Source organism: Patiria miniata, unplaced genomic scaffold (assembly GCF_015706575.1).
Source record: "Patiria miniata isolate m_02_andy unplaced genomic scaffold, ASM1570657v1 HiC_scaffold_1, whole genome shotgun sequence".
NCBI classification, from domain to species: domain Eukaryota; kingdom Metazoa; phylum Echinodermata; class Asteroidea; order Valvatida; family Asterinidae; genus Patiria; species Patiria miniata.
Genome location: NW_024037047.1, coordinates 17,408,338 through 17,459,313, shown reverse-complemented (window position 1 = coordinate 17,459,313; position 50,976 = coordinate 17,408,338). Strand labels below are relative to the sequence as shown.

The 50,976-nt window shown below is 39.8% G+C and overlaps 2 protein-coding genes across 4 annotated transcripts; both read left to right on the top strand.

The window, feature by feature from the left end:
• The first annotated feature begins 3,803 nt into the window (after positions 1–3,803).
• LOC119723984 (thyroid transcription factor 1-associated protein 26-like) lies at positions 3,804–11,198 on the top strand. Its single transcript, XM_038194909.1, has 4 exons — positions 3,804–4,046; positions 5,328–5,493; positions 6,797–6,953; positions 10,422–11,198. The coding sequence occupies exons 1-4, from the start codon at positions 3,947–3,949 to the stop codon at positions 10,590–10,592; spliced, it is 594 nt and encodes a 197-aa protein (XP_038050837.1). The 5' UTR covers positions 3,804–3,946; the 3' UTR covers positions 10,593–11,198.
• An 18,203-nt stretch (positions 11,199–29,401) lies between these two features.
• Positions 29,402–46,506, top strand: LOC119723962 (ras-related and estrogen-regulated growth inhibitor-like). Of its 3 annotated transcripts, none has more exons than XM_038194886.1 (5): positions 29,402–29,666; positions 34,948–35,103; positions 42,253–42,309; positions 43,318–43,394; positions 45,572–46,506. In XM_038194886.1, exons 2-5 carry the CDS (start codon positions 35,025–35,027, stop codon positions 45,989–45,991), a joined length of 633 nt encoding a protein of 210 aa, XP_038050814.1. In that variant the 5' UTR covers positions 29,402–29,666; positions 34,948–35,024; the 3' UTR covers positions 45,992–46,506. The 3 variants fall into 3 exon arrangements, with proteins under 3 accessions (XP_038050814.1, XP_038050827.1, XP_038050820.1); XM_038194899.1 differs by lacking the exon at positions 29,402–29,666 and adding an exon at positions 33,974–34,538; XM_038194892.1 differs by lacking the exon at positions 29,402–29,666 and adding an exon at positions 34,528–34,617.
• Positions 46,507–50,976: the final 4,470 nt, after the last annotated feature.

The window sequence follows — 50,976 nt, the reverse complement described above, 5'->3', positions numbered from 1 at the left end:
TTTTTCTACCAAAATTAAATGTAGCTGATTTTTTTTTCGCTCGACGGCTCATTCACAAATTGAACTTTACAAATTCCGAATTTTATTTGATAATTCAGGCAGATCTTTTTGGTGCAAAACTCAGAATAAAACCTTTTTTTTTCCAAAGTGTTGCAGCATCGAGCTATAGCTCCATGGTTGCAGTGACCCGGACACCAGGCGCGGTGTCATATGAAAATCGGACTCGTATGAAAATCGGACTCTTTTTCCCTTTTATTGGTTAAACCCTCTCACGTGACCAGTCCCTCTCCTAATTTTCTATGCATGAGCATGCGCAATTCCACCAATGAGTCCGTATTTCATAAAACCTAAATTCATGCTACAGCTGTTGTAGAGCCAATATTTTTTTTTGGGGGGGGGGGGGCTAGCAGGGCGGATCCAGATTGTTTTTTCAAGGGAGGCGTGCTGAAATGTAGACCGGTTATTTTCTCCGGACACTAAGGCCTCCGAAAATCAATAGGTGTGTGTGTGGGGGGGGGGGGGGGGGGAGGGGAGGGGGGGCTTGTGCCATATATTTTTTTGGGGGGCTAGACAATTAAAGCCCCCCCCCCCCCCCGTAAAACCGCCACTGCCGGATATAAAGATTCGTGAGGAGAAAAAAAATCGAAGTTGTAATTTTCCGTGTAAATCGCTAACCTTTCACGTGATACTGATAGCTTTTTCAATATTCACTTCAAATCGCCCCTTGGATCATCACTCGCCCACATATCCCACACCCTCGCGACCAGTCGTATGCAGTGAGGTCCCAGCCGCGTATGTGCGCGTGCACACGAAATAAAACCAAGGTGCTCCCGATCCCCCTCACAAAACACCCCCACGAGTCACAATGAGCATTGCCCCGCAACAGTCTCTAAAAATACACGTGCTCGATACACGGAAAATATGAATATTCATTGCCAAACCGGAAACACAAACGAAAATTTGATGAATATGTATATCTATGGAAAGTGCATTGTGTTTTGGGTGCCGGAGGTCGTTACGTCAGCATTATTTGGAGTAGATTTGCAAACAGGTGCATGAAGTGCTGTATCGGCATTTTGTGGAATGAGCGCGCGTGCTGTCGATTAAACACAATAGGTAGCAACACGTGGTACATACCGCGGTAACAGGTGAGGTCCTACTACAATTGTATTACAATGTAATAGGTTTTCCTGACAACAAAGTCTGTGTTTAGTGGAAGGTTTCCGGATTGCTATTGTCTGTAGTAATTTTGGGCAGGTGGCGAACCGGACTACTGTGCAGTAATGGGTTTTGGGGGGTGGATACCGGTTGACGTGATTTTTGATTATTGGTACATTGTATTTTTTTTCTTTAGAGAATATGATTTAAGTATAGGTATATATTTTTTCCTCACTTTTTTTAATGAACCTGTTGATTCTCTTTATTTATAGGAGGTATAGGGTATTTTTGGGACCGTCAAGGAAATAAGGTCTTAAAACTTGTTTGCCACATCCCTGCTTTTCCACTGTATGGGGACTAGCTCTTTATGTTTACTTTTCAATACATAGTTCTGGATATTTTGTGTGTGTCATTATATGGAAATTGCGAATAAATCAAATCAAATCAAAATGTGTGCAGATGAAAACGCTGTACCAAAAGCCTCCTGACGGCTCTGATGATATTACGCATTACACAATGTCATTGCATAGTAGTCTCCATAAGTTGAAGGGAAAAACTTGATTCACGATACCAAGTAATTTACAGAGTGCCCATACAACGTATTTGCATGGGTCTATAAACACATGGTATTTGTAAACTTTAACAATCACCATAACAATTATGTTACAAGAAAATCGTTGTGCAAAAGTATTGTTTCAAACCAGTATATTTATTATAAACACACTTATATAAATAATAGTATTACTTATAAGTGTGTTTCACTACTTTATTCTTTTCTATTTTGTTTTAAGCTATCACCGGCTTTCAAGAAAATACAGGAGGCATTATCAGTGAGGCATAATCTCGGAGTACGTACGAACCGGATATTGGATCCGGCGAATCGTCGGTATCAAACTCCGAGATATTCCTGTTGTTGAGTTAAGTGACCAACTATAGACCGGCTCCAGGCTGGCAGTACTTTTGTCTTGAATGTGCAGCGTGTATACTCGATCAAAGTTGTACATGTTCTGGTGGCGAACAACACATTATCTTGATAAAAAATAAGTCAGTATTTGAATCCATCTTATAAACTCACTGGTTAGTGAGAATGGGTCTCAGTTGCGATGCATTGTTAAGTTTGGGTGGAATACAATGCATTTTGACCGTACAAATTAACGGTTATGGAATTCGATAAAAACAAACACTTGAAATTTGGCATCGTTTGGTTCCGAAATTCCTCGGCGGTCTTATCTGGGAAGATGGACACAATTTAAGTGTTTTGGTTTGGAGGCATGTGTTTCATATCGCGAACGGTTTTCGAAATAATCCTATTAAAATTAAATCATATTTACCATATTTCTGCTGTGGGTACTACCAGAGGACGTAAATGTGTGCCGGCGAGTGGGGGGGGGGGGGGGGGGGGGGGTTCGAGGATGAACAAAATCCAAAAATTGTCCGGCCGTGGAAATTCGAAAAGCGGGGGCGGGGAAGGGGGGGGGGGGGGGCTGGACACCACATTACACTGGGGGTGCTGTTCAAGATAGATACAGATGTACATCTTTATGAGTGCAGACCTGCAAATCGACTCCCATAGACACCAATGATAATTACGCGCACTTCCACTAAATTTTTTTAAATACTCACTCTCCAAGCTGTTTGAGACACCTATCAAATTAAAGCTTATTTTATCATCTTTAATTTTCTGTTTGATTTTTTGGGGAGATTAACTGATAACTGAAAAAATTCCATCCAAAGATGATCACCCCAGGCTAAAATCAGTCCTGAAGCCCAACGCAATTTTGAAAATGGACGCCTACGCTGCAATGCAAAATAGAGCCATTTTTAAAAGGGGCCAAGTTCAACAAAATTTCACAGAAATACGAGCTCGCAGTCCTGATCCTCTGCATAGCTTCCACTTTTTTTTTCTTTTTTTTTACAATTCCTCAAGTTCGAACACAGCCCTCAAAATGCTCTAATACCTGAGAATTTGAGGACATACACATTCTGGGCCTACTAATAGATCTGCACCCTCTGTTATACTCACACTTAAATCAAAACGGCGCATTTTAAACTTTTATACTTTTTCTCCATTTTTCAGCGCTATTGAATACGAAAAATACTATCGCATATATCGACAAGACATGCTGGTTCTGTGGGTTCACTGTACTAATTCAAGCCCCATTGGAAACAGTGTAAAATCAACAAAGTTCAGGGCCAAGTATTATGCAAGCCAACATCACTGGGGTTTCTGAAACAAAAATTAAATTATTGTCTTGTCTTTCATCTTTTCATTTCTTTTCAATTTTACGTACATTAGCCAATTACATTTTTAAATATTCACACCCAAATAAAATCACCTCCCGAAAAGTGATAGTTCCCGAGCCTGCATGTAGCCATTTTAAGAGTGGCACCCTTCCACTTTCACAGGCAAATAGGACCCATTTTTTCATCCGTGATTTTATCAAGCCTGCCCTCAGATGGAAGCCCCAAAACCAGGGAGTTGATCCTTGGGCATATTTAAACAATTCCACCGTTTTTAAAGCCAAACGGTCTCCGTTTTCAAAAGAAATTGTGGGGGGGGGGGGCACTTTTTATGCTAATCAGCTGGCGTAGAAATTCTCGCTTGAATTCAGTGCACCCCTGTGCATTTTTAAAACAGCGCCCTCACTTTTTATGCAACATCAAGTGAGGGCGCTATTTGAAAACACCGAGCATGCACGCATGCACGACATGGTGTGGTTTGTAATTTTACAGTACAGTTTAGTATTCAAATAAGTGGAAATAACCTTTCGAATTGTGTGAAATCATTATGGGTAAAATGAACAAAAGTGGCTACTCTAAAGATTTTAGGAAAACGAAGAATGCAGGTCATCATCACACCCAGAAAATGATTGGAAACGTAACAGAAGGTAAGGAAAGAGACAGAGTTGCTCCATGCTGCATCAACTTACAATAGCAGTGCTTTAGCGCACAGCATCAATTACGTGAGAATAGTGCTTGCAGGCGGTAACAGGTCATCTCGTACCTTGGGCAACTCGTACCTTGGACAACTCGTACCTTCAACTCGACGTCATTATACCGAGTCGTACCTTGGACAACTCGTACCTTCGGCAAGTCGTACCTTCAGTTAAGACGACTCGTACCATCACGCGTAAGACAAGTCGTACCGTCAATCAGGATAAAGTCAACGGTCAACCCACCAAAAATTGAAAAGAAAATGAAAGATGACACATTGATCATCATTTTTCTGTGCAGCTTGAATACCTGTGAGAGTTTTGAGTATTTTTAAAATAATTTTGAAGTATGGGCATTTAGCACTAGTGTCTATGGGAGTTTATTTGCAGGTATGCATCCTTAGATCTTGAATGTGGTTCTGTGAGAAGGAAATTAATTTAGGCTGCATCCGAATCAGTTGTCTAGAGCTAGGTCTAGGTCTGCGCCCATTGAAAATACGCGGGGACGCGCTGACAATAGCCGTAGCCGTAGCTCTGGAAGCCCGTTTCGGACACAGAATCGTATCGTTTCGGAGTCAAGGAACCACACACTAAGTCACGCACGTACAGTGTACTCTACTTGTTATTCTGATGGTACGAGTCATCTTAATTGAAGGTACGAGTTGTCCAAGGTACGAGTTATCCAAGGTACGAGATGTCCAAGGTACGAGTTGTCCAAGGTACGAGTTGTCCAAGGTACGAGTCGCCCAAGGTACGAGTTGACTCGAAAGCTTGCAGGCCACCCCTCGTGATCTCTATTCTAAACAGAACAGCTTCAAATCAGCAGAGCAAAGAAAGACGACTAGCCAAAGAGTTGGAGTTACTTTAGAATGCAGGCATGGCAGGGCCACGCGAGAGCAAGTTTTTTTTTATGTAGGGCTAGGCTATGCTACTTGGTCTTGGAGCCTTGGGCTTGGCTTGGAAGTTGGATCGCGACTGGGGTCAGTGGGCATAAAGTACAATAATATGCAGACGTCGCGGAGTCGCGGAGTCGCTCGCCGGTAGAGGGCGCAATTCTCGGCGGTGGGATATCCATATGAATGATCCCGCAAACTGACCTCATTTTTGATGTCAATCCATTTCTTCCCCAACCCCTTTTGCCCGACATGAAAATCACCAACTCTTTCTCCATGTTTTTCACAAGCTACCTGTATTGCTACAAAGTAAATTTATTCTTTTGTTGTTATTAAATTTCAGGTCAAGGATATGCTGATAAACGCAAAAGGAAAATCTTGAACACATACAAGAAAATGATTCACAAAACAAGAACAGCTGAATCAAAGCTGAGTGGCAATCAACAGGTGATGACCGACACGATAGACTCTTCAGATGGACTTCCTCAAGAAACAACACATTACACAAAGTACGTACATGTAGGCTTTTTGTGACACACAGCTGTCGGATACCCCATTTTGACTTTTTCATACCCAAGAATCTCAAACCGCTTTTTCAAAAAAAGCCCTGTCATTTTTGTTCTGTAACTGGAGGACCAAAATGATTTAAAGTGTTCATGCGATGATTTTTTTTCTTAGTAACGTATTTTATGCAACTTTCTTCTCCTCTTAAATGTAGGAAAACTATTGACATCCCTTTTTGGTCAATTGTATCGAAAAGCACACTTCTTTAACCGCCCTGAATCCTCCAAAATCCTTTTTGCAAATTGGAGGAATTTGCAGGATTGAGGTTACATGGCAAAAGTGCGTTGCTGATTTCGGAATACGCACTGTGTCAAGGTCTTGGGCCCGACCTTGTGTTGTTTATGCTCAGCCATGCATAAATTTAGTCCTTGATTATACTTGACATCCTCCGCACTGCTCCAGGATGTCACTGCCTCTGCCTCAGCCTATTGACAGACATAGCCGGAGGATTTTGCAGGATTCAGGCAGTGGTCACCCCTCCATGGACCATATTCAAGAAATAGCGGAGGAATTTGCAGGATTGAGGCTATATGCTATTTTTCCTTGAGGCCAATTGGAGGATTTTGCAGGATTGAGGCTACTTCCTAGCAAAAAGGCCTAGGGAGTTAGGGTTTTAACATTAAAAAAAGTGTCCATGCTTTTCTCGACAACTGAGGGAGCTGTTGCTGTGATGTCATTTCAGGAAGACACTGTTCAGTTTAGGGTTTTTTTGCTCAAATTGTGAACCCAAAATTTGCTTATTGTAAACATTTGTGAGAAATGTTAATACTCATTTGCTTACTGCCATGTACCGACACAACAAATCACCACAGAAAAGAACATTTACGACAGCAAACTATCAAAAATTCCGTCCACTTTTGGTGCTGAAATAACTGTAACATTGAGGTTTCTGCCTGAAATGACATCACATATTTGCTCATGAATATGGACATTTGCATTAGCATGAAAACCAAAAACGCACCAAAATACCCTTGAAAATGGCAAAACAAAAATTGAAAATAAGGTTAAATGGGACACAAAGGTGCATTTTCAAGGATTGCATTAAAAAAAATGACATTGTATGGGTCTTAAGTAAACCGCTGTCATTTGTGTGCTGTAAGTGGAATATCAAAATGATTTAAATGCACCGATAATTATGTCTGTTTATAAAACTTCATAATTCGCTGCTCGCTATAGGTTTCTCAGACCTTTCAAAAAAGTAAGTTATTTTTTAGTGTCATTGTAAATTTGTTACTTCTTTTTCTACAGAAATGTGAATCAACAAGCACACAAACAAAAGAACAGATATATAAAGGCCAAACACAAAGTGGGTTCTCAAGATGGAAAGGCGACAACTGTCAATCGATACACGCAAGCTGAACTACAACGACAGAAGCTAACAAAAGAACATCAAGAAAAGCTTCAGGTAATATAACGGTGAAAAGCACAGTGGATATAGTTAAGGCCATGTAAACAAATGAACCAATTTCGTGTCCCCGCCCGCTTCCTTTTTTTCCGGATGCCTCTTTGTTTTCTTTTTTTTTCTTTTTTTAAATTTGTACAGTAATGTTGCAATACAGTTTGCCACATACATGTCAATATATTGTCTTTGTATTTGTTTCCAACAAAATTGTAGCTATGTAGAAAGGATTATGGCTACTTTAGACACAATTTTGTATCAGAAAAAGAGTCAAGAAGATTGAAGAATCCATCTGCCATGATGCCATCTTGGAAAATCCTCTATCCTTGCGGAAAAAAGGGGGAAAAAGCCCCCCGCCTCCTTCACTTTTTCAAAAAGGCGGACGAGAAAGACTACTTCTTTTTTCGAGCATGAAAGTTTGTTTCCTTTCCCATTATTATATCAATTATATTAAAGATACCTTGTTGAGACTTTGGTTACAGAGCTCGTAGCAGGAGCTTGCGACACCATCACGGTGTCTTTTTCAACTGGCGTTGTTGAGGCCCTCACGTGACCCGTCACGTGACCAGGCTTGGTCACATGACAGGAGGCGGTCGTACACGAGGGCCTCAACAACAACAGTTGATAAAGACACCTTGATGGTGTCGCAAGCTCCTGATACGAGCTCTGTAACCAAAGTCTGAAAAAGGTATCTTTTATTTAATTCTTTTTTTTTTAGTTGGCCAATTACAGTCAATACATGTCTTTTTATTCTTTTGTATTAAGTTATGTGTAGTAATCACAGTTCAATTATGAGCGGGGAAAAGTTACCTCAGCCATTGTGATGGTTTACTTATTTGGACTGTACATGTACATTTCTAATTTTTCTTTTTGGTTATTCACCCCATTCACTGTAAGGCCAAAAAAAAAATGGTCGGTCTCCGGTCAGACCGAAGTTCCGGAATTGATGGGGCGACGGGTTTTTAAATTTTTTTTTATTTGGTGGCTTTTTTTTTTCAAGCTTGTATTGTACAGACAAGGTGGGTACTATTTTGCTTTTTTGTGTCCTCAATCCTCATTATACATTGGTGTCCTCCATAATTTGCCTTGGTGCCCTTTTTCATTTGCCTTGGTGCAATTTCCCCATTCCTTGGTGCTCCTTGGTACAAAAATTTGAGGAGGCGCGGCAATAGAGGGCGCTGTTGTAGCTTTCGTGTTAATTTGAAAAAAAAAAAAGTTGACGCGCATGATTAAAATCGACGCGCGCGCTGACCAGAGACCGAGTATTTATTTTTTTTGGCCTAATAAACAGTGTTTTGCAACCTACTTAAAGGTATAGTCCATCATTTGCAGCCATCCGAAAAGTAACTGGCGTAATTATTGTTGAAAAACAAACTTGGTTGAAAGATAGTAGGACTAAACTCCCTGTGAAATTATTCTTTCTGGGAAGCTGTCATTTTGAAGTAATCAACGAAAGAAGGCATTTCCAACGGTAATTCTTAAGAAGCACCGTAGGAAAATTTAAATTAGTAGTTCGTTTTGTTATTCAGCGCAGCGCGCACAAGTATTGGAACGACGCACACGCGCGCGGTTGTTATAATTCGTCGGATCAGTGCGCAACGTCACGTATAGCTGCAATTCAAAACAATTCAAAACATGATTCAGTAACTTTGGATTTGAAATTGAGATCTTAGAATGCTGTTTTTCTCGGAATGTACAGCTGAAGCTTAGCTGAAACTTCATCAGGTTAGTTGCTCAGTATCCTTCATTAGATTTTGAACTCATTTGTTGCTTCAAACGAACAAAATGCACAAATTACAAATGATGGACTGTAGCTTTAAGGGGCTCAATTTTGAGTCTGATTCATTATGCGGGTATCCATGTACCAAAAACAAAGCCTCAAACAGCCGCTTGACATTTTTGCTTGTAACTGAAACTTGACTTTCAGGCAAACTAATTACAAACATTGTGATTAGATTGTAAACACTGTTTTGCATTGTTTTACATTATATACAGACGACTCTCGTTTGTACAAACTCTGTTAATACAAAATTCTGGTTATAACAAACATAAAGTCTTGGTCTGGACTATGCATTTATATTAAAGGGAATATACAACATTTGCAAACATCGAAAAACAAAACTACCAAGTTTTTTACGAAATACCTTACTAGGATGTTGGTAAATGACGGTCTAAAGCATCCTGTAAAATTATGGCACCTAGTGTGAAGTCATTTTCAAGAAATGGTATTTTGTATACCTTTCAGCCGACGGTGGTCAGCCGACCACCGTTGGAAAAACCAAACTATTTTTCAACTACTGCTCCCAATTTACAATTTTTTTCAGTCACAATGTTGTTTGCTATTGGTTGCATGTTCATGAAAGGGTGCAGGCCAGCTAGACTGGTTCCCTTACCTTACAATTTTCCAGCATCTATAAATTGATCCATTTTATCTTTACTGGAGTCAGGGAACCAGACTACTTGAGCATTTTTTTTTTGGGGGGGGGGGGGGTTTCCAGCATTTTCGAACACAAAACTTCAAACATGTCAGTGTAACAATATTTCATCTATTATACTAACCCTCAAATAGTTCATTTCTGAAAATTACAGCAAAAGCCAATGATGTACATTCCTTAAGCACAATGAATGGGACTGATGTTCCTCTTAATACAAAATTCTGATATAACAAACAATTTGCCTAGGTCCGAACGAGTTTGTAATAACGAGACTCGATTGTAATGGTTTTACATTGCTTTGGGGGAAATGTTTACAGTGTTTAAAATAATAAATTTGAATGTCATAACATTCATCTTTTAAACTCTGTAAAAAGTACAAGCGCTTATGTAAGGTTAACGTGATGGTAAGTGATCCTAAACAGAACTATTAAAAGAATTGCTGTTTTTAAAAACTATTTATATGTACAGCCTGTCTCAATAAAAATGGAACAAACAGAGAAAAAAAATTGGTTAAATATGAAATTTCAAAATAAGTCATTCTTACTTGGCATAATATTAAAGAACAAAGACTGGCCTTTCCAATAGTGTTTGTTTGATCTTATTTGCTTTTGTCAATTCAGAGATACAATCAATTTACTGCGAGACACCAAAATCGATTTTGTGCCACTTTTATGCATGGGCAGAGTTGTTTCGAGTACTGTGCCATGCTGTCTTGAAGCTCACAAAAGATTGCAACTTGGCAAAAGAAACAAACTCGATTTTTGTGTTCCGCAGTAAACTGGAGTTATCTCTGGATTTACAAAAGCAACTGAGATGAAACAAAAAGTATTGGAAAGCCTGGTCTTTTTTCTTTAATGTGATGCTCAAAACGACTTACTTATGTTGAGATTTAATATTTTTGATTGTACCATTTTGTTTGAGACAGGCTGTATAACGTGTTCAAAAGTTAAACACTAGGTTTTGCAGTGAACCATTACTTTTGACAAGCAGCACCTACACACAATTACTTAAAGCTCTTCACTCGACACTTTTCTTGCAGGAGAAGAAAGCAAGACGAGAGACAAGGGAAGAAGCGCTGAGGCAATATCGAGAGAAGAAAGAAACACGGCACAAAAAGCTGAGCAAACGGACACCAAAGGGTCAACCAATCATTAAATATCAGATGGAATATTTACTACAGAAAATACAGTCACAAACATCAAAGAGTTAGCCATACATGGCCCTTTGAAAACATTATCGGTAGTAATGATTGATTGTTCAAGGTTGCAGTCGGTCTGAGGTTGGCATGGTTGGTTTTAATATGGAAGAAACCACACCACTGATCGCACAGTCGTGTTTTACTATACGCCTGAGGACAACCTATTGTGTTTCTCTTTGTCCCTGTACTTTAACACTTTCTCATAGACTAAGCACGTAAACGTACGATCGAGGACAGTTTCGAACAAAAGCACTGTCGTTCGAGGACTGAAAGGATCTTTTGTTCTGCCTTTGTGTGTCTGTCCTCGAGTGTAATACAAGACAAGAACACAATTACATGTATAATGTGTTGATGAAGAGATCCTTTGCAATAACTAACATTTGCCTTGATAAAAACCAATGTCAAGAAGCAACAGGAAAGCCATGACAGCATTAAACAGCAGGGATGTACAGGCTTATAAAGGACGATGCTTGAGGAGGGTCCGAGATGAATATTGAATATGAAGACTTTGCTCCCAAATGCAATCACCACCATTTTGTTGCCTCTCAGAATTTCGCTCTCTCCTGGCTGCCCTAAGTCAGTTTCGATGGCTGTTATACAGGGTGATCCGAAAAAAAAGTTAGAACGACATACTTCCACTACCTGGAGTGCTGTGGCCTCGTGGTTAAGGGCATTGGATTCGTGGTCTGCGGGTAAAGCTGCAGGTTGTGGGTTCGAGTCCTGCCTGGGTCATGGTGCGTACGCCCTTGGGCAAGGCACTTTGTCACTCGATCATTGCTTCTCTCCACCCAGGAGTAAATGGGTACCTGTGAGGGCGGATGTGGTTATTGTGATTGAATTAGCTTCCTTGCGCCTAACAGGCTGCATCGAGCTGTATACTCCCCAGGGAGCTGAGATGGTATTTGGAATGTTTCATGGGCCCAATGAGCAGGGGTAATAATAATGTAGCGCCATGAGCGCCAGTACCTGGTGGATACGTGCGCTGTATACGTACCCACTAGTATTATTATTACCTTGAGTCTCAAACCACCTGTACCAATTGACCGATCCAGTAAGCACCGCCCCAGTGAGCACCGCCCCATGGTGTTCTGACCAATCACAGCCGTGATTTATGTCCGACGTGCGTGCACAAAAGTCCGACGTGCGTGCACGCGCGTATGATGCGCGCGGCAGGAAAATGCAATTTGGCATTGGAGAGGATAGGAGCACGTGTTATTTTGTCCAGTGCGCAGTGGGCGGGGCTTACTGGATCGGTCCATTGATGGAGAATCCTTTTAGAAGAATTATGATACCAAAGTATCCCGATTCAGTCCAGCAATTTTTGCTGCAGAGTGCAGAGCCTATTTGGGAAGCATACTTCTTTCATGTGGGTATTATCAGATAACAATCCCTCTATCAATAACAATAGAAGTCACATTCCCGGGCACGGTTTAGTAATTCATCGGGACAAAAATGACCCCCACCTTGCTTCACAAAATACAGAAACTACTGGACCGAGTCGGGCGATCTTGGTTTTATTTTTCTTCTAAAAAGATTCTCCATACATTGGTGTGTATGGTTTGAGTCTCGGGGTAGTGGAAGTAAGGCAAAAAAAAAAAAAAAATATTCGGTCTCTGGTCAGACCAAAGTTCCGGAATCGACGCGGGCACGCGGCGGTTTTTTTTTTTTTTTTTTTTTCTTTATTCTTTTTCTTCAAGCTTGGATTGTACAGACAAGGTGGGGTACTATTTTGCTTTTTTGGTGAACTTAAGTAGATGTACATTGGTGTCCTCCATAATTTGCCTTGGTGCTTTCGATCATTTGCCTTGGTGCAATTTCCCATTCCTTGGTGCTCTTTGGTAAAAAAAAAATGAGGAGGTGCGGAAATAGAGGGCGCTGTTGGAGCTACCGCGGAACATTTTGGGAAAAAAAAAGATCGACGCGCATGATTAAAATCGACGCGCGCGCTGACCAGAGACCGACTTATTTATTTTTTTTGGCCTAAGAGGATCCGTTTGTTTTTGTTTTTTTGATCACCCTGTAATAACACAATTTGAGAACACAATAAAGTGCAAAAAAAAAAAACCGTTTAGAAACAGCTGTAATAATGTTTTTATTCCTTAAAGTTTCATAACCGGGAAAGGTTTTATCCTTTCTTCCTTTCAAATGGATATATCACGTTTTGGAATAGCCCCGTAAATGTGGCCAATTTACTGGACTACCTCCGTAAATAATGGCCACACTTGGACCATGTAGGCCTACCAGAACTTGTAGAACTTTGTCATATTTTGATTTTCACATTTGGACTACATGTATATGTGTAGTTTATTTACGCTTTAGAAGCATACTCGCCCTCTTTATATCCATAGAAAAGTAGTCCCCCCTTTTTTTCAGACATCTAGTTCTCGTGTTATTTCGTGTTGAAATATTTAGATACACAAACGTGTGCAAACGAACCTCGAAATTACACGAAATATAGATGTCTGAAAAAAAAGGGGGGGGGGGGGACTACTTTTCGCCCCCCTAAGATCTCGGCCGTCGAGTGACGAACAATTTTGAAACTAGGTACATGCATGATGAGCAACTCATCATAAACATACCCAAGAAATTTCATGACTATAGGTCAAAGGGTTTTGGAATTATGGCTAATTAATTATTCATATGTACGAATGGTAACTGTGCTCTGTGTACACAACGTATATGGGAAAGTTCAGTTTGTTTTTTTTCCGATTTTTATGTTTTTTGGTATCGAAAGATGCGCAAAGCTCGAGGCTAAAAAGACATAACAACTCGAGTCGCGAATAAAAAGATTCAAGGCTATCGCGGAAAAAGTTGAAGGGGGGGGGGGCGGATTCCGCCCCGGCCATTTTAGGGTTAATGACAATCAGACGTTCAGTCACGATCCATATCTTTGCAAACCACCGTAAGCCGTCCCGAATTGAAATATATCATACCAAAACATGAGTCAAGGTAAAGCCAGCACAGTTGATTGGGCTTTATTCTGCTGCAGACAGACTAACAAGACGATGACTTACAAGTGACGTTTGTCATTGTAATGTGTCTGTGTCCAAACACGTGCAGGCCTGTCTCGTGCAACCACTTTATCTAAAGGAGAAAAGCAAAGTGGCAGTAAGCGCTTTATATCTGGTTCACTTTTACCTTTAAATGACATACCTACCTATCGTTGGCCTTTTAATGTACTGTATATAGCTGTAATATAATCTTTCGTTCAATTCCCTGAGCATGGAGCGTGTATCATGTTTTTCCTTAATATAGATCAAGTTGAAGTTGTCCACTTCCACGAGGCCCTGCACGTGCGCGCTACAATATACTCACACGCCATGAAAATTGGTCATAAAATCCACCACGTGGACTTCATGGTCTATGCTACCTCTTAAAGATGTAGTCCACCATTTGTAATTTGTGTATTTTATTCGTTTGAAGCAACAGAAGTGCTCAAAATCTAAAGAAGGATACTGAACAACTAACCTGATGAAGTTTCAGCTCATCTTCAGCTGTATATTCCGAGAAAAACAGCATTCTAGGATCGCAATTTCAATTTAAAACTTGCTGAATCATGTTTTGAATTTGGCCTGAATTCAGCGTCCGAGACGCGTTCTCACTGAGCCGATTGCAGCTATACGCGATGTCGCGCACTGATCCGACGAATTATAGCAACCGCGCGCGCGTGTGCGTCGTGCCAATGCTTGCGCGCGCTTCGCCGAATAACAAAACGAACTACTAATACGGTGCGTCTTAAGACGCACCGTTGGAAAGGCCTTCTTTCGTTGATTACTTCAAAATGACAGCTTGCCAGAAAGAATAATTTCACAGGGAGGTTAGTCCCCTTACTATCTTTCAACCAAGTATGTTTTTCAACAATAATTACGCCAGTTACTTTTCGGATGGCTGCAAATGATGGACTCTAGCTTTAAAGTAAATTGCATGTATGAATTGCCCCTCAATGTCTTTTTTTTTTGCACTGTATAAAACTTTGCTTTTTCTGAACCGAAAAATGCGAAAAGTTGACAGGTTTATCCTTTAAAATGATAATGACTTCTTTTAACTTTAATTTTCTTTTAAACCTTATAAAAGTTCAGACAATAGTTGAAAATTACCGTATGTTTTGCTGCCAGTTCTCCCCTAATGGGCCTGAGGCACGAGTTGGCCATTGAGTTCCCTGAATATATTTCATTAATTGTTAACAGTTGAATTGGATGGCGCCAGACTATTTATGCAGGTATATAATGCAACCTTCGTGCCATACTGTCATGTTTTAGTTGATGTTAAGTCATTTTTAATTATTCATTGAAGCAGACTAGACAGGCGCGGTTCTAGAACCAATATTTTTGGGGGGCTAGCAGAGTGGATCCAGATTTTTTTTTTCAGGGAGGCGTGCTGAAATGTAGACCGGTTATTTTCTCCAGACACTTAGGCCTCCGAAAATCAATAGGTGGGTGGTGGTGGGGGGGGGGGGGGGGGGGGGGATGGGGGCTCATAAAATAAAATAAAATCCTAAAATCATTCACACTATATTAACTACAAATGCACCCTTGTCACGACTATTTCTTTAGGGGGAGACCGTTCGCATATACATGTACATCACAACCATGTACATCACAATCCTTCTCTTTTTTTGCAATTTCTTTTTACGGAATTTATTTTGGGGGGGCTAGACAAAATTTGTTTTTGGGGGGGGCTAAATCCCCTCCCCCTAGCCCCCCCCCCCCCCGTAGAACCGCGCCTGAGACTAGAATTAATTAGTAATTAAGTTGCTTTCATTTCTCTTCGCAAGTTCCAAAAATGAAGATTTTACCTCGCTTGCAATTCAATATGGCTGACTCGTGCATAAGGCTTATTACCTACTTATCCCTTGCTTATAATAGGGCCGTAGGTTTGCAATGCCCCCAAAACCACTTTTAGGGCAAAGAGGAAGTATTTGTTATTCATGTTTCATCAAAAAAATTGAAAGAAATTCGAGGTCGATATAAGGACTTGAAATAGTGCCGCTTGTTTGCGCTTTCTAGCTGTAGAGCGCCCCCAACGACAGTAAATAGAGTTTCCGCTACTTGCTCAGAATGCCCCCCCCCCCTTAATTCGCAATTGCTGTAATCGGCTGATGACCAACGGTTCCTTTACGATTTGGGTGCATTTGTTGTGGAACAGCCCTTTTGAATAACTTTAAAATGCCCCCCCCCTCCCATAGGTTCCGCCCACTGAAAAAAAACCACGGCCGCGGCATAGCGCACGCGCAGGGCGGCCAATTTTTGTTGTTTATAAGGTGCAACCTGTATTAAAATTCCCATAGACAGTAGACACTAGTGCTAAATAGCCATACCTAAAAATTCTTTTTTAAAATACTCAGAACTCTCACAGCTATTTAATAAGCTGCACAGAAAAGTGATGATCGACATGTCATCTTTCGTTTTCTTTTCAATTTTTTGGGTGGATTGACCATTGACTTTTTGAGAAATTCCCACCCAAAGAAGACGACCTCTATTTTCCCCAAAGTGGAAAAGTAGCCATCTTGAGAAACGATCCCTCCTCAACATGGCAAAATAGCGCCACTTTCGAGCCCGATTGCATGCTCAGAATTGGAAGCCCCACGTCCGGGCCAGAGGTTCATTGCCATATCTCTTCAATTCCCCCAATTTTGTGGCTCTCAAAACTCTCTAATATAGAGTATTTTGAGGGTATAACTTTTATTTATGAGCTCGGCGGACGGATTTTTGGCCTATTTACAGGCGTGCACCCTTTAATAGCAGGCAACTTTCATATTTTAACAAACAAAAAAAATTGAGGAGAAGCAGTATATCTTCAAAGTCAATATTTTGAAAAAATAATTGAAAGAAAAAACTTATCCGAGGTCAAAATTTGGCCCGCAAATAGTGACTTTTTTGGCGTCTGCTAGCTGTAGAGCGCCCCCAACGACAATTAATTTAGTTTTTGAAGAAAAAAACAAGTTATTTGTGGTAGTTTTGGTAGAGTCCCGAGTCACGAAGGTCGAGTCCGAGTCCAAGTCCGTGTCACGGAAAATGGGACTCGAGTTCGGCTCGAGTCCAAGTCGGAGTCACGGGTCATGCAAGTCTGTTGTTTATTGTTACCATGTTTATGACCATGTTTATGATTTACTTTGAAAGGATTTATTTTTTTCAGTGAGATAAGTTCAACTTCAAAAGAAAATCGTCAAAATTTGACACTATCATATTGAAAGGTTTTGGACATTTGCTCGTCGCAAAACTGCGTGTACACGATCAGTAATGTGCATACCTTGTTCAGGCCCGTTCCCTGATCCCAGACGGGGGGGGGGGGGGGGGGGGGGGGGTAAATCTGAAAGTAGAACTTCTGAAGGCGTGTGTCCGGGGTCCGCTTAAGATGATCTGTGGTGCAATCAGAGGCATTTCCTGGCCACTTTCCCCTGACTTTTTGAATGAAATTGGGGGTTGATCATCAAGTTGATATATTACATCACAAACACATCAAAACTGTAGCTTCGCTCTCTTTCGAGATTTGCCCTCTTTAGCTTGGTCCATGATTTTGAGTCGTCACTAAGAGTCAGCTCAATTCGTAACTGCCTGCAAGCGAGCACGTGCTTGAGTTTTGCACAGCTGTAGCAGTCAACCGCCGTATGTGCAGCGACCTCGCGCGGCAGCTCGTGCCGACATGACAGAATACACAATCGTTTTCCATTGGTTTCAGAACCGGATTTTAGCTTCACAGGGTTTTGAGCAGCGCTGTTTATGATTTACATTGTCCATTTTTCTTCTTCCCCCTTCCTTCCCCCTTCCTTCTCCATTCTTCGTTTTCTGCTTTGCCGACAGCACCATGATTTTGCCGACGAAACTGACTACAGGGGGCGTGACAACCCCCCCCCCCCCCCCACCCCTCTGTAGCGAAGCCCGTGGATCTGGCCATTGATTAACGGCGATGAAAGTGAAAATGCTTTGCCTATTTAGTGTTCAAGAATTATAAAGAGACATAGTCTTCATGGGTGTGTTTATGTTGACATGAAGAGTCAATTCGATCGTGTGTTAATAAATCTCCATAGGGAGTCTGATCCTTCGACGAGGATGCGATCAGCATGTTTCAATTATCACACTTTAAAGTTCAACTGTGCATGTACAGAATGAAGAGAAGGTCATACCTTCATGTTATTCGTGTCATGTTGTGATTACCTTAGCCAGTTCAGTAGACTCATAATGACTTGGAATACCACAGCCTGTGTTCGTTTAATTTGACAAAGACGACACCCACTTCACCAACTCAGATACATGCTTGGATACAGTGCACACTAATTGATGAATAACCTTCACTAGACAAATACCGTGCTGATTAAAGTAAGGACTTGACATGCTTGTTTATTTTATTTCCACCACGTCTCAAGAAATCCTTGGTTAAAAAGAAGTAACTTTGATCTGAACATGAATACTTGAAATTAACAATTAATAAAACGTTACCTGTACTCTAATACTTTTGAATTAATTTATTTTGAATTAAAGGGAATGTACAACATTTGCTTTTGCTGCAATTTTCAGAAATAAATGGATTTGGAAGATTAGTATGTTATATAAAATATTGTTAAACTGACTTGTTTCATGTTTTAGGCTTTTAGATGCTGGAAAAACCAAGAAAACCTACCATGTTCTTGTAGTCTGGTTCCCTGACCCCAGTTAAGATGAAACGAAGCAATTAATACACTTTGGGGAATTGTAAGGTCAGAGAATCAGTCTAGCAGGCTTGTACCCCTTCACAGGTGTGTGATCAATTGCAAAGAAAAGTCAGAATAACTAAATATGCAAAATTAAGGACAGTTTTTGAAAAAAAAGTCAGTTTCTCCAACGCTGGTCGGCCGACCAGCGTAGGAAAAATACAGTTTTTCTTGAAAATGCCAGCCCACCAGGAGCCACGATTTTAAAGGATGCTTTAGACTGTCAGTCCCTAACAATTTAGTAAGGTACTTCGTGATAATTTGATCATTTCGTTTTTTGATGTTTGCAAATGTTGTATTTTCCCTTTAATGAAACAAAACTTACAAGTTTTACAGTGCATTTTACTGTATGAGATTAAACGATTTTGTATTGAAACGTAGTCATACTTATTTCTCAATCCTTCTTGTTTTGTGCTGTTTAATCTCACATCACTTACTGCATACATGTCAAATGTGATGATTTGTCAAGGAGCGACTGTATAATTCTCATTGAATGAAGTGCATATTGAGATAAAAGCCTAGTCGGGCTTTTAACCTCTGACCAAAGTATGACATCTACTCTCATTAGAGCGAACTTTGTTCTCATTTCGGTCCTCTTGTCTTGGATGTTTTGATCCGTTGAAATAACTGTCCAAATGCTGTCTACGTCACTAACTGAAATTCTATCCCTGCAAAAAAAAGCGTGAAGCAAGCCCCATCTGAACTCCACTCTGTAAATGGTCCGTGAATCAACCAAACATTATGCTCGGCAAAAACAATCGACTGAACGATCTTTAAATAGAGACTGCTGTTCCTTGTTCAGGATTCGATGAACTCTGCCCGACTCCCACGAAATCTGAAACACTCGGCAGGACAACAAATTTGATTATTTGCAGACGTCGATAAATGGTAGGCGTTCAGTCGATTTTTGTGTCGATTCTGTACTTATTGTTCTTCACATTTTGTTATTAAATGTTAGTGTTTTGACAGTACGTACGAGCTTCAGTTTCAATCGTTTACAATCGTTCTTCCTGTGCTCTTCAACTTCTTCTTCTGACGAATTTTCAACGTACAACTTTTTTTTTTTAATCTGGATTTTTTTCTAGGAATTTGCAACCCAAATTTAAATTTGGTTTGCTTGTGAACACAGACAGCTCCTGCCTGCCAGTAGACTGATCCCGGTCACTGAAAGGGTGGCGGGAACCAGTCTACCCTGCGCAAAAAACGAGTTATTGTCGGATCGCAAACAATTCGAAATTTGTAGAGTAATTATTCCTAAATATCGTGGGCGTACTTTTTCAACCGAGTCTCATTCAAAAGTGGATAATATTTTGTATTGCAGGGAAATTTAGCATTTTAAATATCAAATCTAGTTTTCCAGGGTAATCTTGCTGGCACAGGGAAGAACAACTTTCAGGTAGGCCTACAGACAGTGGATTAAATCGACAAAGACCTCGCTATGGCGGATCGAACGTGATTCACTATTGCGAATACAATAATTGAATAGTGTATAGCCCTTTCAAACAAGTCGTTCACACCCCTGCAAGTGTGTTCCAAGAATTTCATTTTTTTGTAAAGCTTCTTAAGTTAATTGCATTTAAGTTATGACCATGTGTATATGGCGCCCTCTTCGTCTAGGCTTTACTCTCACCTTCCCTGAGGCTGTTTATCCACAGTATTCATGCATCGTGCAAACCACATGTTATCTGTCACGTTGAAGTAGCGTGGTTGAATGAAGACAGTTTAATTGGAGTAAGTCAAGTGTATACAAGGCCTCACGCAAAATAATCTCAAATAAGGAATTGGGGGGGGGGGGGGCTGCAACATTGATCCGCGGGCCTAAAAACATCGATACTTCAAAGTGGGACGACTTCTGACAATGAGCATTCAAAAGGTTGGCACGTACAACCCGAATGTACAATCAACAAGGATGCATAATACATGGTGGACCAGCCAAAGTGGTATATTATATAAATATTGAATGCTTCGAGTGGTGTAGTAAAACTAGCCTCCCGAGGTGATCCATGGACATTCTATTTTCCCGAGGCGAAGCCGAGGGAAAATAGAATGGTCCATGGATCACCGAGGGAGGCTAGTTTTACTTCACCACGAGATAAAGCATTCATTATTTGTTTTATAACACTTCACCCACAGATTCTGCTTGATTTTAATATTTTAAATTATTTAAATCTGAACACAGTTGAAATAAACTTCACTTTCAATACAAAATTGGTGGAAAATGCATTTCTCTCTTCCAAACTACCCCTTCACGAAATGTTTGAACCCAAGTCTGCAGCGCGCTCTCTTTGGAACAATACGCGCGACGCGCAACGCGCAACGCACACACCAGCATCCCTTTGCACACAAATACCGCGCCGTGGAAATAGTTCTTTGGTTGCTAATGGTATAGTACTTTGGTTGCTACGGGTATAGTACTTTTGGCCGTGCACAGAAAGATAGCAAAATTAGAAAGTAACATGTGACTCGCTCTCGGCCAATCAAGACACAGAATCTGTGGGTGAGGTGTTATAATACACTTTGGACGGCATTTTTGGCAATAGCAGGCAACCATGTCAGATTCAATCAGTCCAAGGATGGAGAAGAAAATGTAGGTGGATGTCACCCTTTATTTTGACCCAAACAATTAAAAGACTACTTAATGATATCAAACAGTCACTTATACGCTTAATAAAATGTTATTTAAGTAAGGGTGAGTAATTATAAGTAGAATCACCAAAAAACAAAATTTTCAAACTCTAAAAAAAAATAAAACTTTACCCAAATAATTATGGGAACATATTATTACACGGCAGGTGTTAACGATTTATGCAGATGAGGTATATTTAGGGTCAAAATTAACGACGGCATCCACCCACATCTTGTTTGTTATGGTTCAAAGAATTGATCTACAATCCCGGCCAAAATGGTTGGGACACTTGGAAATAACCTTAGCCTCCAACGGTCACCAACTCCCCCGCTCTCCCGGTCCATGTTGTTCTCTTCAGGGGATGGAGCCCACACCGCGCAATGAGAGACAACATTGACGGCTGGGGGGTTGGGGGCCCAGCGAGATTTGGCCAGGATTGTAGCATGGATGCCAGCTATTACCCAAACAATGCCGTGAAATTATTTTCGAGAGAGCTTTTCCACATTTTGGCTGGCCTACTAACAAGCGTAATTGGAGTAACTATGAAGCAAATGAAACACTTGATTTATAAATTTCAAATGCTGGAACACGTTCGGCATAGCCATAGTTACCCTTACACGGTGGCAATTTGTCCAATGTTTCAATCAATCCAACTCTAACATGCTAATATTAACTGGATCCTCGTTCTAGGCCTATACAGATATAGTATATTTTGTAGTGTTTCTAACTCCTGTGTACCGGATTTGCGCTGCATGGCCAAGGCGCCCCATTTATTCAACGCTAACACAGCGTGTTACAACTGATAATGTAGTAACCAACTGATAACGTATCACCATGGTATCACCAACCGATAATGTCACACAAATTGACCGAAACTGTATCATTAAAGGGAAAATACAACATCTGCAAACATCAAAAAATAAAACTACCAAATCATTTTGAAATACCTTGCTGGACTGTTAGTGAATGACAGTGTAAAGCATCCTGTAAAATCATGGCACCTGGTATACTGTCATTTTCAAGAAAAGTGGTAATTTTGTATCAATTTCCAACGCTGGTCGGCCGACCAGCGTTAGAAAAAACTGGCTTTTTTCTAATACTGGCCCCAACTGACCATGGCACTTGTTTGCAATCGATTACACACCTATGAACGGGTACAAGCCAGCTAGACTGGTTCCCTGACCTTACAATTCCCCAATGTATGTAAACTGCTCTGTTTCTTCTTATATGGAGTCAGGGAACCAGACTACGGGAAAATGATTGTTTTTCTTGGTTTTTATGGCATTTTCGAACCCAAAACCTCAAAAAAGTCAGTGTAACTATATTTGCTATATATTTCCAACCCCCCAATTCCATCCATTTCTGAAAATTACAGCAAAAGCAAATGATGTATATTCCCTTTAACCGATAATGTAACAAAAAATGACGGATAATGTAGTAAATGTTACTACACTATCTGTCAATTTGTGTTACATTATCGGTTAGGACTGATAATGTAACAACAATTGACTGCTAGTGTAGTACATTTTTACTATACTATCGGTCAATTTTGTGTTACATTATCGGTTAGTGATACATTATGGGTCAATTTCTGTTACATTATCGGTTAGTGATACAGTATCGGACAATTTGTGTGACATTATCGGTTGGTGATACAATATCCGTCGGTTACTACATTACCAGTTGTAACACAGCGCACTCCAGCGTAATCCTCGTCACCCTGCATTGGTCTCTGTATTCTTGCCATTTTGTTTTCATTGGTAGCAGCTTGTACGAAAAAGTTGAAGGATCCAAATATAGAGGATGAGGTTAGTTGGATTTGTTTTGTTTACTGTGGGACGAAATAGTAAAGTTGAATCTACAAACTTTCACCTGATGAGCTGAAACATTTTGTAGGCGGAAACCTAAAAAAAGAAGTTATTTTGGTTTGAGCTTCTTCCGGGTTGTATATGGTTTTGTAATCCTAGATATTCACTCTGTCTTTCTCGTGCAGGTCATTATATTCATGGCCAAAACTCCAATTTACGTGCGCATGCGGTTTTCAGGACAATGAAAAAATATATATTATTGAATTGTTGTTAACTGTTCGATTTGCCGTCCAGTATGACTATTCGTTTTGTATCATTCGCAAGCTAGCGTGCGTGTCTTTGCCTTATGACCATTATTTTGTTATTTTCTTATATAGATTTGGACTCCGTTCGGCGTTATGAAACATTGCAGGAAATCTATGACAAAATAATTAATAACAGATAACTTTCCTGCAAATCCGTGACGATACAAGTGCATGGCCTAGATTAATTGAAACTGATAGGGCTGAATAAAACCTTACAAGGAAAGAACGGAGAAAAAAAAGCTTATTCCTCCAAGGAACGACCGTCACGGGCTGACTTTATGGTGAGAAGATTAAACGGATTAGTACAATCTCAATAACAAAAAAGGATTAAGGAACTGCGCAGGTTTCTGATCCTACCCCTGAGGGTGGGGGAGGGATCTCCAGCCAGGTTGGTCCAAAGCTGGATTAAAATAAGATACACAACATCAGCGGGATTATTACTCAAGGTTGGCGTGGGTCTGTAATTATATCCTTAGTAATTAGAAGTCAGATTCGTGCATAGCGAGGTTTTTTTCGCCGCATAAAAGGGCTGACATAAGTTCCTTTCAGAACCATTACTTTCTCAGACACCATAGAAATTTTCAAATCTTGCAATTAGTTATAGCAGGTAGTCAGTAAATACCCCCACTTCTCCGTATCCACATAAGTGTGTCTACTTGACTGAGTTAATATAATCTCGTGATTCTTGTGAAGTTACATCTGCAAATGAAAGACACGTTGGTTGACACGTGTTTGAGGATTTGCTACTGGGTAAGCTCTCTTCATGTATCACGTCACAGGAGTGATCATTTGGCGCATGTATGGTTTCGAGTAATTAGCGTTATTGTACCGTCCAGTGCCAATGCATTGGAAATTAAAGATCAATCCGTTGATTTTTGCACACCACAGATTAGCGGAAAGGTTATTAAATCGCAACGGCCAAAAGTACTATACCCGTAGCAACCAAAGTACTATACCATTAGCAACCAAAGTACTATTTCCACGGCGCGGTATTTGTGTGCAAATGGATGCTGGTGTGCGCGTAGCGCGTATTGTTCCAAAGAGAGCGGGTTCAAACATTTCGTGAAGGGGTAGTTTGGAAGAGAGAAATACATTTTCCACCAATTTTGTTTTGAAATTGAAGTTTATTTCAACTGTGTTCAGATTTAGATAATTTAAAATATTAAAATCAAACAGAATCTGTGGGTGAAGTGTTATAAAACAAATATCGAATGCTTTATCTCGTGGTGAAGTAAAACTAGCCTCCCCCGGTGATCCATGGACCATTCTATTTTCCGGGAGGCTAGTTTTACTACACCACTCGAAGCATTCAATATTTGTATACTGTTGGTCTTTTCTATTGTGTGATTGTACAAGCGCGCGATTTACACGGGTTGCCAGAACACATGCAAGCTGTAATGAGAACAATATCGCGATTAAGATGAAATATCAGATAACGATTATGTCGGATTCGTTAATGATAATTGGTACGTTGGTGCGCATAAAGATACACACATATTGACGATGACAGTATTGGGGATGATGACGACGCCGATGACAATCATGGCGTGCACGATTAGAAGATAATAATTACGTTAAAATTACTATAATGGAGATGACAACGTTGATGTGATGATGATGGCGTATAATGCTAAGATTTGGCGTTTATGACTGTACGATTGTGACATTGCATTGATGATCGTGAAGACAATGTCAGCAACGTTGATAGCGGCGGTAATAACAATAAAACAATACCATTAATGCAGCGTTGTAGCCAGGCTGCTCACCATTTAGGGGGGCGGGGGAGGGGGGCTGGGGGAGGGGGCTGGATGTTACTGCCCAATTTCTGTTAAACCCGTTAACCATGGTCACTCCAGTGCGGGCGACTGAGGGGGGACGGCAATGTTGGAAGAGGAAAGCTATGACAGTGCGGCAAATAATATTATGCTAACTTAAGAGTGTGTGGTGGAGTGGACGAGTTTGATTTCTTGAACGCATTCTGCACACGTATTGTTATTAGACTGCGTGATGTTTGTATAATCTTTATCTGACTGACATTACGACGATCAATGATAATAGCCAATGCCTGTAATCAGTTATCGATGAAATCCAAAAATGGTTGGTATGTTGTATATGAGGGTTATCAATGACTACGGTTTAAGGTGTAGTAACCAGGATGAGGCCGTAGATTTATGACACCTGTTTCCTGGATAAGTGTGAGGACTTCAGAAATAATTGAATTAACTCTTCCTGATGACATCCGATGTACGAGTCTTAATGATGGATACCGATATAAAAGTTGACGAAGAAAAAATGTTGTTGGGGATGTGGTGATCTAGCCGAGATAAATACTTATTCCTGAAGAAATTGAAGGGATGATTACGTAAAGTTCGATAAACAAAAGAAGTGACATGGGCCTAGGCCTATAAGTTGGCCGTTGCCTGTAGTAAGAAGTGTTAATCTTTTTTTCCCCTTCTATAACTTGAGCTTGCCTGGCCGACTATGAAACATAACTCCAGACACTTTCATCAATCCGTTTTCAAGGAGGCAGGACCAATTTAGCAGCAAACACGTCTGATTTGTAGACAAAGTCAAAGTTAAATGTATTTTAAACATTTCAGTGCAAGTCTGCTTCCCTGGTCAGTTGGAAACTTTGTCCCATTACATGCGTCTGGGGTTATCAAACAGCGAGACCCCGTGAACAGAATTAGAAGAGAAGATATGTGATTGTTGTCGGAGTTTCCCTTGCAAGGCTCTGACAACAATGATATCTCTTCTCTCCTGTTCACCTGTCCATCAGTTTACGCCTGAAGGCGTTTAATGACCGGTACTACCTCACGGAATCTCGTGCACTAGATTATTTTGAAGTATTGAATTCATACAGTTGAACAACTGTGATTATGTAAGTAACAGCTTTGGATAGATTTAATCCACGAAAAGATGCGAAATCGGGGACGTTCTGTATTAATTGAATAGACAACCAGTTGTTTTTTCACACCAGACGTTCAAATTATTTCCCGACGGTTTATCTATATGATATGTAAAAATAGAAAACCAGACACATTCAACCAAACAATTTAAATGAAATAAATGAAAAATTAAACAAATTTGAGAAAATTGCTCCAGCCAGCGCTGTTGGTCATGATGGTCATGTTGATTAGATTGTTAATTACATAAAATGCTGTTTAATGACAAAATGAGAAATTAAAGTGGGAAGCAAAAATGCTATATATAGTGGCGTTAAGATGCAGTCGTCCGTGGTTTAATGATATACTTAAAATGGCAACAATTACAAGTCTGACAAACACCTCAAATGAAGGAATCCACGACCACTTACAATAAAGATTCGTTCAATTTCTCTGTGGGAGTCCGGCAATTAGTTTCAATCAGTATATACTTATTTCTGCTCCCGTTCAGAGGGACGTCCTTGCGTCCAAAAAAAGGATTGTCAATAGGCCAGCAGCTTAACAACAAACATAGCTGGAATCAGTCAGTTTTTAGATGGATTTGTTGTCAAAAGAAAACGGATGGAACCGGTCTCAACCAGAATGTTGCGTAGAACAATTTGATTGAGTTGGATTAACGACATTCATCCTTCATCGTGGTGAAGGAGCGTCACCTGTTAATTCCAAATTCGGTTGACTTTTATTGCCAACTTCGAATTATATGTGCAATCCTGTGAATGTCCACTCCATTTTGGCTTAAAACTCAATCCAGTCAGCTGTGCTTAATGTCTCTCTAAATAAAGGGTATTTCAGCATGCCGTTTCCAAACAAGCTCATGTGGAAATTATAATTGTTACGATCCTTAGGCCTACATGCCTACAAGGCGACAACGCCAACAAATTTACACGTATCGTTCAACTTTAAAAAACCATTTCGTATACATTATACCAAATTAAAGGGAATATACATCATTTGCTTTTGCTGTAATTTTCAGAAATGGATGGAATTGGGGGGTTGGAAATATATAGCAAATATAGTTACACTGACTTTTTTGAGGTTTTGGGTTCGAAAGTGCTATAAAAACCAAGAAAAACAATCATTTTCCTGTAGTCTGGTTCCCTGACTCTATTTAAGAAGAAACAGAGCAGTTTACATATATTGGGGAATTGTAAGGTAAGGGAACCAGTCTAGCTGGCTTGCACCCGTTCATAGGTGTGTAATCGATTGCAAACAAGTGCGATGGTCACCTGGGGCCAGTATTTGAAAAAAGCCAGTTTTTTCCAACGCTGATCGGCCGATCAGCGTTGGAAATTGATACAAAAATACCACTTTTCTTGAAAATGACAGTATACCAGGTGCCATGATTTTACAGGATGCTTTACACTGTCATTCACTAACAGTCCAGCAAGGTATTTCAAAATGATTTGGTAGTTTTATTTTTTGATGTTTGCAAATGTTGTATTTTCCCTTTAAGCGTTCCACATTTTGGGTCCTGGGATTGGCAACATAGGAAAATCTTCTTAAACAATTGTGTTGGTATAAATAGTAAAAAGGAGTGTTACTATGAGTATATTGGTTGTGAGGTGCCGGGAGGGGGGGGGCATGGGCGTCGCGAGGGGGGGGGGGGGGGGCAAGGGGGCACTTGCCCCCCCCCCCGGAAAAGCAACAACAACGAAAAAAAATGAAAAAGAGGCGCGAAGACAAAGTGGTGTAAATTTAGTGTGTTGGGGGGGGGGGCAAAATGTCCCTGCCCCCCTCTAAAACTGATAAATCGAGAATGTGTTGAGAAATACAAGCATTTTTTGGCAAAAAAAAAATTGCCCCCCCCTCTAGAAAAAATCCTGGCGACGCCCATGGGGGGGGGAGGCAGCTGTACACGCCACAGCAATATACATGTTAGTATATTTATAACGATATACATACAAAAACAGACCGGTTGAACTTTGTGCTGTGATAAACGTTGGATGATTTCTAGGATAAGTCATCTACGACAACGAATGCTAAAATATTCAAATGAACTCCTTCCGTACCGTGCGCTGATAATATCAACATCAAGCTTTACGACAGGTAAATATCATCTATATAGTGTTATAAAGTCTTCATGATAACATGCAACATAGTACAGTTGTAAAGTGCGCATAGACGAGCAGCGGTTGCGTTTGGGTTTGTTGCGGGGATCTGGCAATACGAATTAAATTTTACCCCCGGTTTACAAAGTGTGATATTACCAACTCTGTAATACACACATTTTTTTTTTAACGAAATAGCCTATAACTACACGGTAGTCGCTAATAACGTTATAAGAAATGTCAAGGATCACAATGCTTATAGTGTCCTTGCAAAGCTATAGGTCCTTCTCTGGTCTCTCAGTGATTATCGACAATTTATAGGAAGACAACCTCGTTTTCTGCCTGTAAGATTCTTGAGGGCTCTTTCATCCACCTTCTCCGCGGTATGTCTTTATGCCAAGCACCTCAAGCTGAACACGCTGGCCTTTATAGCAACGTCCAAACAGTTGCAATCTAAATCCCTGCACGATGGGTCATTAACCAGCAGCAAAAGGTGGGAAGAGTGCCGGCATTTCCAGTCGGATCTCGCAATAAGAAGAATACAAATGTTACAATTTGATTTGAAGACTAGGAGAGAAAAGATTTAGAAAGAGTTAAAAGGGAAGTGGAAAAGCAGCACTCTAAAAAGAACACCCATAGACAGATTAACCCAAAATTTGGTGGTTTGTTTTTTTCTGGCCTGACCCCTTTTTGGGGTCAAAAATTACATTTTGCCAATTCAAAAATGTCACTTTCCGGGTCAAATGTCACATATGGCCAATTTTCCTGGTCAAAAATGAACCAGAACAGCGTCATTTTTGATCCGGAATAGTGCCCTTTTAACCCGGAAAAGTGTCATTTTTGACCCGGAAAAGTGTCATTTTTTTACCCGGAAAAGTGTCATTGGAAAAGTGGCACCCGGGAAAGATGCCCATTTGACCCGGATTCTGATTAATCTGACCATCTGACTGGGAAGGTTAGAGTGCGTGATGATTGCTACATTTTTATGCCATATCTTATACACCGAAGTTTGCTGACGAGAATACCGAGTAGGCCCTACACAGTAATAAAACGTAAACACGTAATAAGTACGTAACGACTAATTAATCCACCGTAAACGACAAACTAACCAACTGACTGACTGACCGATCGACCAACCAACCAACCGCACCACCAACCAACCAATCAGCTGACCGACCCACCGACTATGCACCGACTATATCAACCAACCACCCAACTTAACCAACAAACAAACTACACAACACACCTAACATCAATACATACTTACTCTATGGTACTATTGAGTACACACTACTACTTACACAATCATGTCAGTGACCCAACCTGGTCCAACCAGTGCATGGCTGTTTTCCTGACTGCGCATGTGTGCCTTAACTTCCTTATCAGAATGAGAACAAGATGAGAATGATATAAGCTGTGTCACTGCCGTGCGAGGTGTTAGTACAGTCCGGGCGATATAAACGCAGCTCGTAATACCGCTGAATTATCTTATGTTCAAAGAGCAGTCTCATAGTTTAGTTGTTGGAGTTTGGCAGAGAAGACTTCTCCTTGAGCTTTTTTGGCTACGCCTGTTTTAGTCTAATGATGATGTAAACAACAGCTCGAGTTTTGTTTCAAAGATACTCCACGATAGGAGCTGAGAGGTTCTAGTTTGCTTCTTTAGTTTGGTAAGTGGTCAGGCAGTTATGTGTTGTGGAATACAAAATAATTCAAATTGAAATTCGATATCGGCTTTTTTATGTGACAATCGCAAAGTTACAATAGTTGAGACTTGCCATGAAAATGTCCGATGTTGGTCCGAATTCCGAAGCATCGCAGAATGAAGTTCTCAATGTTGGTGTTTCACATTAAGTGCAATATGTGTTGTCGATTAGCTTCAATTGCTTGGTGCTATACGATGAGAGAATTCAGGCTGTCCTTCGCAAACTCGTACACTGATGTTGTCTTGGAAGTTTTAATTAGATGTGTCTAAACCATTTCACGCTTACGTTGTGCTATACAAAGAGCCTATAGCGGTTTACCACCTAAATTGCACCAACAGACATGTAAGATAATACACACCGTGGCAAGGTGATTTGATGCCCTGTTGTATGATGAAACGATCCGGTAAACAATCATTGATATCAAGATTTGGAGGGACATTGGGTGAGATTCCATCATTCAACAAACATGTAGTTTGTCTTCATTCAAGAACACATCTAGCTCAATTCTCAGACGGTGGACTACAAAATCACGGAGCCCGTCTCTTCAAGGAAGCAATATATATGGGAATGTATTATGTTCGGACTTGGAAACATAGAAAAAATGTCTGCATATAAAACACCATGTTTGTAACCGTTCCTTTTTAATCACTGCCAATTGTTTTTGATCATTGCAGTCTATGATTGTCTACTGCTCGTGAATGTTCTATGATTTTAATCATAATGTCGTTGACTTTTTGTTGACCTTTATCAAAAATGCAAGGTTTGCTGAGTAAGGTTAAAATGATCCTCAGAACGCTGAATATCAAATGTTTATTTACGTTTGAGCGTTCATGTCAGCCACTGTAAAGCTTATATATTCAGTTAGACCCAACGCCGATCAACTTGTTGAAATGTTTTTAAAAACACATGTTTTCGGTGATCAAAGTGCCGCTTCGCGATAACATATTGCTAACTTGGGTAATATCTAAATTAAGCAGACAAAAAATAATACAGAATACATTCATCCTGAACACGGCCAAAGTGCCGCTGAACATTACGGAGACTTAATGGATACTAAAGACAAAGCGCTAGCTCTTAGAGATCACTGCTGCTTACCAATGACGCACTTAAAGTCTCCTTGCCTCGATACTGTTCTCCATGCAGTATTGCTAATAAAACGGCAGGAAAAAGCATGGGAGCACTTCGGGCGGGTTTCTAGACGGACTTCAAGACTCGACTGAAATGTTTTAATATTTCATTAGAAAGATGTATGCTTGATAAAGAATCGGTGAGGTACCTTAAAGGGAATATACATCATTTGCTTTTGCTGTAATTTTCAGAAATGGATGGAATTGGGGGGTAGGAAATATATAGCAAATATAGTTACACTGACTTTTTTTGAGGTTTTGGGTTTGAAAATGCTATAAAAACCAAGACAAACAATCATTTTCCTGTAGTCTGGTTCCCTGACTCCATTTAAGAAGAAACAGAGCAGTTTACATGTATTGGGGAATTGTAAGGTCAGAGACCCAGTCTAGCTGGCTTGTACCCGTTCATAGGTGTGTAATCGATTGCAAACAAGTGCGATGGTCAACTGGGGCCAGTATTTGAAAAAAAAGCCAGTTTTTTTCCAACGCTGATCGGCCGATCAGCGTTGGAAATTGATACAAAAATACCACTTTTTTTGAAAATGACAGTATACCAGGTGCCATGATTTTACAGGATGCTTTACACTGTCATTCACTAACAGTCCAGCAAGGTATTTCAAAATGATTTGGTAGTTTTATTTTTTGATGTTTGCAAATGTTGTATTTTCCCTTTAAGTACCAACGGGGGCATAGACGGGATTCATGCATGATTAACTGAGTAGGCTTCTTGTAACTTAAAGGGAATATACATCATTTGGTTTTGCTGCAATTTTTTCAGAAATAAATGGATTCGGAGGATTACTGTGCGATAAAAAATATTATTGAACTAGCTTGTTTCATGTTTTGGGTTCGGAGATGCTGAAAAATCTTAGAAACCCCAACTATAGTCTTGTGGTCTTCCCTGGCCCCACAATAAGATGAGACGTTGCAATTTATTGACTTTGGGGATCAGTCTAGCAGGCGTGTACCCCTTTAAAGATGTGTAATCAATTGCAAAGAAAGTGCTTAATGACTACATAAACTAGAAGCAGTTTTTGGAGGGGAAAAAAAAAACCAGTTTTCTCCAACGATGGTCGGCCGACCAGTGTTGGAAAAATACAAGTTTTCTTGAAAATGTCAGCACACCAGGAGCCACGATTTTACAGGATGCTTTAGACTGTCATTCCCTAACAATCCAGTAAGATATTTCGTGATAATTTGATCATTTCGTTTTTTGATGTTTGCAAATGTTGTATCTTCCCTTTAAGTACCAACGAGAGCAAGCGACGAGGTAAGGATAGCATAGACGTGATTCATGCATGATTAACTGAGTAATCTTCCTGTAACTTAACGTCAATATCACGCCTGTAGACAACGTCAGTGTACCTGCAGGCAGACATTTTGTTTGAAGTGATGGTTTTGTTTTTATCGTGTTAGTTCCGCGGGAACGCATTTGGTTTTATTTTGAAGTCCCCCCGAGATAGGAAGATATGATAAAATACGATCGAAGGGATTTTGAACTCAGGAAAGTACAGATTGGCTTCGAAAAGAAGACTTCGACTAAAAGGAATGGGGAAAGAATATTGGATACATATAAGAGAGTGGGTTTTTTAAGGAATTTGGTTCATTGCTTCTATAATTTCTGCATGTCCTTTTTTATCATTTATTTGTTAATGGAGTCAATTTGGTCAGGTTGGTTGACGTTGACGCTTCATTAGGATGATAATGTCGGTGGCATGCATACGTAAATATCGTCGAAGCTTCGAAGAAGTTCCAGAGACTTGCATTTAGATTCATTTTATCCTACCATTGTAACGTAAATCATAACACCTCATCCACAGATTCTGTGTCTTGATTGGCCGAGAGCGAGTCACATGATACTTTCTATTTTTGCTATCTTTCTGTGTACGGCCAAAAGCACTTTACCCGTAGCAACCAAAGTACTATACCATTAGCAACCAAAGTACTATTTCCACGGCGCGGTATTTGTGTGCAAATGCATGCTGGTGTGCGCGTTGCGCGTTGGGCGTAGCACGTTTTGTTCAAAAAAGAGCGCGCCACAGAGTTGGGTTCAAACATTTCGCGAAGGGGTAGTTCGGAAGAGAGAAATACATTTTCCACCAATTTTGTATTGAAATGGAAGTTTACTTCAACTGTGTTCAGATTTAAATAATTTAAAATATTAAAACCAAGCAGAATCTGTGGGTGAAGTGTTATAAAACAAATATTGAATGTTTTATCTCGTGGTGAAGTAAAACTAGCCTCCCTCGGTGATCCATGGAGCATTCTATTTTCCCTCGGCTTCGCCTCGGGAAAATAGAATGTCCATGGATCACCTCGGGAGGCTAGTTTTACTACACCACTCGAAGCATTCAATATTTGTATAATATTCACTACAATGAGGTGCTGAAGTAGGTGAACCTGTTTATATAGCAAAGGTGAAATGTTTTGATTGATAACAGAAAATTGATGTCAATGTCACGTTATGCCAACGGCCACATACGCTGACCACTGCACAATATTATGAGTTATTATTGTCTTCCACGAAAGTGGTCTAAAAAGAGGACATCTAAAAATAGAAAAACCCAAACAAGTGCCGGTAATCCTTGGACTATTTTTAGTTTCAACAGAGAGAAGCAAGTCGAGATAATAATTGTTCTTTGTATCAGCCACATGCCGAGAGGGATAATAACAACTTTGAATGTTAGGAATGGTTTCTGAATACAGATTCAGGGATCACATGATCTCGTAGCTATCTCTAACATCACAGAGATATGTACAATGTGCAAAGCAGTGACTGCTCTAAACGCATGCGCAGAACTGATATCACTATAAGCTCTTTATCTCCAATCACCCTGTGACTTGCGCGCATGCGTAGTAGGTCAAGTTGAAATCAACGTGTATTTCAATTGTAATAGTCCCATTTTTTACATGTGTATTCACATGTGGATTCATGCAACATCTTTTCATTTATAAAAGACCTTTAACAGTGGAAGACAATAGACCTCTATCATGCTGCATCAATTGCAGTCATATTTCCTGTACCCAGTATACTGAATGATATTTATTTCAATGCAAAAAGGAGCCAGACTTTTTTTCCTTCCAGCCTCGCTTTGGTTACATTGATTTGAATGGGAAACATCACGATGGCCGCAACATGATAATGGTCTATTGCCGCAGTGTACTGTATATATGACGGAAGCTGCAGAAGTTTGAGTTGTTGATTTTGAAATCGAGCAGCTTTCACGGATCTATCCATGAGACATACTCCCCGTGGTTTCAGGAATTTGGCAACAGAGTCATCCAATCTTCAGTGCAGTACGGTGCCTTGACCAAGGCCTGTCATTCTACGGGGAGCTCGACCGTGTAAGCCTTGCAATCAAATAAAACCCAAGATTAATACAAATATTTGCAGCCAGATCGCTGAACAAAGCCAGGCAGATAAGTTGTCATCGAGTAGGTTACATGATCATGCTGTCTGCAGGACCGTGCACCGTTGCGAGGCCAAGTTTCAATTGAAATTCCCCAACACGTGAAAGTCACGGAGGAGGAGGTCGAGAGAGAAGTGGGCGAATCAATACGGCAAGCGAATCAGTCTTAGTGGACGTGAAAGTCTGTTGGTTGGAATCAACTTTCTGTTTTGCTCGGTCTCATATGAACAAGTCCGACTCCCTCCAGCTGTTCATCAAGTCACTTGTCTTGCCTGACTATGGATGCTGTGTATCTCAAGGTGACTTCTCAGCTATAGAATATTGAAATGGTTATACACCGCTGTTATTTACAAGTGTATTACGTGCGTGAATGTACAGGTATGTACGTGTGCCGCATGCAGGTATGTATCATCAATGAGCTATAAAAAGATGTTAGCATGGATCATATACTGAGAGTTATCAATGATCGTCGGTGTAATAGCGGCAAAAGCTATAGATATGAGTGGTCGTCCGAGTAATGAGGGATTTGCAGTTGATTACGCGTGACTAAGCAGTCATTAAAATTGCTAGTGCTACATAAAAAAACCACGACAAACAGACGCGTCGAAGAATAATATTACTATGAGTTGTTGGCAGCGAGTTGCGTAAATGACTGAATTTGAATGAAAGAGATTTAAGGCTTATCCGTGATTTCTTCTGATTCCTCAGATTGACTGAGATCCGACATTTCAACAGTGGTTAGCAATAGCAGCAGATCTCAACGTTTTGATCACAACGCGCCAAGCATGAGTCGCGCTAATACTCCCTCCAAGGGGGTGGATACGAAGATAGTAGTACTTGGTCGGCCAGGAGTGGGCAAGTCAGGTGAGTTGAAATAGTTAAATGGTCCATGCGATTAAATATTCTTATAAGAAAACATTTTGTGCAATTTTCTACACCTCTGAAATTTATGAAAACTATTTGACATCTCTTTTTTGTTACTTTTATTGAAAAGTCCACTTTTTTAAACATTAAAAAAATTCCAAGCTTTTCCAGACAACTGTGTTACTTTTGTGTTACTTTATTGAAAAGTCCACTTTTTTAAACATTAAAAAAATTTCCAAGCTTTTTCAGCTTTCGGCTGTGATATCATTTCAGGAAGATACTGTTCATTTAAGGGGTTTTCTGTTCAAATTTTGAACCCAAAATGTTCTCGTTGAAAACATTTGGGAGAAAGGTTTGCTGATTGGCTTACTGCACTGACACAAGAACGAATCACCAAATAAAAGAGAACTGACGACATCAAAATACCCAAAATTCTAGTAATTTGCGTGTGTGCTGAGGGGGCTGTAGCATAGAGGTTTCTACCACGGAATGACATCACAGGTTTTGCTCCTGAATATGGAAATTGCCATTAGCATAAAAACAAAAAAGGCACCATGAAAATACCCTTAAAAATGGCAAAACGGGAATTGAAAATAAGGGTAAATGGGAAACAAAAGTATATTTTCAAGGAATGGCGAAGATGAATACTGCAGTTTTAACATAAAACCATGACAACAGCTAGAGGATCGTGACTCGGTAAATGGACGGTTAGTTCAAGGGTTGGACTGAATTCTCAACTTTCCTCAAACTCACAAATACAATTTAACTAAATCATCTGACAACTAACACGCAATGATGTAGTTTCAGCCATTTATCGTTGTAACACTTTCCCTTTAGATTTTGTATTTCAATCTTATTGAATAATTCACTACTATCACCTCACACCACCGCGCTAGGTCATCTTGTGAGCGGTTATGAGAATCCTATGTGCACCGAGTTTAATAAGGGCCCATTTCAGAACTACGTTTTTACATGTACTTTCAGAATCTCTGTGCCAGTGTTTGATATTCTAAATGATATAAATAAATGATAGCCTCAGGTAATATTCAAGTACGTTCAGTACCTCTCGTGATAACTATGTAGCGCGCAGTCCGTGTGATAGTAATGGAGAGGTGTGACTATAGGTGATATGCCATATGGGTACCCTACGAGACAATGATGCAAATGCATCGGGCGATACGTCCTTGCTGAGATGACTTTATGCATGGTCCCCGGGGAATATTAACTTATTGTATTACTTCGATACGTCGATACGTTTATGAAAACGCAGACTTGAGGGTAATATTTCATGCTAAAGATACATGCAAGGATACAGATACAAATTCTTGTTGTAGGCCATCAGCTTTGGTCAGTATCAAATCAAGGCATAAATGATTAAAGTGCGCATGCGCAAGGTATACCGCCCCTAGAGTGGTAACAAACATTTTGATGGACATTTTGAAAAAAGGGTGATAACACCTAAAAAGCTGCCACCGCTGCAATGCTATCACATATTTTCCAACTCTAGAGGTGTATACCTTGCCAAAAATCGCTATGACGATTATTCCCCTCATTTGATACCGGTTACCAAAATTTTGGACCGAGGCTGATGGCCTATTGCTTCCATTGGGTCATTGGTCTGGAACTATATGAAAGTGTGCATACATGATGCGGTATAGATCCGTAGGGCCTAACTGGTATGTTGGTAAGTGCACCAAGTAGACTACTTGGCCTTAGGCTTAGTAGCAGAATCCACGAAAACAGGCAAATACCGCTTCTTGAGTTACACCCACCGGGGGTCCTCTGGTCAGAAATAATTAGCATCTTAACTCAATTGGAATCAAATATAAGAAGTGGCGGGTCAGGCGTGCGGCATGACCTCCTTGCAGTGTTTCCACATTCTCAGACGGTCTACATTGGTATCACATCGGCCGCCAATTCCTTGGAATGTGAACATAATTAAAGCTTTTAATGAACTACATCATGTACGTACGTATGTAGTCTGTGTGAGTCGTGTAGATAATATCCGAAAGAAATATGCTGCAGGCCTACATTGCATTCGCCTCTTTTAACAAATTGAAACAGTTTAATCGTTATTTTAGCTCGAATTCTCCTGTAGGTACTGGTTGAGTAAACAAAAAGCGAAACCCAAATGGCAGGACCAAAAAAAGTCAGTGTTCTTTTAGCAAAACGAAATCAAATCACACACAGGGGAATTGTTTTCGTCGCGCTGAAAGAACACTTACCTTTTTTTGTGATCCGTGGACAGAATTTTAAAACGGTTTTTGTGTTCAAAATTCCTAACTTGAAAAGTACATGAGTGATTTGAATGATTCTTGTATTAAAACAAATCTTATTGATTGGGCTTTCATATCCTAGATTTTAAAAGTGCTACAGGCAAAACTTCATTCAGGAATTGGTCCTGCCATTTGGGTTTCGTTTTTTTTTTCTTTTTGACTCGCCATGTACAGTACACATCATGGCCCAATTTCATAGAGCTGCTTAAGCACAAAATTTACTTAAGCACGAAAAAACATTGCTTAGTAAAATCACGTAACCCGCCAAAACTCCATGCGATGTACATTGCTTGTGACTGGTATTTAGCTGTTGTTTACTTAGCATAACAATCGAGTGGAGTTTTGGCCGGTACCCTGATTATATTAAGCAAGATTTTGTTGTGCTTAAGCAAATTTTGTGCTTAAGCAGCTCTATGAAATTGGCTTATGATTGTGATCCAGGGAGGCCTAAGGCGCAGGCATTTCTCACTTACAACCAATGCCTGTTCTCCATATAGGATTTTGCATCTAGTACGACAATTCGATCTGAATAAAAAGTCAGCTTCGTATTTTTGTTTGCTATAGTCTTGAAATTTAAGAGTTGTCAATCCCGTGCACACTTTGAACATGATGCAGCAAACACTAGAACATAAAACCACATATTGTTTGGAAACATTTTATGTTCCAAGTTGCGATTGTCAGAAGGGACTTATGTATTGATTCTCTAGACTTTACATTGCCGGAACCGGCCGACATTATTTGCTGAAAACACGAGACGTGCTTCCCGAATGGTATTGATCCAAATATTTGGACATGTTGCCTCAAGGGTCAGTGTGGGTTATCAAAATATGAGATGTACATGGCGTTGGCTGCTTCAAAACACCTGAAACATGTCGTGCATTTCCCGGCAAATGGTGTACAAGTTGCATGGTTTCATGCTTGACATATGGGAAGGATTATTTCCTATTTATGTTTTACTCGAGGTCGTCATGGCACTGAAAACACTTTGAAATCAGTACCATTTTCTGCGGTTGATATATTTAGTGAAATTCTTTCAGCTAGTTTAATTTAGTCTTGAAATTCATGTGAAAATGACAGGAATTCTCGTGATTTCATAGAATGTCTTGAAGGCCTATGTAACTTAAATCATGGCGCACATAAGTGACAAGTTAAAGCGGTTGCTTTTAATTATTTCAAGATATCTCGAATGATTAAGAGATATCTCTAAATCGATTTTGAGATGTCGCGAAGTTAGAGATATCTTGAAATCATTTAAAGATATCTCTAAATTATGTAATGATATCTCCAAATCATTTGAATATATCTCCAAATCGACTTCAAGATATCTCCAAGTCGACTTCAAGATATCTCCAAATCATTTCGAGGTATCTTGAAATCCATCTCAAGATATCTCGAAAACCATTTTAAGATATCTCGAAAACCATTTCAAGATATCTTGAAATCCATTTCAAGAAATCTTAAAATCAATTTCAAGATATTTCGAAGTCTATTTCAAGATATCATGAAATCGTTTCCGTTTTCGCCAGTGTCATGTCATGTCAGGGTCAAAATGGAATCACGGGATCAGTGTTACGGCTGATTGGCGAGAACTCGGGGGAAAATGGCGGACCTTCTCAGAGATCGTGCGAGGGCGGCCGTAAACGATGATGTGACACGGAAGCGGAAACGATTTCGAGATATCTTCAAATGTATTAAGAGACATCTTGATATGGATTTCAAGATATCTCGAAATCATCACTCAAAGGCTCTTAAAATGTCAAAATGCGTTATTATAATAAATATCTTGAAATAATTAGAGACATCTAGAAATAAATAGAGATATCTTGAAATAATTAGAGATATCTTGAAATAATCAAAAGCTACCGCTTTAACTTGAATAAATGTCACTTATGCGCGCCATGTTAAATATTGCACTTTAAACTCATGTCTTGCCAATTCAAGAGTTTATTTTCGATTGCAAGAAGTCATTTTCAAATATTATAATGGATTATTTTCAAACACAATATTTTCAGACAATACCCTTGTTGACTTAAAATTCTAAGCAGAGTTTTCCACAAATTTAAAGTTGTGTTTATTAAGATCCAAGCTTGAGTACCTGATCTTGATTATGTATTAGCGCCTTGAGCACTTTTGGTGGATATTTCGCGTTTAATAAATATCCATTATTATTATTATTATTATTTGATGAAATATTGACATGCAAAGAAAAACATATTCACACTAGCACTAGCGAGCAAGTCAACTCGCCAGGCAGCTAGATTTCCTGTTGATCTGGTCAACAGCACTGTGAATGACAGATTTCAGCTCACAGTTTGTGGTCGCTTCGTATTTTCACGCGTGTACACTGCTCGCACAGCATGCGCCATACCATTCGTACAGGTGAATATACAGGGCAGTGCGTGCAACTATGTTATGCTTGCTGTCTAAACATTGTCTTGTGTGTGAACCGACTACATGATATGAGCCCCAATATTGAGTTTCTCGGATTCATTTCACTAGTTTAGTTCCTGATCACCGGGAGAGTAAATTTCACCGTCCTATTTTCGGATATGATTAATGCTCCAAAATATTACTAGACAACCGTACCATACCATGACAAAAATTAGATTTCACTGATTTGATTAGATTGTAATTGGAACGGTTATAAGATAGCCGTCTATATGTCAAGGGAATCCTGCTGCTACGAACTTGACAGACAAATACCCAACCTGATGTTCTGTTTATTATTCATCCATTTTATAAATGCAACAACCAGCGCTTCTGGCAAGCTTATGACCACATTCCAAATTCTTCCGACAAGACGTTCTGTATTTTGATGCGTCGGTTATCAAAAACAACACAAGGAAATTGCCATGTGGCGTTTAAGTTTGATATAGACGCGGAGGAGCGGAGTATCTAGGTAATTGACATGTCGGACTCGATTTGTCGAGTTTTATTGCTCCTATGCCGGAGAAATTGGATCATAGTTGGCTGGGTACTAAACCTTGTTACTTGAATTGAGTCTGGTATGCGGACTGGGACTACTTTACAACGGTGAAACTAGGGCAGAGGATTAAAGAGAACAGAACAAAATGGAACATCATGTCGGAATTATCACTCAGCAATCAGCGAACTTCAGTTGCGATGAATGTAGTATCAAAGAAACATCCATATGAATTGTGTGACAGTTCATCATAGTGATGGTTTACTCTAATTAAAATAGTTTTGCATTGGATGGAGAAACCGAGGCGACCCAGAGTGTGTGAAGGGAACGCCATGCATAGCTACGCGAGGTGATAGAACAAGCAAGACATGTGTATGACATGTAAGATGCTTGAGGAATCTTATATATGCTGACCTTACTACAAACGGACAGCTCAAGATGTTATTACTCAAGAAAACAGCCATTTATCAGTCATCAGTCTAGACGTTGACCGAGTGCTAGATTTGTTACACAGCATTTTGTAATTCAATAACTGCTTGAATCACTTCATCTATTGTGACGAATTAAGAAGCACACTAGGTCAATAAACATCTATAGGAATGCGCATCATAGAGGATGGAACGCGTGTTTGTGCACGTATACCTTCGAGACTTAGTTGCTATCTTGGCGTAAGATACGCGCTCGCGTATATACCGTCCAGCAAAGTGTCTTAGAAAAAATGTTGCCGTAGGAAGACAATCCTCAAACAGTGTAATTTATCCAACCAAATAAACAAAACTGTACTCATCTTCTTCAACAGTTTATATCGTAAATCGCCATGGTATATAGATACGACATTATTTCATTAGATCTTCGACAGATCGGTTTCATAGTGGAATTATATTTGTAGAAAAAAACTGTCGGTAATAAACAAATCAGTTCTTATTACTGAAATATGACACGCTAAATTATCATCATGCATGTGTTGTTTTTCTACATTACCATACCCTTCCGTTTCCGACTCTCTTTGCACTGCCTGGATTCATTTTTAATATGAAAATAAGGCGCACATTTGAGTCATCAAAGTTTCTTTACTTTTGGCGAAACTACAGAGTGAGTAAAAACAATTAGCGAAACCCACATTTCGGGCAAGGGCGGATCCAGGGGGGGGGGGCAAAGGGGGCCATGCCCCCCCCCCCCCAAAAAAAAACGAAACCAATTTTTTTTTTTTATGTGACATCGCAATAAAGGCAGTACACCACCATCTTTTCCTCAAAAAAACATTGGTTAAAGTGGTCAGAAATTGCCTCAGATCACACCACAGAGCATCTAGAATCCAACAATTTTTCGGGGCCCTTAAGCGGGCCCCGAACCCCACGCCGTAATTTTTTCGACCCACTTTTTTGGGGGGACCAATTTTTTGGGGGCCCCCAAAAAATTGTGTTCTGGATCCGCACTTGATTTCGGGACCATTTGTTTTAGTGAAGTTCTGCATGTAGCACTTTCAAAATCTAGGATATGAAAGCCCAATTCATAAGCTTTCTTTTAGTGCAATAAACATTCAATCACTCGTGTACTTTTCAAGTTAGACAAACACCGTTTTGAAGAAAACGAAAATAATTCACAAACATCTATATGTGAATCGTTTTCGTTTTGCTGAAAGAACAGTTTTTGGTAATCCGTGGACAGAATTTCAAAACGGTGGTTGTGTTTAAAATTCCGAAACTTGAAAAGAATATAAATGATTTCAGTGAATCTTGTATACTAAAAGAAAGCTTATAGATTGGGCTGTCATTATCTTAGATTTTGAAAGTGCTACATGCAGAACTTCACTACAAAAAAATGGTCACGACGTTTGGGTTTCTTCTTTTTTTACTCACCCTGTATATGCGTATTCAGATTACTCTAGCTTGTTTTTTTCCATACTTCATTGGTTTTAATCATACATTGAAATCTTATTCGTTGTTTCAGCCACTGTGGTGCGGTTTTTAACGCGACGTTTCATCTGGGAATACGACCCGACATTGGGTAAGTTGATTCGTTCTGTCAAACTAATAATTCATCATTTCTGAACTTCTTTTCCCGATCTGAAGTAGGCACTGTATCGTAAAATCCAGTCCTTTGTTGTTTAAACAAAAAAGGACGGGATCTGACGATATAGGCCTGTGCGTCAGAGCAGGGAACGAAGTGTAGAAATGATGAATTTTATATTGCAAAGTGACTGCAGTGGTAATGACTGTATTAAGGCCACGGAAAGCCCATTAGTGACTATGCATATAGGATGTGTCTTAAGTCCATCTATAGTCATGAGCACAGTGTGTAACTCGGGGACTTTGGGTCGCTCTTACGAGATGCCAAACCGTCAGATTGCATAAAACATAAAGTGTAGACAGTAGATGGATTAAGACGCAGGTTGATGACATTCGCCCTACAAAGGTTAAAGGGAATATACAACATTTGCAAACAACGAAAAATAAAACTATCAAGTTTTTGCGAAATACCTTAACAGGATGTTGGTAAATGACAGTCTAAAGCATCCTGTAAAATTATGGCACCTGGTATACTGTCATTTTCAAGAAAAGTGGTATTTTTGTATCAATTTCCAACGCTGATCGGCCGATCAGCGTTGGAAACAACTGGCTTTTTATCAAATACTGGCCCCAATTGACCATTGCACTTGTTTGCAATCGATTACAAACCTATAAACGGGTACGAGCCAGCTAGACTGGTTCCCTGACCTTACAATTCCCCCAATGTATGTAAACTGCTCTGTTTCTTCTTATATGGAGTCAGGGAACCAGACTACAGGAAAATGATCATTTTTCTTGGTTTTTATAGCATTTTCGAACCCAAAACCTCCAAAAAGTTAGTGTAACTATATTTGCTTTATATTTCCGACCCCCCAATTCCACCCATTTCTGAAAATTACAGCAAAAGCAAATGATGTATATTCCCTTTAATTGATGCATTCGATTTTGTGTAAGCTCTAGAGTGCATATGTATGTCTAATAGCATTTTGTTTTTATGTTGATGCAGAATTTACGTATCGTCATCAAACGATTATTGACGACGAGACTGCATCTATGGAGATCTTGGATACTGCTGGGCATCAGGTTGGTATTCCAGGGAGGTTTATCGCTGTTACACGGAAGGCTTACTTTGTTACTTTCCTGTGTGTTGTTCGCATTCTGTCATACTTTCTGTCAATCCTGGCTCTCTATAGTGCGTCGTTTTGTCAATCTTTTCTTTCCTGTACCGCCCGGATTTTTGTTGACGATTCAGTGGATCATTTCCCAGCCAGGTTTCCTGCGATGGGTCTCTTTTTACAAAAGGAAAAGGCTTCGGCTCAGTCGGTGTTTAAATTGACACGCTAGGTTGGTCATCATCTGAGTTGTTGGCAGTTTTTTTAATCCTGACTTTACACAGGACATTACCCTCTGGTTCTTAGCTGTAAAGACAGTCATTAAGACGTGGCCGAGGGCTTCATCCGCTACATTAGGTTAGAATAAAGCTGGTCTTAAGACGCTTTAGTATGAGAGATTAGTGAGGTTCATTCAGTCACTCGGCGTATGGCGGAGGAGGGGACAGGCTTAAAACCCCTGTCTCGCTTTCTGTAAAACACCAATTATACGAGCAACACGTTACGTCTTGGCCTTTATGTTAATTTTACATCGCGAATTACCAAGTTTTACATAAGGATAAATCGTGTTTTTTTTTACACGTGCCTTCTCAGTTGTCGAAATCTCATTGCGATTGAATAAAGGACTACAACGCTTCATGATATTTTGAAAGACTGTAGACAATTAAGTGAGCTTATTTGTTCCATAATTTGAAATCGAACTCGCCTAATACCTTTCCTCAAATTTGTCTGGGACTGGTGAATTTTGCTTGAAATCGTGGATCTCTGTACCTGCAATCTAGAGCACTTTGTTTTGCATTGACCGTTTCTGACTTCTCCTTTTGTGTCAGACTGAGACCTAACTAAATGGGCTTGACAGTGTTTATACCTACACTAGGGACGCTAAGCCCGTTTCCTTTGGCAGAACAGAGTTGTGAAAACAAACATTTTGTGTATAACAATCAGTGGGTTATTTGAAGAACTACAAGTTCCTGGGGTTTCTTCAGAGAAGATGAGGCGCGACAAAATGTCTGACCCACGGGAATTGTGCTTAGCGAGGCTTGATTTGATACGTGTCACTAGGACCACCAATCCCTCATGAAAAAGTGTATCACCTAAAGTATGCAGTTAAATTCAATAAGAAATTCTCCGGGTCCGTTCATGGCGTCATCCTGTGTTTTCAGGTCAATAAGCCTTTTTTTTATCACTGAATACTCAAATATTTTAGCGTAATGATGTATTGTGAACACTCAACGCACGTATTGAAATTACATCCGCATTGCTAGTCAACAAATGGGCCGAGGTAGTTCTGTCGGTACACATAAGGATTCTTCAACCGAAGTTAATGATGGAATCTTTGGGGACTGTTCATTGAACCTTGTTCTGTCTATTCTCCACTCGGCTGAGTGCCATTTCACAGGTTTTTCGTGTCTAGCTCGCTCTGCTTGAAGTGAGTCAAATAACATGCTCTACAACTGTACTCTTTTTCATCTAATTTTTGGCATGTTGAAATAACCACAGCGTGTTTGAATATACCAGACACACAGGCCTATCATCACTGAAGTTACTACGACGATTAACATTTCAAGTCTCAGTTATTAAAGTCTTACTTCCTTCAATGTTTTTTTAGTGAGATTGAACACACTTTTTGTCAGACCCAGGCACTTTGTTCTGTCGATGTTTTTGTTCTCGGAAACTACGTTTTTTTTTTACAGTTTTATAATTGTTCTTATATTGGTCAAGAGATGGACATAAATGAATTGATCAGGTATAAGCTGTGTCTACACTGCAAAAACTGCAGTGTTAAATTTACACTGTTGGTATCTATATAGGACCATCTGGTGTTAAATTTTACTGGTGTTGTCCTATATAGATACCGAATGGTGTTGAATTAACACTACTGTTTTTGCAGTGTACAGATGCAAGGAAAACTGATACACATTTATGGGAAAAGCCTCCATTTGTGTTATCACAAATCCTGAATAAATTATTCACAGTGTCTGTCATGGCTAAAACTCAAAATAAACAATAATTACTATAAGGTAGCAGATGATTATTTTGACTTGACGCAGCGACAATCGCGAACTTATTCCCAATCCTCATCATCATTGATGACACAGGATGTTGACACTTCTTATGAGAATCTTAGTTTGTCTCCCTCTTTTTTTTCAGGAGGACACTATCAACAGAGAAGGTCACGTGAGATGGGGAGAAGGATTTCTACTCATGTACAGCGTCACAGACAGAAAAAGCTACGAGGATATCATCACAATTAAGAACTACTTGGACGAAATCAAAAAGGCAAGGAACGTCTCCATGGTGATTATTGCCAACAAATGTGATTTAGATCATATGCGCACGGTATCCACCGATGAGGGCGAGCGTCTGTCGCAAGAGTTAGCGTGTGCGTTTTATGAGCTGTCTGCGTGTAGGGGTGATGACAATATCGAAGAGGCTTTCCACGAACTCTTCCGCGAGGTTCGGAGACGTAAGGCTATGGAGGGCAGCAAACAAACTCGGAGACGAAGTTCCATCCAACAGATGAAACAAGTACTGAATAAAACCTTCACAAAAATCAACAGCAGACAATAGAGACCAGACATGGCTGACATTGTGTAAATGGTATCATTGGAAAGACCCACGAGGTGAAAAATGTTTGACAAATTTCTGTAACTGTGATAATTGTGTTGTGTATATAATTTTGTTATATAAACTTACTGAATAATAACCTACGCAATGCCTGTATGGTTGCCACGTATTTAGCATGAAGTGGGTTAAGATGCACACGTCAAAAATGACTCTAAACCTAAGTATAATTTTCAAATCTTTAAACCTTTTAGTCTGGTTCCCAGTCCAAAAGAACTGACTATTTGTGTACGAAGCTTATGTCAGGTAGGTGCCACAACACGCGACCAAAACGGGGAGCGTATTTTTTTTGGCAGCATACATCGTATTTTAACTAATCACATCACGCACCTTAACATGATTTATCACTCTGTGTGGTTGGTAGACACTTACGTCCTCGTTGTGTTTTCCCTCCAATTAAAGTTAGCCCAACCAACACAAATATGAGATGAAAATGGACATGGGTTCGAACCACAGATCTTGCGATCTGTAGTTCATTTCACTATCCACTAGGCCACTGTGGCAGCTCGACGAAAGCCGTTCGTTGAAATGCTTTAATGTACATGCATGACTGAGTGATATCAATGGTGTGACGTCATTGTTATTTTCTTATGAATATACAAATATCGCACTAGCTGAATATTCATGACCATTGAAGATGTGTGCTGCATGCAGATAAAATCACCGCAAACGGTGAGGATCCTGCCCCTTTTCAGAAAATGTCGAAATTGTTTTGCATACTTTTCGTTGACACTCGGATATTTTTGTGATAGCTTGGAAATTTAAGGGTATATAATATTGTTTTATGTTAACCAACAAAATACCCATGCGTGCTATCAACTAGTCCTAAAGTTATGAGTTTATCAAACCAAGGCTCACATTTACAAACTTCAACGCGTAATGTCCAGTAGGCAATGTCCATTTTGTGCCTGGATAATGCACTCGGACGGGGGCAGAGTTTTGTTACCGTATGCTATGCATGTTCTGTTTTTTAGCTGCGAAATAGCAGCTCAACAAATCACCATAGTGCTCTGTTAGTCTGTTAGTTAGCTAGTAAAAACGTTCAACATTGTCTATAACATCCTACATATTTTGACCGATTTCAACCAAACTTTGTCAATAGTAGCAGTAGCCCAGTAGTTTTGTCACATGACCAAACTCGGGTCAAAGGTCATCATGGGGTCACTGGGGTAAAAAATCTGATTTTTTTTTTAACTCAAAACACTAAATTACATGTACATTGGTTATGGTCAGTGTCATCCCAACCAACAATCAGTGTGAACGCGAATTCGTTGGCCCGTAGCTTCTGAAATATTTCCGGAACCAGGCTACACCCCCCCCCCCCCCCCCCCTCAGCGTGCTTCACTCGTGACAATCACATATCATGAATTCAATCATCAATTGAATCGCAACCTCGCTGTCAAAAAATAGTTTTAAATATAATCTATGACTGTTCATACTAAAGAAGTTATGTTTCATACAGTTTTAAAAGATTGTTTTGGAAAGAATAGTAACAAGACAATTTTCAAATGTTTTTTTATTCATTTGAAATTGTTTTCAACAGACAGAAATCACTATTGATTTAACATGAATATTTGACTTGTTGGCTGTTTTGTCAATTTGAACTAATGAAATGTACTTTTGTTACAATAACTAACTGCGATGGAATTACAAGGAGTAAAATGTTCATTGTTCGGCTGAAATTACAATAATATGTAACCGAGGCTAAAGCTGCCAGACTCTCTTATAACTGACCAAAAGTTATTTAAGTAAAGATACAAGGGCTCCTCTTAAAGTTAATACTCCGTGCTCCTAAAAAAAATTAACTTTTTTCTCCTTACGAATGTTTTAATTTGTATGTTTCGTTTTAACGTAAAAATACTTCATTTCAATTTTGGGCATCTGCAACCCTTTGAAAAAAAGGTTTTCCTTTTTCGGGCACAAATGAACCCGCCCTGCGAGAGTCGAATTATTGTCCGGGAGCCGTTCGATTTTTGGGAAGAAATATTTCAATAATTAAACGCAGCTGGATTTGTCGTTCGATGCCTCATTCAAATGTGAATACCTTGGATTATCTATTTTTCGAGGCAAAACTCAATACTAGCACGGGAAACGCATCTTTAAATAAGCCTTGTAGTAATAAGACTGTCATAACGTGGGGCTCCTGTAGCTTAAATTGTGCAGTGTTGGATTAACATCATGCGGCCACTTAATTGATTGGCTCGCCCATGGTACTTAAAGGGAAAATACAACATTTGCAAACATCAAAAAATAAAACTACCAAATCATTTTAAAAACCTTGCTGGACTGCTAGTGAATGACAGTGTAAAGCATCCTGTAAAATCATGGCACCTGGTATACTGTCATTTTCAAGAAAAGCGGTATTTTTGTATCAATTTCCAACGCTGACCGGCCGACCAGTGTTGGAAAAAACTGGCTTTTTTTCAAATACTGGCCCCAATTGACCATCGCACTTGTTTGCAATCGATTACACACCTATGAACGGGTACAAGCCAGCTAGACTGGTTCCCTGACCTTACAATTCCCCAATGTATGTAAACTGCTCTGTTTCTTCTTAAATGGAGTCAGGGAACCAGACTACAGGAAAATGATTGTTTTTCTTGGTTTTTATAGCATTTTTGAACCCAAAACCTCAAAAAAGTCAGTGTAACTATATTTGCTATATATTTCCAACCCCCCAATTCCATCCATTTTTGAAAATTACAGCAAAAGCAAATGATGTATATTCCCTTTAATTGATTGGCTCGCCCATGGTACTTAACAGGAAAGAATATACAAGTGAAACAAGTGAAAACAGAGTTATTATATGTAAGTTTTAGTTGACATTTGGGCTCTTTTAAGTTTGGTACAACGTTTTCTATATCGTCGGTGAATAGACAATAAATATCATTACTGGCTTATGGAGGCAACTTACCATACAATGGGAATAATTACATCAACATTAACCCAGCTCGTGTTTGAACTCTTTAAAGGGAAAATACAACATTTGCAAACATCAAAAAATGAAACTACCAAATCAATTTGAAATACCTTGCTGGACTTTTAGTGAAAGACAGTGTAAAGCATCCTGTAAAATCATGGCACCTGGTATACTGTTATTTTCGAACCCAAAACCTCAAAAAAGTCAGTGTAACTATATTTGCTATATATTTCCAACCCCCCCCCCCAATTCCATCCATTTCTGAAAATTACAGCAAAAGCAAATGATGTATATTTCCTTTAAGTATACGACAGAACGTGTGTTAATGTGTGTGCTGTAAAATATATTTATGTAAATTCTTAAAGTTATTCGCGAAAGCATATCCGTTTTAAAGTTTGACACTAGTAGCATGTTTTCCTAAATGTGGTGTAAGTAATGCTGCTTCTATATAGCTGACGTTGCTGTATATAAATATTAAAATGTAAACAAATTCATTGTAACTTCCGTTAATGAAGTGTGTTGAAAAGTCTATGCAAATTGTCTGAGTAGTGTTAGTTGAATTTGTCAGTGATAATTTCACCGGATTCAGAAAAACTGTGATGTCCTTGTTTGAGATTGTGGTTGTGTAGGGGAATTGTCCAAAGACCATCGAAGATTGGCACTTTTCAGCCACCAGGCGGCGGGCTATACACTCTGGTTTAGTGCTATAATTTCGGATCATTTGCATATCAATCTCATTTTAATACTCGTCTTTAAAACAATCGATAAAATTATATCTCTGGCCTTATATCCCAGTGGGGTAGCCAAGGGGGGGGGGGGGGGGGGAGACGTGCCTATCACACAATATCCGTGCCCCCCCCCCCCCCCGGTGCCCCCACCAAAATACTGATAATGCCCCTTTCCCTTCCCCAACCAAAAAGGGTTTTTGTAAGTTGTATTGTTCAGTTATCCAAAGGTTTACTGTTGACAATTTCTTATGTCAATGGATATAGCGAGGCATTATGGGGCCCAACTGGGAAAAACTGCAATGGGACGTTTGCGATATGTGCCCCCATGATATTCTGATGCCCCCTGTGCCCCCACCCCACTAAAACAATCCTAGGTACTTCACTGCCTTATCCTAACGGATTTGAATTAGATTCACGCTGGGGTACGAGCGAATGTTTAGGTATGTACAAAAGAGTTTCCCCAAATTTAATATTTTAGCTTCTCTAATTCCAAAGGTTTACAGTATTGAAGAATCACGGTTTACAGCCCAAACTTGCCTACGCCGGCCAATCACGATTTGCATGCCTTCAAATATCCTGCCTTTAGAGCACCTTGTGGGTCATATTCCATTCCATACCGGATGTGATTTCTGTTTCATTGCGGACCCATGTGGACAAATTTTGAGCATCGCAATGTATGCAATCTGACCCATCGTGAACTCGAAACCGAGCCTGAGCAAGTGACGAGAATTTGAAAATTACAAAACAGATACGTTTTACAGATTTTCCTACATTATTACGCATTTCAACGAAAATAAAGCATTTATAAATGGGAATAAAAGAGTGATGACTCAGTCTCAACGGCCGTTTCAATCCTTGCCGAGTCGTGCCGTGATGACTCGCCGGTCAAAGGTCATGCAAAATATATCCAATCAGAGCGTGAATTCATCAGCGTATCCCAGCATCCTGTTTGCAGGGCGGGGTACGAGCGAAGCCCAGCTGAAGACTATACAGCTTAATTGTCAAACGGGACGCCACATGGGGGCGCCATTCATGAAGTAAGCTGTGAATAAGTGGAATGCATGACATCCAATCTGGCAATCGATCGATCCGCATCCAGTTGAATACAGACGAGAGGTGAGGAAAAGAATATGTAGTTACATAGTCAAGGTTCGTGGAACTTCCAGAGTATTACTACTGCGCCTATATGAATGCAAAACGCTGAGGGGGCTCCAATTAGACTCGACACATTACACAATTGTTTGGAGGGTGCGAATATAACACTTGAACAATCTGAACGTTAG

Excerpts from the sequence above, each read along its gene's own strand:
- LOC119723962 (XM_038194886.1), top strand. The coding sequence starts at position 35,025 with ATGAGTCGCGCTAATACTCCCTCCAAGGGGGTGGATACGAAGATAGTA. Across the intron at positions 35,104-42,252 it reads GCCAGGAGTGGGCAAGTCAG|CCACTGTGGTGCGGTTTTTA; the intron begins GTGAGTTGAAAT and ends TCGTTGTTTCAG. Across the intron at positions 42,310-43,317 it reads GGAATACGACCCGACATTGG|AATTTACGTATCGTCATCAA; the intron begins GTAAGTTGATTC and ends ATGTTGATGCAG.
- LOC119723984 (XM_038194909.1), top strand. The coding sequence starts at position 3,947 with ATGGGTAAAATGAACAAAAGTGGCTACTCTAAAGATTTTAGGAAAACG. Across the intron at positions 5,494-6,796 it reads GAAACAACACATTACACAAA|AAATGTGAATCAACAAGCAC; the intron begins GTACGTACATGT and ends CTTTTTCTACAG. Across the intron at positions 6,954-10,421 it reads AACATCAAGAAAAGCTTCAG|GAGAAGAAAGCAAGACGAGA; the intron begins GTAATATAACGG and ends CTTTTCTTGCAG.